Source organism: Humulus lupulus, chromosome 4, assembly GCF_963169125.1.
Source record: "Humulus lupulus chromosome 4, drHumLupu1.1, whole genome shotgun sequence".
NCBI classification, from domain to species: domain Eukaryota; kingdom Viridiplantae; phylum Streptophyta; class Magnoliopsida; order Rosales; family Cannabaceae; genus Humulus; species Humulus lupulus.
Window position 1 is genome coordinate 231,466,460 of NC_084796.1, and position 72,089 is coordinate 231,538,548.

The following is a 72,089-nucleotide window of genomic DNA, read 5'->3' on the forward strand; positions in this document are numbered from 1 at the left end:
TCCTATGCCTTCATCTTGATCTCAAATTATGATGAATCTGGCTCTGGCTTGCTGCAACTGCAAGTTTAGAGCATGTATTTATATATATATAAATATATAAATGTGTGTGTGTGTGTGGTTTTGTCAATGAAATAATGATAAAACTTGGTCATACACCTTGAGGTATACTACTGGTTACATACATACACAGTTCTACACTTAACAAAGTTCAAAGTAACTAGGTAACTAGGAAAACATACATATAAACAAAGTTCAAAGTACATACTACTGGTATTATTTTCTTTTGTGGTCCCTTGTTTCTTTTTATGGTTTAAGTGTATGATTATGTTTATTATGTTTAGTTTTTTGTAATGTGTTCTCATGTGGTCCCTAGTTTCTTTTCAATTGATTTACTTTTATCATTTGTTGTTATTTTAATGTTAAGTTACCATGTTCTGTATGTTATTCACTTTTCTTTTTCTTTTTTTATAATTTTTTTTAGCTTTTTAGGTTCTGAGTTAGTTGTTGATGTTTCGTGTTTTTTTTTATTTTTAAAGTTCATAGTTTATATGTGTTTGGCATTGCTTTTCTTTTTGTGGTACCTGTTTACTTTTTATGGTTTAAACGTATTATTATGTTTACTAAGTTTTAGTGTTTTGTAATGTGTTATCATGTGGTCCCTAGTTACTTTTGTGTTGATTTTCTTTTATAATTTTTTGTTATTTTAATGTTAACTTTTCTTTGTATAGTATGTTTTCTACTTTTCTTTTTATTTTTTTTTTATAATTTTTTGTTGGATTTATAGGTACTGAGTTAGTTGTTTATGTTTATTGTTTTATAATAGGTACCTAGTTACCTTGTTTTATTTTTTTCCCCTTTATATTATTCACAGTTTCTTTATTATGTTTAGTGTTATGTTATCAGTGTGTAATTGATTCCCATGTTTGTTTTTAGGATGCGCATTTCAGAATTAAACCTGATAGGCGTTTTGGAAGTAAAATCCAACAGTGGAATAAGCCTTCTGTTATTAGTGAGATTAAGGCAGTTTTAAGTTCGAAACAAAAAGCGATGTTTCGAAGAACCCCATTCAGTCACTTTTTGGATATGCCTGATATTATATTTCAGGCATAGTTATTTCATAGTGTTTTTCTTAGGGAGGTTTATCAAAAAACGAAGAATCCGAGTTTTGGTTTAAATTGGGTGGCAAATTAGTTAGGTTCTCAATCAGTGAGTTTGCCCTCATTACTGGTTTGAAATGTGTGGGCAGTGTTGACTTTGGCATGTTCAAAGAGGCTGATTTAGGGCTTAGGAAATCTCTTTTTCCGTTGTACGAAGGTAAACCTAGGAAGGAAGAAAAACTTAGGAAAGAGGAGATTGCATGTGCGTTTAATGATAAAACTTTGAAGAAGAAAGGTGATGAGGTTGTCGTTAAGTTGGCTATTGTTCATTTGTTAGCCAATTTTTTGTTCGGGATACAAACTGAGACTCGTGTTGACAACTCCTTCTTTGCCATGGTTGATACTAATTTCGTTGAGATGAAGAAGTTTGCTTTTGGGAAAGTGTTGTGGCAAAGAACTAGGTGTGTGATGCGAGTAGTATTGAAAGATAGGAACGCCATGTATGATTATGTTCCTAGGAAAGCTGATGGGTCACTAGATAACTATAGTTATAAGTGTTATGGTTTCCCTATTGCTTTCCTTATATGGATATATGAGACAATTCCTTCCTGTTCTCAAGCGTTGTGTAGAAGGGTTAATTGTTTGTTTCCAAGGATTCTGAACTAGACAAGCAGGGGAAGTGTGTCATATCAGTATTTGGTTGATAACGTTCTCTTGGAGGAAGAGGTAATGATTTTTTTTTTTTGTCATTCACTTCTATTTTTTATTATGTTTGTTTTATAGTTGGATAACTAGTTACTTATTACAGTTATTTTTTGTCATTTGTTTAAAAAAAAAATTGATTCTTGCAATATGATGTTAATGTCATAATCCCTACCAATGAAGAAATGAGACTGCCTATTCTGAGAGGGTTGTCTTTTGAGAGCAAGTGTTTGCCAACAGATCCACCTGATGATGATGCTACTAGTCCCTCAGATATGCATCAGGATCTTATTGCCATTCAATCAAAATTGGCTGAAGTGCAAGATTCCCAGAAGTGTATATTGCTTGCAATTTCTGAATTGAAGGCATCTTTTACATCTGATTTTGCTTCTGTTATATCTTTGTTGGGTGGTATTAAGGCATCTATGCCAGCTGGTAATCATAATGTTGGTGGAGAGTTTGAAGATCCTATGCATGCTGAGGCTTCTTCTGAGGTAACTGGTTGCTATTGTTTATGTGTTTCCCTTTTATGATGTCTAATTTGGTTCTAATTTGTTTAAAAATTACTGGTTTTTGTATTTGTAGGATTTTTTTGATGGCCATTCCTCTGGGGATTACCAAAATGTTGATATTGGTGAGGAGTTGGGGGCTGATTTGGAGCATTCCGTTCAGATTGCTTCACAATTTTTTACTACTGATAAAGTAAGATTTTATTTTCCTTTTATTTGTTTAAGCAATTGATTTATTTCCCCCTTGTTTTCTTGTTTGTAATGAAGTATTGGTTGTATATTTATATTTCTTTTTTAGGAGCCAATTAAAGTTGACTCAAGTGTATGCTCAAGTCCTCGAACTCCCACATTTAATGTCTCTAATGTAATATGGAGAGTTATTAATGATTCGGTTGAGAGGCCACTTAAAGAGAGTAGTTCTTTGGAGGATAAAAGTAAGTGGTCAATTGTGTTGTATGATGATGCACAAGCAGTTGATACTGGACTGATTTTGGGAAGGAAAAGGCAAGCGAATTCGAGCGCTGTTGTAAAGTCTCATTTCTTAACAAATTTTGGATCTTCTGAAGTTGGAGTGAAACAAAAAAGAAAGAGGACGATATTGGATAATATTTGTCCCTTTTCCAATGAACTTGGTGTTAATCACACTAAAGAACAACTGTCTGAGTTTGACTCCTGGATTAATCGTGATTTGAAGAAAAGGAACAAGTATGTACAACCATTATTTGTTTTTAAGTTTGTTATATGTGTAATATGTCTGATTAATTTGTTAACTTTTTTATTTTGTTTTTTAATGTATTGTTCAGGTTCAAAATATATGATGATAATTCCGTGGACCCACCAATTAACTTCACTTTTGTCCATATTTCTGAGAAGACTTGGTTTCATAGCCTTTATTTCTTTGGGCAATTAGTTGATTCATGAGATTCTTCCTTTTAATTTATCTGTTTTTTCATGTTGGAGTTTTTTTCCTTTTTTTTTTACAAGGTAATAAGTCTAGTGATCTATTTATGCTATATATTACGATGTTATTGGGTAACTAGTTCCCTTACTGTTTGCTTTGTTGTAGTTCATTGGGTAACTGGTTACCCAAACCTTGTAACTGTTTTTGTGTTGATGATGGTCACCAATTACCCTTGTGTAACAAAGTTTTCTTGACTGTCATAGTAGATTTGTTTCTACACATATCATTTTATAATCATGTATTTTTTTATTATGCAGCATATTGATGTGATGATGTATTACTTGAGGAGAACGGTTAAATTGTCTAAAGATTTGAAGAGGAGAGTATCTACGACTGCACTTGTTTTGGGCAAAACATAGTGTTTATGTATGAATATTTTAAGAAAAAAGGTAGTGGTGCATTTAAAATAGACGAGAGATGCGTTGCTTTGAAGATAATGAAGGGGGAATCCATGTTTTGTGCAACTCATTGGAATTTTCTTGATGATGTTGTCATGCCTGTTAATGTGAAGGCTCTTATGCACTGGATTTTGTTGCACTTTAATGTACAGCAGAGATCTCTTACGGTGTATGATTCAATGTCTGGTGCAAACCATGAAAATCAGACTTTACCTGTCGTTGAGGCATTTGCTGTTTTGATTCCTAATCTATTGGAGAAGATTGATTTCTATGATCGTCGAGTTATTAATCTTGATGTTAGCCCGTATGATGTGGCAGAGAATGAAGCTTTGAAGTTGAGCATTGCTAAAGGCATTCCTCAACAAATTGATTGGTTAGTTTGTTTATTTGATTTTAGTTTTTTTTTTTTTTTTGTGTTCTTTTTTGTTTATATGTTCTTAGTTGTTTTTTTTTTACTTTTTTCTATTATGCAGCGATTGTGGGGTATTTTCTACTTATTTTGCTAAGCAAATAATTCTTGGGAAGGATAATGAAATGCCTAAACATATTTATGTTCGTCTCCTTCGCAAAGACATTGATGTCAGCTTGTACTATCATGGAAAGAACAAGGAACTTGAGGGATACTTAACTAGCGATGAGTTCACTGAAAAGCTTCTGGAGAGGAGACATAAGAAAATGAAAATTGTTGCATAGGCTTTTAGTGATATTATATTTCTTTTGCTTTTTTATTTTTGCTACAACAGTAATTAAATGATGAATCAATTTCTAGTTTAACAGTTAGCTTTTTTAAATTTCTGCTTATGTAAAACATTAGGATTCTTAAGGTCATTTTATATATACATATTAGTATATCATTTTGTTAATTCTTTTGTTGTAAGCGTTTGGAAGAATGATTTAGAGGGTAACCAGGTACCCAGGTTGTTTCTTTGCTAACATACCGAGGGTAACTGGTTACTTAATTGCTTTTTTTCCCCCATTGATTTGTTGTTGTAAATTGCAATTATTAATATATATTTTAGATAACACTCAGGTAGGTAGTTTTCTGTTTGTTTTTGTATTTTTTTACACTGTTTTATGGAACAATTTGAGGGTGTTGACGCGGTTCTTCGGCAACAGATAATTAAGAGAAGAAGAGAAAGAGATTAGTACTTAAAAGTAGAACCGTCACAGATATGAAATCTTTATGGAAAGAACTAGGTGACTCTAGACACGTTTTTAAGTGGTTCGAAGGTTAAAATCCTTCTACTCCACTAGTCAATATTATTGATATTCTCTGGGTAATTGGTTTACAAAGTATATAGTTCTTACAAGACTATTTTTCCAACCCCTATCAACTCCCAGGGTCTCCATATTTATAGGAGAAGGCACCTGGAAGTTGGTAGGGAGGTCATCCCGTGACCTTACCATTTGTCATATCAAGTCTGTGATATTCATGATTAATTCCTACACCTGACACACAAGTGTGGTCTAATCAGTATGGAAGGAGATAATGGGCCGCATGGCCCAACTCGTCCGTGGGTGTCTGAATACGCACGTTCCTGCTGCGTGTCCGAGAAGTCAGGGGGATATCGGACACGTGATGGCAGGAATATGCACGTTTATCTTGCGTGTTGACTTCCCATAGGGTCAGAGCTTCCTGAGAAGCTCGCTACTCGATCAATTCATAACCCAAGCTTATCCGTCCGTGGACGCCGGATATTATTCCCAGCTCCTGGTGCAACAAGTGCAAGCTGGAAACAGGACCCCCTCGAGCTAGAAAGGGCCCATCCTGGAAATAGAGCCTCTGGCCTGTGGGAACCTCGGACTAAATCATGTTTAGTCCGAGGCTCGTCCTGCTAAACAGCCCGTGGGAAAACCAGGGCGTACATCTGCCCCCCAAGCTCCTGCTCGTGGTCCATGACGTCAGATATGGGAGACCACAGTAGGGGCTTTTAGACTTCTCCCACAACCCTTCGCATTCCATGCTTTTCGCAGGCGTCTGATACGTGGAACGCCGTGGGTGGCGACGGTACACTCTACGAGAACCGCATTAAATGGCCTAGCCTACTGTCCAGCCGTCGTTTCACATTTCGAGTGGAGGGTCTCCCAAGGGCCTTTTACACGTGATCCTTCCCGTGTATAAAAAGGGGTGGTCATCCCACGCACGGGCCACCTTACCATTCAAAACCTCTCAAATTTCCTTCTTTTCTCTGACCTTCCGAAGAACAAAACCCTCATTTCCATTGCTCTCATCTTCTTCGTTCACGAACCTTAAGCGTCCGAGTTCCTTCAAAACTTTGGAGACCACTGTGCCAACGAAGCTCCTACCAGCGCAGCAACCTCGCTCACCATCTAACCATATACTGTAAGTCTTCTGTCCCTGTTTATTTTTTAGAGCATGCCACTGTAGCTTAGGTAAAAAATTTTACTGTAGCCACATGCAGAGGTTTTCTGGGTCGCGCGGATGTGGAGGGTGACAGCCCTTCTTAGATTAGGGCACACTTGCCATGGGACATCGTCTTAGAATATGGTTTCCATGGTTCTTTCTTAGGAACAATTTCTGGGTAGGATCCTTGGGAATTTTGGGGTGCAAAAACCGGGTAGCTTAGGGAATACGCCTTAAAAGCGGTTTTGCCACGCCTTGCCTGTTGAAACTTTCCCCCCAAGGCAATTTTTTACTCTGAGTCCTCTGACACACGAATTCCGAGTAATCTGGGATCTGTTGAGGGCATAGGCGCGTGTTCCTTGGAACGCGTGGCACCACTCTCCACGGGCTGGGCTTACCCCAGCTCGTGTACATAATACTTGCTTCACTCTCCTGCTTGGGTCGCCTTTTCTAAAGTGTTTTCTTTTGTTCGATAGGCGACCAGATGGCTCCAAAGAGAAATCTGCCACAGAAGAATGTGGGAAGTTCGTCCTCCCAGCAGGATAAAGGAAAGGCGGTGGTGACCAGCTCGCCAATTCCTCACTTTGGGTCGGCGGTGGAGAAGCAAGCCGAGGTGGCCCCTGACGCATTTTTCGAGGCGGAGAGAATCGTCTCGAAGATAACCAGCCAGGCAAAGATCACCAAGATCTTCCTCAACCACAACATTCCTCTGGGGATGACCTCCGTGATCGCCCGACCTGCTGCGGATGGGGAGCGGAGCTGCACGCCGCTCGACGAGTCGTTCGCGGCCTGGAGCGGTGAACACTTCAAGGCAGGGGCCTTCCTCCCCCTGGATCAGTATTTTGCTGATTTTCTGAACTATGTGGGGTTGGCCCCATTTCAGCTCCCCCCCAACTCATACCGTCTGCTGGCGGGATTGAGGTATTTGTTTCAAAAGCATGAGTGGGAGGTCCCCACTCCTGCTGATATTCTATATTTCTTCTGCCTCAAAGCCAGCCCGGACCAGCGGGGGCGAGGCGACGGGTTCTATTACTTAACCCGCTTCCCTAACACAGCAGCAGTGATCGAGCTGCCGAGCCATCCAAACGACTTCAAAGACCAGTTTTTTATGTCAACTGGGTTCCGAAACTGCGATCATCACTATTTCAACCGTCCTCGTAAGTGATCCTTGATTTAGTTCGCCTTTTAACGGTTATCTTATTTTAGCTCGTCCCTTATTCCACTTCTGATTTCGACCAACCTTGCAGCCATCTACTCGAGGACCGAAAAGTCTGTGACCCTCGGGGGTCAATACGATACACTGGCGAACTTGCCCCCCAGTGAGAAAGACTACCACGCGCTCGTAACGGACGAGACGATGGTATTCTGCAAGCTAATTTTCCCAAATCAGACTTTGAATTTGAAAAGGCCCCGGGGGCCTCCCCCAGCCCGCGACAACAGACCGATCGTCGTGGAGGAGGTCGCAGACGACGAAGGCGAGGAAGAAGGTGAGGAAGTTCCTCTGGTGATGAACAGGAAGAGGACCTTGGAGGTCGCCCAGGAGATGAGCGGGGAGAGGGCCCAATCCGGAGCAGCCGCGGGTCCTTCCGGTCAAGGTAACTCTTACTTATTTAAGAACGTAGATAGGGCCACTGCAGACCCCCGGCTGGTTAGGTTCAACCCTAGGCAACTCGTCCATCGTCACTCAAGGAATCCGGACCTGGACACGCTCTTGCTCCATTGCGTTGACCAGCTCGTGCTGGACAACCAAGAGAGTCGGCCTAAGGGTACCGTAGTAGTAGATAATACCCTAGCCTTTAGGTCGGTCATTTTTTAGGAGTACGGGACCAACTTACGCACGTGGCCTGTGCTCCAGAGGGGCATCTATGCTCCGGGGATTAGGCAGTACGTAGAAGAGTCCAGCCCCGAGCCAGAACCGGACCTAGAACCTTCGCCAGTTCGTGAGATAATCGTCCTAGGCTCTTCCAGCTCGGGGGGTAGGGCTCCCTTAGTATTTGCTTTCTTATTGCCTTTGGACCTTTTGTCTTTATTTCTGCATGATTGCTATCTTGTAATAACCATGTTTTTTTTTTGTTCTTGGCATAAGAGATGTCTCAGCCCGGGAATAGTCTGCGTGGCGTTGTGTTCGGTGGGAATCCCCCAGCAGGACCGAGGTTAAAGAGGCTTCGCGAGTCCAAGAGCTCGGCTGGGGCCTCCACCAAATCCCCGGCTAAGGAGAAGGAGAAAGCCCCGTCATCCCAGGTCGCGGGGGCGAACCTCCCTGTCGCCAGGACAGGGCTCATGCACCCGCCACCCCAACGATCTCCACTAGCCGCCCAGGATGGGGTAATAGAGGTCGGGAATCTGGCCGCGGCAGCCCCGGACGTGCGTATCCCGGTCAACCCCCGGGCTCTGGAGAAGATGCCCGAAGCATTCCGGGGTACGGTGTATGAGTCGGCTAGCTACGCCGTCAGCCACTTCTACAATATCAGGGAGAAGGAGCTCCGGGCCATTGAAACAACGAGCCCGGTCCGAGTTATAGAGTCTGCGATGGACATGACCTTAACGGTAAAGTGCCCCCTTCTTTTAAGGCTTTAACATTCACACGCCGCCTTTTTCCTTCCAGTTTGTTAATTTATCATTCTTTTCTTGCAGGGCATTGCTGCCGCCTATAGAGGCATTGTTAGGACCAAGGCCCAGCTCGAGGGTTTGGAAGCTGATCGCCAGACCGCCCTCCAGGAGTCTCAGGAGGCGAGAGACGCTCTGGCGGCCTCTAAAGCCGAGCTAGAGAAGATCCGCTCCGAGAACCAAGAGCTTAAACACTCCCTGGCCGCATCCGAGCTAGAGAAGATCCGCTCCGAGAACCAGGAGCTTAAAAACTCCCTGGCCGCATCGCGGACAGATCTTGAGGCGGCGAAGGCCAAAGCCCAGGCCTCCCAGGCCACCCTGAAAGACGAGCGGGTCGTATCGGAGCAGTCCTTACAAGACCTGTTCTATCACTGCTGGTCCCACAATCCGGACGCGGACTTTTCTTTCATGCCGCCGGACCTCTGGGCATTCTTGTTGCCGCAGCTCCAAGCCCGCCTAAATAAGGAGGTTCCTCCATCGGAGACTGGAGAGGCCTCTGTCGCGGCGGAGCAGGATGAGACCGCGACCTCCAAAGGGCCAACCGATGGAGCTTAGGACACTTCTTGTTTAAGTATTTTGAACTCTTTCTATTGTAATTTTCTTTTTATGTGAGGCATTTCCGCCTCGAGACAATTTGCTCAGCCAGTTTTACATATATATTTTTATGCATTTGGTCACAATTCATCTCTTTATTTTTATGAACTTAGTTCGAGTTAACTTTATCCGTATCCCGGGCTCTTTAAAGAAGATCCGTGGTCAACAAATTTGAGTTAACTTCTAAGTTTTATGACCTGGTTAAGACCAGGAACTTATTTTGAAAAAACTTAGTTCGCGTCAACTTTTATCCGTATCCCGGGCTCTTTAAAGAAGAACCACGGTCAACAAATTTTTGTTAACTTCTAAGTTTTATGACCTAGTTAAGACCAGGAACTTATTTTGAAAAAACTTAGTTCGCGTCAACTTTTATCCGTATCCCGGGCTTTTTAAAGAAGAACCACGGTCAACAAATTTTTGTTAACTTCTAAGTTTTATGACCTGGTTAAGACCAGGAACTTATTTTGAAAAAACTTAGTTCGCGTCAACTTTTATCCGTATCCCGGGCTCTTTAAAGAAGAACCACGGTCAACAAATTTTTGTTAACTTCTAAGTTTTATGACCTGGTTAAGACCAGGAACTTATTTTGAAAAAACTTAGTTCGCGTCAACTTTTATCCGTATCCCGGGCTTTTTAAAGAAGAACCACGGTCAACAAATTTTTGTTAACTTCTAAGTTTTATGACCTGGTTAAGACCAAGAACTTATTTTGAAAAAACTTAGTTCGCGTCAACTTTTATCCGTATCCCGGGCTTTTTAAAGAAGAACCACGGTCAACAAATTTTTGTTAACTTCTAAGTTTTATGACCTGGTTAAGACCAGGAACTTATTTTGAAAAAAACTTAGTTCGCGTCAACTTTTATCCGTATCCCGGGCTTTTTAAAGAAGAACCACGGTCAACAAATTTTTGTTAACTTCTAAGTTTTATGACCTGGTTAAGACCAGGAACTTATTTTGAAAAAACTTAGTTCGCGTCAACTTTTATCCATATCCCGGGCTCTTTAAAGAAGAACCACAGTCAACAAATTTTAGTTAACTTCTAAGTTTTATGACCTGGTTAAGACCAGGAACTTATTTTGAAAAAACTTAGTTCGCGTCAACTTTTATCCGTATCCCGGGCTTTTTAAAGAAGAACCACGGTCAACAAATTTTTGTTAACTTCTAAGTTTTATGACCTGGTTAAGACCAGGAACTTATTTTGAAAAAACTTAGTTCGCGTCAACTTTTATCCGTATCCCGGGCTCTTTAAAGAAGAACCACGGTCAACAAATTTTAGTTAACTTCTAAGTTTTATGACCTGGTTAAGACCAGGATAGGACTTAGTTTGTGATAACTCTTATCCGTAGATAAAAATTAACACCTAAGTCGTTAAGGAGACCTGGATATATCCAGGTACCATATGCCCCCCAAGTAACTGGGAAAGGGTCTTTCGTTGTTACTTTAAAATTACACTTGCAAATAACAAGAAACATTTGATTTTTATTTATACATGGAAGGTGACCTTCTAGGCCTTACAAATGGCTCATTGATAATATTTCTTTAGGTGGATAGCATTCCAAGTCCGCGGGACCGCCCCTCCACCAAGTCGAGCTAACTTATAAGTTCCCTCTTTGATGACTTCGATGACCTGGTATGGTCCTTCCCAGCTTGGTCCCAAAACCCCATCTTTGGGATCTTTCCCGGCCAGGAAAACTCTCCTCAAGACCAAATCACCGACGCTAAAGGCACGTCTTTTGACCTTAGTGTTGAAGTAGCGAGTGATTTTCTGTTGATAACAGGCGAGCTGGAGTTGTGAGTCCTCTCGCCTTTCATCCACTAAGTCTAAGGAGTGGCGTAGGAGCTCGTGGTTCCCGTCTTGGTCGTAGGACCGGACCCTGTGCGACAGGACCTTTACCTCCACGGGGAGGACTGCTTCACTTCCAAAGGTTAGGGAGAAAGGAGTGTGACCCGTGGGAGTCCGATGTGAGGTCCTATAGGCCCACAGAACTTGGGGGAGCTGTTCTGGCCAGATCCCCTTTGCCTCATCTAGCCTCTTCTCGAGGCTTGCCTTCAGAGTTTTATTGACAGCCTCGACCTGGCCGTTCGCCTGGGGATAGGCCACGGACGAGAAGCTTTTCACAATTCCGTGCCTTTCGCAAAATTCGGTGAACAGGTCGCTGTCAAATTGAGTGCCATTGTCGAAGACGATCTTTTTGGGTAGGCCAAATCGACATATGATGCTTTTAACCACGAAGTCTAGCACCTTTTTCGATGTTATTGTCGCCAACGGCTCTGCTTCGGCCCACTTGGTGAAGTAGTCGATGGCTACCACGGCGTAACGGACCCCGCCTTTTCCGGTGGGCAGGGGGCCTATTAGATCTATCCCCCAAATGGCGAAGGGCCAGGGAGACGAAATCATTTTCAGCTCGGTCGGAGGAGCTCGTGCAACCGCGGCGAACCGCTGACACTTGTTGCACTTTTTTACATATGAGATCGAGTCTTTGGACAGAGTCGGCCAGTAATAACCCTGCCGAAGGATCTTCAAGGCCAGGCTTTGCCCCCCAGTGTGATCTCCGCAGAATCCGTCATGAACTTCTTGCAGGATGGCCTTCGCTTCACTTGGAAGAACGCACCGGAGGAGAGGTAAGGAATGCCCACGTCGGTACAATACCCCCCCGACTAGCGTATACCTCGGAGCTTGATAAAGGACTCGTCGTGCGTTGTTGTGCCCTTCGGGTAACTTGCCCTCGACGAGGTACTCAACAATGGGAGTCATCCAGGTCGGCTTGATGTCAATCATTTCAATATCTGCTTGATCTCCGTCTATGCTGGGTTTCTCCAAGAACTCAACTGGCACCAACCCCAGGGTTTCTGTCTCTCCCGAGGTGGCGAGAGCATCTGCGTTGGCGTTCTGCTCCCGAGGTATCTGTTCGATCGACCCTTGCCCAAACGTAGACAGTTCGGATTTTACCTTAGCCAAATAGGAGGCCATCTTGGGACCCCGCGCCTGATACTCGCCTAGAACCTGATTCACCACGAGCTGGGAGTCGCTGAAGCATTGGACAGAGCTTGCCTTTAGCTCACTAGCTATCCTAAGTCCAGCTAACAAGGCCTCGTACTCTGCCTCGTTGTTAGACGCCTTGAATCCGAACCTCAGCGCCGAGTGGAATCTATGCCCCTCTGGGGATATCAGAATGATTCCGGCCCTGGAGCCGTTCTCGTTAGATGAGCCATCAACGAAGATCTTCCACGATGAACTTGAGGAGGCGACCTGAGGTGAGTCTTCTGAAGGGATCTCATGGAATCCCGCGCATTCTGCCACGAAGTCGGCCAAGGCTTGACTTTTTATGGTAGTTCGGGGAGTATAGAAAATCTCGAACTGACTGAGTTCGACCGCCCACTTTAGCAAGCATCCCGAGGCTTCAGGCTTTTGCAAAACCTGCCTTAGAGGCTGATCAGTCATGACGTGTACAGAGTGGGACTAGAAGTATGGCCTGAGTTTTCGCGAGGCCGTGATTAGGCAGAACGCCAGTTTTTCCATCAATGGGTACCTTGACTCAGCTCCGAGGAGTCTCTTGCTGATGTAATAAACCGGTTTCTTAGCCTGGTCCTCTTCTCGCACCAGAACAGCACTAGCTGCGTCTTCAGTGACGGCCATGTAGAGGAAAAGAGGTTCTCCTACCTTGGGCTTTGACAGCACAGGTGGCTCAGCCAGGTGCGTTTTTAGGTCGAGGAATGCGCTTTCACACTCTACTGTCCATTCGAACTTCTTGTTTCCCCGGAGCAGGTTGTAGAAGGGTAAACACTTGTCGGTCGATTTGGAAATGAACCGGTTCAGTGCTGCCACTCTTCCTATGAGGCCTTGGACATCTTTCCGCGATCTGGGGGAAGGAAGTTCGAGCAGTGACCTGATCTTGTCGGGGTTTGCCTCGATTCCTCGGGTATTGACTATGAAACCCAAGAATTTCCCCGATGCGACACCGAAAGTGCACTTCTGAGGATTGAGCCTCATGCCATATTCTCGCAGTATGTTAAAGCATTCTTCCAGATCGGTGACGTGGTTGCTGGCAATCTTTGACTTGACAAGCATATCATCGACGTACACTTCCATGTTTTTCCCGATCTGGTCCGCGAACATTCTATTTAACAGCCTTTGGTAGGTAGCCCCGGCATTCTTAAGGCCGAACGGCATGACCTTATAGCAATAGACATTAGTCGGGGTCATGAAGCTGGTATGATCCTGGTCTGCTGGATTCATCGCGATCTGATTGTAGCCCGAGTACGCGTCCATGAAGGACATGAGCTCGTGCCCCGCCGTGGCATCCACCAGTTGATCGATCCTCGGCAATGGAAAGCAATCCTTGGGGCAGGCTTTATTCAGGCCGGAAAATTCGATACAGGTCCGCCACTTCCCATTGGGCTTTGGAACTAACACGGGATTGACAACCCAAATGGGAAATCTGGCTTCGCGGATAAAGCCACATTTTTTTAGCCGGGCCACTTCTTCTTCAAGGGCTTCGGCTCGGGTTGTCCCTAAACGCCTCTGCTTTTGAGACTTGGCAGGGACGCTTTTGTCTAGGTGGAGCGTGTGCATGATTACGCTCGGACTGATCCCTATCATGTCCTCGTGCGACCATGCGAATACGTCCAGGTTCTTTTTCAGAAACGCAGTCAGTTCCGTCTTTCTTCTATCGCAGAGGCTCTTTCCGAGCTTAACTGTCCGTGACGGGTTTTGTTCATCGATGCCTACCTCCTCGAGATCTTCAATAGCTTGGAGCTCGGACCTGTCCTCGCCTACTCGGGGGTCAATGTCCTCGCTTAGGGCGAGCTTTTTGTCTTCGGAAACCCGAGGTTTTTCAATCTCAGAAGCCTCCTTGGGTCCCTGTGATTCCTCTTCATCCTGAATGGCCATCGTCACCTGCCCGGGTTTAGATTTTCCCTTCATAGAAATGCTGTAGCATTCCCTGCCAGCGAGCTGATCGCCCTTGATAGTACAGACCCCTGTTGAAGTAGGCAACTTCATGGCGAGGTGCCGGACGGACGTGATAGCCTTGAAAGCAACGAGCGTAGGTCGGCCCAAAATTGCATTGTAGGCAGCGGAGCAGTCAATGACTACGAATTCGAGTAGTTTGGAGACAGTTCGGGACTCATCTCCTAGGGTGACCACCAGCTCAATCGTTCCTATCGCTGCTGACCCTTCTCCTGAAAAACCATATAGCATCATCGAGGTTGCCTTCAGCTCGGAGACGGTCAGACCCATTTTTTCTAAGGTGGAACGGAATAGGAGGTTCACCGAGCTCCCATTGTCCACTAACACTCTCCTTACTCTCCGGTTGGCGAGCTGGACTGCTACGACCAAGGGATCGTTATGAGGGAATTGGACATGGCTCGCGTCTTCCTCCATGAAGGTGATCGGTTGTTTCTCTAATCTTTGTTGTTTTGATTGACGCTGTTCCGGGACGAACTCCCCTCCATTGTGGGCTTTCAACTCATTCACATACCTCTTCTGGGCGCCTTTGCTCGTGCCAGCCATGTGTGGTCCTCCAGAGATGGTGGAAATCTCTCCCTCGACCACGGGGGGAAGGACGTCCTGATCTACCCGAGGTCCAGGGTGACTGGCTGGGATCTCCGGAGCGGGTCGACTTGTCGGGACCCTGTTCCGCGAGTATTGCGCCAACGGACCTGCTCGGATGAGAGTCTCGATTTCATCTTTGAGGTGCCTGCAGTCGTCGGTATTGTGCCCGGCGTCGTTATGAAAACGGCAGAATTTGGAAGCGTCTCTCTTTCCCTTAGGGTGCTTTATTGGCTTCGGTCTTTTCCAGGGGACTCGTGTAGCGTTGGCCAGGAAAATGTTCTCTCTGGTTTGGGTGAGCTCAGTATACGTTGTGAACACGGGCTTGAATTTATCCACGGACTTATTTTTCTTTTGACCGTGCTGGCTGTTTTCACCATTTCCTTTTCTTTTGCCGCCACCGGGCTGGTTATTCTGCGTGACGTCGGGAGTCGATACTACGATCTCTGTTCCCGTCCCAGCGGGCTTCTCGAGGACCTGGCTGGTCCCCGCGGCTGAAGCTTCAGCTTCTTCCAAGTTTATCCACTCTTGGGCTATGTTAAGGAATTCACTAACTGAGCTGACCCCCCTCCTTTGAATATCCTTCCACAGATCTCCGCCTACTAGGATCCCGGTCCTCATAGCCATGAGTTTGGAGCTGTCGTTGGCGTCTCTGGCTCGAGCAGCGACATTTGCAAATCTGCTCAAGTAGGCTTTTAGCGTCTCTCCAGGTTGCTGTCTCACGTTAGCTAGGGAGTCGACCTGGACCCTGGCGGCCTGAGAGGCGCGGAATGCCCTCTTGAAGTCAGCCGAAAAGGTCTTCCAGGAGCTGATTGACTGCCTTTTACTTTGTTTGAACCACTGCCTGGCAGGTCCAGTTAGGGTGGAAGGAAAGATCAAGCAACGAAGCTCTGGCCCGATGTTATGAGCCATCATTAGGGTGTTGAACATCCCTAAGTGGTCGGATGGGTCTCCATCCCCATTTAACTTTGACAAGTGAGGCATACGAAAGCCAGAAGGGTATGCCGTTGCTGCTATGTTGGGGGCGAAGAGTTCCATCTCATCCCCTGAATCGTATTCGTCTTTTTCTTTCTCCGACAGGAGCTTCTTCATCAGCTCCTCCATTTGAGTTAAGCGCTCTAGGGTTTTGTCCTGAGATCCTAGGTTATTCCGGGGCTGTTCAACAGCTCCGGACCCGTTGTACATATTAGGCGGGTTGTTGCCCCTCCTATCTTGAGATAGGTCATTTGGGGCATTCCCGCCATTACGTACTTCGGATCGGACCCCAACTGAGCGGGCCTGGCTACCATCCCTAACTCGATCCTCTCTGTGAGAGTTGAGGCGATCTCGAAGGTCGCCTCCCTGGGTAGTATGGTGACTTTGTGCTGAACTTAGTCGCTGTCGCAGGTCTCCTCCCGAAAGATCACTCCGTGCACTACCGGTCCAGTGACTCCTGCTGGACAGGCTCGAGGTGCGTCTTTGGCGGCTCCGACCTGATCCTTCCCCCGGCACCCTGCTGCGCCGGGAAGGCCCGGCCGATGGCGGGTCTCTCCTACTATTTCCGTAGGTCGGGATGTCTCGGACGGGCTGAGGAGACGGGTATGTGATGGGAGAAGGAGGATGCCTGACCGGAGAGGCGATCCTAGTGCCGTCCGGACGGACTAAATTTGGTGGGGGCCTCTCGGCCCTGCCAGCTTGCTGGTTTCGCGCTGGGCGAGCTGGACGAGGAACTGGACGTTCTTCGGGGATGGGCTGACGTCTCCGGATCCCCTCGGCCCTCCTTTGGGAACTTCCTCGATCTCTTCTGGGCGTCCTCGAGGAAGGCTGAGAGCTAGGGGTTGATGTCCTAACCGAACGACTGTACTGCTGCTGTTCGGTCTGAGGCATTTCCCTGAAGTTCGCCTCTTGATGGTGCGTTGAAGGGGTGGAGTTGGCTGCAGGGAGTCTACCCGAACGGCTATGCCTGGATCGATTACTCCGGTGAGACTTAGGAGCCTCGCCTTGCCTCTCTCCAACGTTACAGTTGGTTGTGAGAGGGGGTAGTCGACTCAGAATATCCTGGATTTGTTGACCAGCTGCTGCCAGCTGGCTCCTCAGCTGAGCATTCTCCATCTCCACCGCAGTGTAATAACATGGATTCGGATTAGGCGGTCGGGGCGCCGAACTACCAGTGTCGTCTTGGCCGGCCGGCTGCTTTCCTGGCCTCTGCTGGACTTCAGGAACTTGCTCATCAGGGAGGGCAACATGGCGGGCCTCCTGCCCATCATGCTGTTCTGTCTCGTTGCCATGTTTGGATCGAGTGGTCACCATAGTTGTATGTTTGTGGTAGTACTAATCGGACTTGCTCTCAATGAAAGCACCAAACTGTTGACGCGGTTCTTCGGCAACAGATAATTAAGAGAAGAAGAGAAAGAGATTAGTACTTAAAAGTAGAACCGTCACAGATATGAAATCTTTATGGAAAGAACTAGGTGACTCTAGACACGTTTTTAAGTGGTTCGAAGGTTAAAATCCTTCTACTCCACTAGTCAATATTATTGATATTCTCTGGGTAATTGGTTTACAAAGTATATAGTTCTTACAAGACTATTTTTCCAACCCCTATCAACTCCCAGGGTCTCCATATTTATAGGAGAAGGCACCTGGAAGTTGGTAGGGAGGTCATCCCGTGACCTTACCATTTGTCATATCAAGTCTGTGATATTCATGATTAATTCCTAAACCTGACACACAAGTGTGGTCTAATCAGTATGGAAGGAGATAATGGGCCGCACGGCCCAACTCGTCCGTGGGTGTCTGAATACGCACGTTCCTGCTGCGTGTCCGAGAAGTCAGGGGGATATCGGACACGTGATGGCAGGAATATGCACGTTTATCTTGCGTGTTGACTTCCCATAGGGTCAGAGCTTCCTGAGAAGCTCGCTACTCGAGCAATTCATAACCCGAGCTTATCCGTCCGTGGACGCCGGATATTATTCCCAGCTCCTGGTGCAACAAGTGCGAGCTGGAAACAGGACCCCCTCGAGCTAGAAAGGGCCCGTCCTGGAAATAGAGCCTCTGGCCTGTGGGAACCTCGGACTAAATCATGTTTAGTCCGAGGCTCATCCTGCTAAACAGCCCGTGGGAAAACCAGGGCGTACAGAGGGAAACTAGTTCCCAGTTGGGTTGTTTAACTTTTTTTGGTGATATTCGAGCAAGAATGATTTTGAGGGTAACCAGGTACTCATGCTGTTTGTTTCCTAATATACCGAGGGTAACTGGTTACTTAAGTGTTTTTTTTTTTTTAGATTTTTCCCTAAGCTTGTCTTTTTTATAGTTATGCAACCAGTTTATTAAGTTAATATTAAAGTAACTTTAATATTATATATAGAGGAGTTTGTGATAGAAGAAAGTAAAGGTTTTAATTCTTTTTTTTTTTTGGCTTTTAGATTGTTATAGTGGGGTAATTTATCTTGCATTGTAACTTTAGGGTAACCAGTTACCTATATCGTTGTTTTGTTGTTAATTTTTGGTAACTGGGTACGATCATTTTTTTTTCGTTATGGTTTATTTCTAGTGATGGTAGCATTGAAAAATAAGAAGCAAACAAATCCAAGAAATTATTTTGAAAGGATTTTATAAGTTTGCATAATCAATCAATGTGTCTCATTTTGAAACAATCTTATTAAAATACTGAATGATACTTGATGAATATGAAAGTCTCTCTTTCAATGAGTAAAGCTATGAAAGGTTTGTTTTGCTGTAAAATATGAATCTATATCTTTGGCTTTTTCTGTTTGTTTGGCTTCTCAAATGGAGGATTCCTGCAAGTCTTCCTGTTATGTCCTGGTTGCGCACATTTCCCACAGGTGATTATTACTTTATGTTCCCCTCTTGATCTTATTCTTTTATTTCTTGGTCTTCCTACAGAGATTGTTGCATTTGGAGGCAGCACTATTATGTCCAAGTGTTGTGGGAGATTCCATTCATCTTTATGGGGCAAAGGATGAACATTTTCTTGATACAATGCTTTCAACGTTTCTGTTCTGTAGAATTTTGCACAATAATCATACACACTCAAGTTTCTCTTTGCAATGACAACTACTGCATGTCCACAACGTATTTCATCTTCTTGGAACCTATTGCAAGTACATGTTCTATTATGTATATTTACTGTGAAATTTATCCCCTTTTGATCACAAACTTGGTATTCTATTGTGTTGAAAGGCAAGACCTAAAAATAGTTTTGTCATGAAATAGAATCAGATAATAAACATTTTAACTAGACTTAAGATTTAAAGTAACTAGTTATGCTTCTGTGTAAACTTTTTTTTTCCTGTTCTTATGGAAGGTAATTGGTTACCATCTATTGACAGAATTAAGATTAGTAAGAATAAGTTTAGTTGCATACCTCATACTTCATTTTTGAAACAATGTCATGTCTCAATTCATTCTCTGTTGTTGTAGAGACTTTTGTGAATGTTCCATTTGCATTATTTGAGTTATTCCAAACCCACTTTTGAACCAAACTTCTAAGGCATTCAACCAAGATATCAATGGGGAGATTTCTTGCAGCTTTAAGTGATTCTGCGATGTTGGATGTCATCATGGTGTATCTTTTTGTTGGCGAGTATGATCTTGCCCAAGTTTCATACTTGGCTTTTTCTAAATAGGGCCTAATGCGTCTATCAATTCTATCAAGGCCTCTCATGTAGTGTTCACATTCTGTCTTTGTGTATGCTTTTGCTGCTGCAATGAATTTCATTTGTAGCTCTTTTCCATGGCTCCCATATTTGTCTTTCAAATTATTGAGTAAGTGAAACATGCAAGCTCCATGGAAAGCATTTGGGTACACCATATGTACTGCATTGTCTATGCTCTTATGTCTGTCAGAAACTATAGCCAATCCTGTGGAGTACAAATATTTTAAAATAAAATACAAAAATTAAGTATTTTTCAATTTTTTTTTTAATTTTGGTGAAGGCAACCAGTTACTTTATTCAGATTCTAAAAGAAATAGCATGTATTTGTGTATTTTGTTTTGGTAAAATGTTCCTATATGTTTGTAAACAAGAATATATCGTTGAAGCTATCATACCTTCGGGTTCTCCATAGGTGTCTCTCAGTTTGGAGAAGAACCAAAGCCATGAGTTATCATTTTCAGAGTCTGCTATTCCAACAGCCAACACGAAAATATTGTTGTTTGAATCTAACGTTGATGTTGGGGTACCACCATGTGCATTTTTCAAGAAAGTTCTATCAACAACAATTATAGGCCATAAGTATCTCCAACCCTTGATTGAGTTAGAGAAAGCTATGTATAGGTATTTGAATCTATCTTCCTTGTCTGTGAGTAGGTGTGTTATTGTTCCTGGATTTGTTTGCTTCAACGTGTAAAGATATATTGGCAACTTTTGATATGAATCATCGGGGTTCCGTCTTACTAGATGCAAAGCTTTCTCTCTTGATCTCCATGCTTTTTTGTATCCCATAGTTACTCCGAAGTCATCATTCATATCATTCATGATGTCATTTGGAGTGTAATTTCTTTTGATTGACTTGTACTTATTCTTTATTGATTCCCTAACTACGATGCTTTTTTTTTGCCTATGGTCTTCCAAAACAATTTCAACAGAGCACGTGTGATTTGGATTACATTTTCGTACCTTGAATAAATCTTGATTTCTGTACTTAGATGCTCTCACCAACCAGTTGCATGTTTCATCTGCGCAAGTAACTAGGTACTCTCTAGGTTTTGATCTTTTTGTTTTGAACTGGAAGTTATGTAGCATTGCATAGTAGCTAAGAGCTGATTTGATTGTGTTCTTATTCTTGTAAATTTGCCCTTGCTCTATTGTGTTGACTCTGTAATAAGATATTACTAGTTGGATTTCATCCAACTTCTTTTTTCTTTTTGTATTGTCCTCAATTATGAAATCAGCTACTTCTTCAGCAAAATGAGGTATGTATGACACATTTATGCTGTCATTTGTTGTGCTTGACATTCCTTCTTCAAGTAACATTTGTTCATTGATGGAAGCTTGATTTGCTTGCATTAATAATGTCCCCACCTCCATTTCTCCTGCTATAACTTTTTGATTTGCTAGTAGAAGGTCATTTTCATTGCTTGATTCTTGAACTATAGTGGCACACAATGGTAAATCTGTTATTTTTGCAGTAACTGTTTTCTTTATTTCCAGAAAGAACAACACTGAATTGTCTGTTACAACCTTCATTGGTGGTGTTCCTTTTTCTACTTGATAAGAAACTTCAATAGTTGCTGTTTTTTCCTTTATCTCATTTTTTATCAAATTCACCAAGTTGTCAAGAGAACAATTTGGTGGTATTAATATCCCAGTCATTGTGTACCCTTGGTACTCGTTGTTTTCATTCCACTTGCCTCCATATTGAACCAAAGAAGTAATATTGTCCATATCTGTAAAATTTGGCAATTTTTTAAGCAGTTAGTTGGTTCTAAATGGGCTAGGTAACTGGTTAACTTAATCTTTAATCACATCTTCTTCTGAAACATTTAGCTTTTGTAGGGTAACTGGTCACACTTAGTTTTATATATTTACTGTTTTTCCAATTAGTTATATATATTGACTGTTTTTGCAGGGTAACTTGTTACACTTAGTTTTACACATTGACTTTTTTTTTTTGCAGGTAATTGGTTACCTTAATATTGAATCATATATTGCCTATTTTTACACTTAGTTTTATATAGTTGTAATTTCCACTTAGTTTTATATATTTGCTATTTTTCAGGGTAACTGGTTACCCTATTGTTACTGATTGTTTTTGCAGTAAAACTTCACACCTACATCAAATAATTTTTTTTATCATTGTAAAGACAAATTAGAATGTAAAATTTTTAGAGTTCTTGTTTCTTGTCTATTTTTTTTGGTTAATCAATGTACACAAACCAATGGGAAGGTAACTGGTTCCCTTAATCTGTAGTCCCATACTCTACTGAAACATTTAGTTGAATTTATTGATTGTTTTTCCAAGTAACTGGTTGTCCTAATGTTTCTGAATGTTTTGGCACTTAAAATTCACACTAATATTAAATTATTCTTTTTATTGTAAAGAAAAATTAGGATGTAAAAATTTCAGAGTTCTTGTTTCTTGTATATTTTTTGGTTAATCAATGTACACAAACCAGTGAGCTTGGATAATTTTTTTTCAATTTTTTAGTTTATAAATTGTTTGTGTTTTTCAGCAAGCACATTATGATCATGATCATTATCATTATAATCAAGATAATAGTTCATCTATAATTTTTGATTTTGTATGCAAATAATATAGTTTTATGTAGAAGATTTAAGATAGTTTGTAAATAAAAGAAAATGACAATAGAACAGAGTTGACGGTTTCTTACAAACCTTGTTTCTTGATCGTGTAGTGGATATGCAGGTCACCAGAATCTTCCAAGATTGCAGCTCGTATGATTAGAAGAATGTTGGAATTTATTTGATTTCTGCAGAAAGGGATGAGTGCTTTAGTGATCAGATTTTTGTTAAATTTTTTTGGCAGAAGCTGAGGTCAAACCTTTGCTAGAGTTGGTCGATTGTTGTGGAGATCGCCGGAGATAGGAGTTGTTGCCGGAGAAGAAAGCTATCGCCGGAGAATGGAGTGCCGGAGATGGAAGGAATTTGCAGAGAGTTAAGTGGTTTTTGGAGAAAGCTTTGATCGAGTTTCAGGCATGAGCAGAGGAGGATTGAATTGTTAATTACATTTGTACCCCTGATTGTGCTAATGTGTTTTTGTTTAAATTTCAATTGTCCTATGTACTTATTTTTCCCATAATCTAAGTTTTTCTTATTTAAAATCTTCTATACATATTATGAAAAGATTAATTCCCATATATTTTGCACAAGTATAGCTAAAAAGCCATATTTATGAAAAATTCCCAACTAAAAATCCTATGTGTTTTAGTAGGTGGGTTTATTAGGTGGGCTAGCCCATGTTGATGGTAGCCACTCAATTCATTCCATGCTCTTCCTATCATTTAACTCTTTTACCATTTTCTTGCTGCATATGTTCTATTTTTCTTGAGAGATAAAAAAAATGGAGTCTATGTAGTGGTGTTCGGAGTTCGGGCTATGTGTTTTTTTTCAAAATTTTTGGACTGCATCGCATATGTAATTTGAGCAATTTTCTAAACTGCAACCTGCACTATATAGACCTTAAATTGCATTGCAAAAATGTGGTGTAGTATGAGCGGTTTATACCTATCGCCAATTAATTTAACACTTAAACATTATAATTAATAAAGATTCATAATAAATTGCATGCCTAAAGAGTGTTTAACAAAACAATTAAATGTACAACAAACTAATAAATTTTTAGCAAAACAATAAAAATACAACAAATTAATACCAATGAAGAAAATGTAATATAGAATATCTTTATGCTGAAGTATAATATATGTTAGCATCCTATGAAACATTATATATTTTTTTCTAGATATTGTGTATATTATATTATATAAATATATATGCATTAACTTTAAATACAGTAGAATTGAAAAAAAAAATATATAAAAAGTAAATATATATAATGATGCGATTGCGATGTGGTGTGGTTTGAACTGCATTTATAAAATATAAAACCACATCGCACCACACGGTTTGGAAAAAATGTAAACCGCAACCGCACCATGAAGAGTTCCAAACCGCAAATTGCGGCGCAGTGTAGTGCAGTGTGTGGACGGTTTATGCGATGTGCGAGGTTTTATGAACACCCTTCCATGTATGATTATTAGAAAGTGATAAAGCAAATTGCTAAGTCGTGTTCACAAATTAGGTTGATAACTCTGCTATACATGGATTAGCATATAAATCAACTGATAAAAATGGGGCTTTTAAATCATTTATCATTTCTAGCCTTAAAGAGAGTTTTTCTTTTTAAAAAAAAAAAACTACAGTATTGAATTTTAAAAAATACAGCTTTTATATATTTTTTAAAATGTAATTTTCGAATCTGATATCAAATATTTCAACTATGCACTAAATATAATCCGATCATATACCAAAAATATATATATAAAAAAAAGGAATGAAAGATATATATATATATATAAATATATATATATCAGATATTACTATTATAATGACAATACAATCACTAGTATATTTCTACGAATTTTAAAAAAATATAACTTTTATATTATTAATGGGCAAAAATATGAGAATTATACTTTTTTGAATGAGAAAATTTATTAAAAAAAACATTAAAGTATGAGTAACATAATTAGTAGATATCTAAAATATAAAAATGCCACACTTTTTATCATAGTTATGTTTTTTTTTATTTTAAAAGTAATTTTATTTTATTTTTTCCTTCATTTTTAATTATATTTTCAATTATTTTTTCTTTTTTTTCCTTCATCTTTTTTTTTCCTTTCCATTTTTCCATTCTTCATCATCTTCTTCTTCATTTATCTACTTTTTTCTTTTATTTGTATTTTTTTTTTTATATTTTTTTAGTTTTCTTTACTTCTATTTTTTCTTCATTGTCGTATTTATTATTTTCTCCTTCTATTTTTTTTTCTTTTTTTTAATTTTTTCACAAATATAAGTTTTTTTTTCTTCCATTTTATTATACCAATTTTTTCATTCATATTTTTTTTTCTTTCCATTATTTTTGTTCTTCTTATTTTAATTTTTTTTCATATTTTTTTAGTTTTTTTCCTTCATTTTTTGTACTTATTCGTTTCTCATTCAATATCCTTTTTTCCCCTTTTTTCACACATATTTTAACATTACATAATTATTTTACTATTTATTATCTTTTATTATTGTAATTTTTTTTTATAGTTTTTTCCACTATATGTAAAAAAATTCAAATAATTTTTTCAGCATTTTCTTTTTACTGTAACCCTTATAGGAACACCAATATTTGGAAAGAAAGCTAATAAAAATATGAAAAATGTGAATGGGTAACCCGTTACCCTGATGGGAGTATTCAAATCTAGAAAAAAAAATTATATGAAGAAGATGGGAAAAAAAGGAAAAGGGGGTGGATCTAATTTTTTTTATCTTCAGATCTGTGGTAACTGGTTACCTTCCTATTCTTTATGTGTATATTTATAGAGGTAACATGTTACCTTCATGTTCTGTTGTGTGTGTATATCTTTTTGTTATTTATGGTAATTGGTTACCTATGTTACTAAAATCATAGTTATTTCTTATTCCTTTTTTAATGAAGTGTTCTTCCTCTTTTTTCTCTAAATTTGATGTTTCTTTTCATATTTAATATGAGTAACCTTTCACCCCTCTTATGGTAAATGGTTACCTTTCTTATGACAGAAAGTTACTCCTCTCAGGATAATTGGCTACCCCTCCTCCTGGTACATGTTATTTAACCTAGCTCTAAGATTTTTTGTACATAACTGTCAAAAATCAATCAAGTAACTGGCTACTTTACCTAGTATTTGAAAAAAGAAACGTAAAATCTAAAAAAATTGGAAATTTTTTTTTATAATAAATAATTTTTTCTTAAACACAATTCATATTGCAAAAAAAACAAAAAAAGGCAAAACAACCAAAGAAAAATTTAATATAAAATTAGTAATATAAAAAAAAACAAATATGAAAAAAAATAATAATCAAATTACAAATATATCATTCCAAAATAATAAAACTTGATTAAGAGTAAAACTATGACATAAACCAACTTTCATACAAAAATATGAGAAAATAAACTCATAAAAGTGAATTTTTTTAACAAAAGCCATAGAATAATATGTTTTTGAAAAAAAAACATATTTTTTCACACTCTATTAAGAATCTCATATAAAATGTAATTTCCTCTATATTTCATCTCTTTTTCGTATGAAATGTTAAGCCCAAAATCATATTGGGCTTTTCTAGCCCAATTAAGCATGCCTCTTTTGGGTGAAAATTAGACTCGGTACCCATTTTAAATGATTCACTTTAATTTTTACCTACTATTTTTAACTCTTATTTTAGTACCCAAATTTTCAATTAATGTACTCATTATACCCCTTCAATTACATGCTTTTTTTTCTCCTTAAACATGCTACAATTAGAATGCATTAACTTTTCCCCTCTCCTGGAGTAGAAACATAGAACTAGAAGGTGATATGTTTAAGTGTTGGGTCTTTCTTTAGATCTTTTTTTTTTTTTTACAGCAGACTTTCTTTAGATCTTTGGATGCAAGGAACTCATGAATAAAACCTACCCATGAAAGCTTACCACCTAATTGTTTCTTAGTCCATGTACAGGTTTTGGTTCATAATAAATACAGAATTATAATTGAATCAAATAGTGAAATTGTTCACTGTCACTTTTTTTTTACTTGTGGCCTAGGTGTGTTGACATGTTTTCACTTTTTAAGAGACATTTTTTTCTTCCTCACTTTGCTTCCTCTTGAATATCTTGACTGGTTTTTTTTTAAAAGAGGGAATATCTTGACTTGTCCAGTTGTCCCACCAACCCATATCATGATTTGAAGGCCCATATCATGTCAAGGAGGAGGAATTTGATCATCTTTGCATCGTTTTGTTTTTCTCTTTTTGTAATCTTACAACTGCAAAGACAGAACAAAAACATAAACCAAAAATTGAAAAGAAAAAAAAATTGTTGAAAAGGTGTTTCCTTGGTACTTTTATGCATAATTTGATCAACCCACTTCCAAAGTCCCCAAGTGTACAACAAAAATACGATATGCCCTTATTACTTGGTCTCAAACATTCCAACCAAGACACACAATGGTCTCAAACATGCCCACAAAACTAGAGAAGTTTGGGTTGGTCAAAGGTCAACCTAGCTAGCATCTTGTGTGACTAGCCATTTCTAGCTTCTCAAAACTTCCACCCCCTAATTAAATTGTTTCTTAAAAAAAAAGGTAGCCGTGGAAATGGCAATTAAGTGTGGTCAAGCTCAAAATTCAAACTTATATACATATAGTCATAATTAACATAAAAGATCAATTACAATAACCAATAAGAGAAAGCCATGTGACTCCCTTTCCTCACTCTTTTATTTTTCCACTCAAACCTTAATCAACAAGCTAATTGAATCTAGAAAAGTTGGGAAGGAATTCTGATGACATGTTATATTTACTTTCATATAGTCTATATTTGTTTCAAAAACATTAATATTCCAAGGAATTTTTACTCCTTGGTTTAGTCCCACAAATTCTAAAACAAGGAGTAAAAAAATGACAACTTTGAGTAATGCATATGTTTTTATTCACCTTTTATTTGTTGGCATGAAATTCAATCCTTCTAAAGATTCGTAGAAACTGAAAATTTGAGGCTGAGCATGCATGCTTCTAATCATTACCATTTATAAAAACATGAAAATGTTAGGTGAAGTTATAAGCTATCTATTAATGCTTCCCACTAACATTATAATATATATAAGATTACATATTCATATTGTAAACACTTTCTTTCTTTTTTTTGACACATTATTTTGTCGTGTCCATAATTTTACTTTTATTTTTCTTCTCTCAAACCTTGGTCTAATTCATGCCCATTTCAAAAGTCAAACGAAATTTTCCACAGAACTCAAAAAAGGGTTAAAAAATACTAATGTTGAATGGTGAAATGTAAGTTTGTCAATGTCGTTTTGGATTTAAATTCTTGGTCACGAACACGTTGTATTGGTGAGCCATCACTATTGGACAGAGACGGCAAAATTGGCCTGCTCTTCGTTGCCTTGCCAGGTGAGTGAGTTGATTGACCAAATATAGCCATATCATATAGGCTTTGCTTTGCATTTAAGGATTGGATAGGATCATTCTATCAATCAAATCAATGTGTGTTTTTCTGGTACGGCTTTTTAATAATTCTACTTTAATTAAGTATATTAATTAACTTCTCCATATAAAAAAAGTGCTTGCTCTAAAACAAAACTAAAACTACAAAAAAGTCAGTTGGTTGGTTGATTATTCTTACCCTTCCACAAGGGTAGATTTCAATAGCTTGCACAAATTAGCGACTATTATGTTCCGATGATGGCGAAAAAAATATACAAAATAAATTTTTATTTAAAAACAATAATTTGTATATAAAAGAATAAAATTGAAGACGACAAGACTTGAAAGAATTATAGAAATTAAAAAATATATTAGAGATAATAACGAGAATAAATCAATGATCGAAATTATAATATCTAAATTTGGAATGACAACGAGATGAAATTGATTAGAAATGACAACAATGGTGGGTCGAGATCAAGATTGGAATTGGAGAAGATCTTGTCCTCAGATTGGTGAAGAGATGACGTTTTCAAGTCATGTCAACCGGATGAACTCAAAGAGTCTCTATTTGCCCTTGTCTGGCTTTGATCGGATAAGCTTCGATTGAGTGGTAGCTTAAATTTGTAATTTCTAGACTTGTATTTTTGGGTTAAAATATATTTAGTATCTATAAACCAAATATTCATACTGGATAAATATAAAATATATATTCACACATTTATTTTCAGAGGAAAAAAAAATCTGAACCTAAAATTTCCCTTAAACTAGCTTCCTGCGGCAGAATCGAAGGTGTCTTATAACGGCTATCTTCTTATAGCCGTTGGTATTTATTATTTATAGCCGTTACTCCAACAAAGAATAAGACAAGATCTATTGTACTTAATTATTTATATATATAATTATTCATATTATCTACACTCCTAAAATGTAAGTATCTATAAATTATATACATAAGAAGCCTGTAAAACACATCTCAGAACCACAGAACATTGTTACCATTTTGAATAAAAGAAGGAAATAAAAAAAGAAATAAATAGAATTGATATTAAACAAAGACACTGGACATTGTTGTAACATAAAAAAAATGCTAAGAAGAAAATTACAATAAGAGTTTTCACAGAAACGTTTTAGTTACAAACCTGTTTAAGAGGGGGGTATTTCCCTGCCTAAAATCAGCTAAGGTTCTTTTATCCAAATGCTAATGAAACAAACAAACTGACTTGACTTTTTAGAATACACCAAATCCAAACACCCTTATATATATAATATATATAAAATAAAATATAAATATAGAAGAAAAAAAAAAGTCATCATCTCAATTCTTAAATACATCACACAAACCTAATCAGGGGAGTTATATCATCAAGGGGCTGTTATGATAATCATTATCATTATCATGATCATGATCATGATCCATCATCAATCAGTGCATGTGCATGGAATCTATGTTCTTACTCAGCTCCTCCAGCTTCTTCAGCCTCATCTTTTCACTGTCACTGACCAACTGTTCGAAATGAAATTAGAGAAAAAAACACTGTCAAACTCCAATATACAGAGATAAATATGAAAACCCATTCAGATTTTTACTGCAAAATAAGATTGATATAATAGCATTTGAGACCAACCTCCATTAGTTTGGTTATCAGCTGTACTTTCTCCTTGTTCTTATCGTTAAAGGCCTCAAGGGCATCTTTGTATTCTTTTTCCTGTGACAAATATAATAATAATAATAATAAATTCATGTTTAATGCTTTTGGACAAAATTTGTCATTTCATGAATTCAAATTAAAATAACAAAAATAAAAATGATAATGTTATTTAAGAGTGAGAATTAGTATTAAGATATAGTCAAAAAGCTGTTACCTTCTTCTGGCAAGTGTGTCCTAATGGCTTTAATTCTTTGTTAATTGCATCGATCTTCTTTCGAACCATAGCAACTTCCTTTCTCATTGGATCTGCTAGTCCTTCAAGCTCCTACAGTTCCATATATATATATTTTTTAATAAAATCCATAAATGAAAATTACCCTCGTTTTTTTTTGGTGATTTTGAACCCAATTATTCTCAGGCCAAACACAAAATTAAGTCACAATTCTTTGATGTTGTTACCAACAGGAAGAACTAAAAACCGTATTTACAGTTGTTGGAAGAAGAATATATAGCTTTTTAATTTTCATGTGATACTTATGAAAAGTTTCCTTGAAACTTTTCTTAAATTTTAAAATGGATGTGCAGATCGTGATCTTTGGTCACATGTGAACCAAATTATTCCTCTTTAATCAAAAGGTTGAAACAAATTACTCACATACACACAAATTGAGAACTTTCCTTGTACAAAATTTTCTTGGAATTATATAAAAATATCTGCATGCAATTGAGTTAATCTAACTAAAACAAAAACCCTAAAAAAAATTAGAGAAAAGCTGACAAATTTCTAGTAAAAAAAAAAGGACCAAATCCATAAACCAAATTAAAATAAAAAAAAATTATATTCATCTTTCCAAACCAGTAAAGCGTTTTTTAGGGTTTCATGTCTTGTTACAAAAACTTTTTACTCAGTTCAGATTCATGCAAGAGAAAATAAACTAAATTTTTTGATAAACAATGTTAGCATACCTCACGAATGGTAGCCAAACGCTTAGTCTCTTCTTCAACTCGACCCAACTGAGCTTGGACTTTCTCTCTGACCTCCATCCTCTTCCTCTCGATCTCTTCTTCCTTGGCTTTGAAAGTCGAGAGAGCCGACCTCGACATCTCTTCATCCTCTCTCGAAAGATTGCTATTGAAGCTCAGGCTTCCCGAGTTCTGATTCTGAATCATTAATTGTTGAGATTGCTCACTCGTCTGCATCTCTTCTTCCAAACCCTTCTCCCAAAACCCTCTCTTTCTCTAACTCACTCTCTCTCTCTCTCTCTCTCTCTCTCTCTCTCTCTCCTTTTCTGTTCTTTCTTTCTTTATTTCCTTTTGCTTTTGCTTTGAAATGATGGGTTAGTGCTCTGTTTTTTCTTTCTTTCTTGCTCTGTTTTCAAGTGCTTATAAACAACGCCTTGGCTTAAAGTATCCCGGCTTACCATTTTCTTTATTTATTTATTTTTTATTATTATTATAACCCAGATTTTTCTTTTAAATGAATAATAATAATAATAAGATAAGATAAAGATATTTTAAGAAAATCTATTTTATATAATTACCAAAAAATATATATATAAAAATAAAGCTTTAGTTGAAATGACACAACTGCCAACCACTGATAAAGATGTATAGGGTGGAAATTAACTACTACTTTACATAATTTAGTGTCACACAAAATTCAAATTTTGTCTCCATAACTTTTATTTTCTTGAGGAAAAAAATAAAACAGAATAATTTTTTTTTGACTAAAAAAAAAGACTTTAAGATTTAACTTAATATTGATTCTTTTATATAATTATTCTTGAGTCATGAGTTTGTCATTTTTGGCACTAATTTTGAACCATTTTACATGAAAAGTTGTGGAATTGTTGCATTGACTTGAGTTAATTTGTTGAAGGTGTTTGTATATTTGTTTAGTAGGTCGATGGGCAACTTCATCTAACTGTTTCAGTTAATTCACTCACATGGGGTGACTGTAGAAACAATTTATTTTGCATGAGCATTTAAGTGTTAATTTTCATGAATTTTGGTGCCTTTGAAATCATACTTAAACATGCTCATAAATTTAGCTTCAAACACAATTCACCTCTAATGTTATATTTCAAATGCAAGTTTATGTCATTAGAAACTAAATAAAATAAATACTACACAATAAGCTAAAAAATAATGCACAAAAAAATCGGCCACCTATTTAATTTTTGTGCAGTTAAAAATAATTATAAATTTTGAGCCATTTTGCTTAATTAAAAGATTACCTACACAATGTATTTAGCAAATAAAATATGTTTTTATAGACAAACCATAGTTTAAATATTACACGTTTAATTAATATTTTAATATTTTCAATTAATTTTAGATATAAATTTATTTGAATTAATTATTACATATATAATGTTTTACAAACTAGTATCTTTTAACTGTAATTTATTACATGGGTTATGCTTGTGTTAAAAAAATTACAAAGTATTATTCTTAATAATACTTGACACTTACTTCACACCTTCTAGACATTTACCCGAAGGATATCGAGTATGTGCATATAGCTATTTTACATAATACTACTAATAGTAATAAGCTGTCATTTTATCAAAGTGTAATTTTGATAAGTACATTTCCAACAATTATTCTATTGAAATAATTATGTTACACATTTACTAATCATAACGTATTCAATTTTTAAAATTTTTGACATTTGACATAAATTAAAACATTATTTTTTATATCATAATCAAATTAGTTTTAAGATAGATCTTATGATTCTTTGTTTAAAATATTGTTGAGCTTTAAAGTACTTATTGCAGCAGCAATTACAAAAATAAGAAATTTATGTTTCACTGGAGCACTTGAACTTTACTTTCCAACATGTGGAGAGTAGAGACTTTTATATTCTGTTCAACTCGGCTTCTTTAACTTAAAAACTTTGAGAGTTTGTAGGGTTATTCTAACAAGCATTATTTGATCCAAATCAGTCGAAATAATAAGTTTAATTTAAAAATAATAAATATATAAAAATTAAATTACTTGAGATACAAATAATACAAAATTGGTGAGTAAAAATAATCACCTTCTTGAGATAATAGTCGAGTTTTAATGACTCACGTAGAAAATATGTGAGAATATTAAACCAATAAGAACATAAATTATTACAACCAATTAATTTTAAGGTAGAATGCAATATAAATTTATATGCAAAAGATGAAGTGGCAACTTACTAAACTAGAATCAAATCTCTCATTTTCTTCTCACTATCTTCTCCTATCAACTCAAAGACTTTAGAGTGCAAATTTAATACAATTGCCATATTCATGATTGAATATCAAAAAGAATGTTGGTAAGTATTTCCCATTTCATTGGGTTGTATAAATTTTGTATATAAAAGGACAAGTATAGTATTAAAGGATTTAGTAGTGGTGGTACTAAAGAGGATCTTCAATAATATCTTATAATGAAGTTGATAAGGTACCCCCAAGTCCTACCAAAGTCTTTTTTGTGGTAAATATTTGCTGCTGACAACACATGTAGGGGAGATTGAGAGAGATGTGCTTAAGAAAAAGTTTGGTGTGGAGTGGACGAAAAGGGTCACAACACACACACACACACACTATATGCCAATGCCAGAGAGGCGTGAGAGCCAAGGCGAAGTAGGAGAAAAGCCAGTTGCGGCAGCTTAGCTAACCCTTTTGACAATTATATTAATTCCTTTCCAGTTTGGACCTTCAAAGCAACAAAGGAAAAGAATCCCATTATCTCTTTCTTTAATCTTCTTTATTAATTTTAATTGATTACCCAATTTTCAAAATTAATATATATATATATGAATATGCTTTAGTAATTTAATGTTTTTCTAGTGGTCAGATTGTCATTTCTTCATGCTAAATTTAGATTAGGTTGTATGATTGAGTCAAGGGTGTTACCCTTTTTTCATATATGTGCATATATAACATAATAATCTGCCCTGTTCTTTTAACTTTATTTTATTTCCAAACCAATCCCTATACCTTTCATGCTGCGGTGTGGTGTGGGGGACCATTCAAAATTTGACACTTTCAAAAAAAACTTGTGTAGTGGGGCTAAAAGGATTTTTTTTATCGGAATAAATATATTTAACCATAGAAAATCAATGGTCATGATCGTTTGATTCAGTTCATAATAGAGAACCTTGGGGAATCTCTAGTCTCTACCCCCATGGGGTACCCCTTGGTGGTGGGTGGGTGATCAGTATACCCATTAGGCCTTCATACATAGCATGCAATTGGGTTATTTTTTTTTTTATAATAACTCAGAACAAGAGCTGTTTTTTAAGGAGAGAGAGAGAGAGAGAGGGGGAGAGAGTCCCTTTATGAACTCAATTGCCACCAAAAAAAGAAAAATAAATAAAGAACAAACAAACAAAAAAATTGGGTGTATGACAGTTGTGTCATGGCCATCTCAGAGCTTTCTAGGGAGTTATTTGTTGATACAAATATTTTGGTCTGGGAAAATCTTTGCAACATCACTGTCTAAGTGTGTGTCAATCCATTTTTATTATTATTAATTATTATTATTAATAATCTTTGTGTTGTGTTGGGTGGCAGTTAAACTATTTCCAACTGTTTTCTTTGTTTATTTCTCAGCTTCCAAGCCCCCTTATGATTGGTACAAATAATTACTAAAATTGGTACTTATTAATTAGACAATTAGAAATACAAATTGTAATTCTAATCACATTTTGATACTCTTATAGATTGCATATTGCTCTTTCTGTCAATATGCCCCATGGGGCCAAACCCCTTTTCATTTTTTTATATATATTTATATAAAATAAGGAATATATATATAATGAATATTGTGATGTAATAAATATAAAACGAATGTCATTATGCCAATAGTGAAACAATGATGTGTATTCCTCTTGTCCAACTTATATTTGCTTGCATGCTGGTAATTTATCATGGTAATGATGACAATCAATTAGGAATTATTATTTGGAACTTTTTTGTGGAAAATTTCATATACCATTATTAGAAAAACTCTCTTTCAAGTTGCTATACTTGTACATGTCTAGTAGAGATTTTCACATTTCACAGTAGTAAAAAGTGGAAGTTTTTACCTTTTTCTTTTTTGTCCATAGTGAAATAAATACTAATCTGTAATACACACAGTAGGTGTTGAAATCAAGTGAAAGACTTGGTCTATTATAGCATAGCAGCGCTAGAAGTAGCACAAATTGTGAGTTGGGGTAGGGAGTTGTTGCCTATGTTGACCAAGTATACTAATAACAGTGTAATTATGTAATAATTATATGAGAATATACACAGAAAGCAATGCATTAATTAAAAACACTACAAAAATAAAAATAAAACAAAACTTTAAAAAGTAGTAAAAAAAAGGAATGAGATTCCCAGCAGAGTATGAGATTGAAAGTGGCTTTAGTTGTAACAAAGCAAAGAGATGAGTGTTTCAAATATCATCTTCTGCCGACAATATTGCTCACTCTGAGCTGCCATTGTTTTTTTTTCTTTTCTTTAATACCAGTTTAACCTAAATATATTACTAAATTTTCCTTAAAAAAAAAACTGAAAAACTTCCATTGTTACAACTTTCTTGTGACACCAAATTTTGCATTAGGGGATTATATTTGTACGAGGCCTATCATAATATTTAAGCAAAAAATTTAACAAAGCTGTCAATTGTACTTTGCAGATTTAGGGTCTTAATCGTACAACATGACGATTTTGGGACATAATATAGTAATATACTATATAGTGTATAGTGTATGTGTTAGTTGACCCAGCAAAAAAAATATATTATGTGTTAGTTGAGATATAAATAAAACCTACCCAACTATAATCTTTTCTTTCTAAATTTATTTGGCGATAATTTCTTGAAACCCTGTTTTTGTATAATATTATTAAATATTTAGGTAATATATAAGTTAAATGAGAAAATAAATAAAAACCTAAATATGTATGCACTATTAAATATTATCTTAAGTTTATGCACTATTAGTGTTGCCGTAATTAATTGAGTGTGTCAAAAAACGAGCCAATAATTATTTTAAATTAATTTATATTTTTTAATGTACCAGCGAATCACAACATGTCTTTAAATAAAAGTTTAACAGTTTGTACTAGCAATATACCAAAATTATAACGGAATGTTTTTTTTAAAAATATTCAAGTATAACCATTTGTAAAAGTTTAATATTTATGTTATAGAGATTTCATTTATTTATTTATATATATATATATATACACTAGATACAATCATTTTCACGTTTTCATTTTCACGTTTCCTTAGTTTTATTAATAAAATTTATCAATTCTTTTTATTAAATTTATATTAATGTTATATAAATTTCAAATAAATAATCTATTTTAATAAAATAATTTATTTATTTTTGTTTAAATTTATATTTGTTATAGTTTTTGAATTTGGGAGTGACAACAATAAATTATATATTATATGTTTAATGTAATATTAAATATTATAATTGGATTTTAAATTTAAATTTTTTGTTAGTTTTTAAAAAAAAAATTGTTGCTAATTCACAGTAGATTATATTATATGTTTAATATGATATTATTTTAATAGGTGATTTTAAGTTTAATTAAATTTTATTTAAGTTATAAAACATATGATTTTATTATTTTTAAATAATTATTATTGTAAAATATCTCAAAAATATCTTATTTTAATTTGTTTGATTATTTAGTATTTTTAAATAATTATCATTATAAAATATCTCAAAAATATCTTATTTTAATTTGTTTGATTATTTATTATTTTTAAATAATTATCATTGTAAAATATCTCAAAAATATCATATTTTAATTTTTTTTAATTATTTATTTTATTTTATTTAAGTTTAAGTGTTTACAAACTACTGTTAAATATAAGAATATTCCATTAAAGTTAACATTAAAAAAAATAAAAAACCGTTAAAACTAATAATTTCCGTTATCTACACGCTTATTATATAGAAGATATATTAGATACAAGCAACATGCAATATACGCTTGTTCATGTAACATTCTCTTAATCCATACCCGTTACATCGTGTAATTAAATAGTGCTTAACTCGTTAAACGAATCATTTGGACTTAAACCGTGTAATTGTAACTAACTACATGTTTAGGTACTAAAATTTTTGGTCAAAAGTCAATCATTTCATTAAAAACGCTTAATCTCAATACATGGGATCCCAATAGAGTTTAAAACGGTTACAAATCCAAAATGTATACAACAGCCGACCTAAACGGCAAACTCAGGGTCTAACCCTAGTTCCAACTGATAACCCCGGTCGTGGTGGATGAGGAGGCTACATATATACACTCTGCCCCTGAAGCTCTCCAACTCATGGCTGGTACAACTTTTCTTTTCCTTTACCTACACCATTTAGCACCCGTGAGCCAAGGCTCAGCAAGAAAACATAACCATGCTTATTATTATCCATATTTTCCACCTATGATACGTGGCAGGGCCGAACGGGTCTGTGGGCCCTCAGAAGAGGTCCAAGCCCAACCTGGACCCAATGAATAATGAATATGGAAACCCTGACGACTCATACCATACTAAGCCTGATGACGGGCAAGTAGCGCAAGCATAGTGAGGGGGCCATAACTAAGGTGCAGGCCTGCATCATCTCCCTGACCACTCTCAATCTACATCATCCGGGATGTAAATTGTGATGGCAGACAGTTCACTCCAGGAGACGACTCCCATCAAGCGGGATCCAGGAGAAGACGTCGTCAACAAGATATCTGCCTTAGTAGATGAACCTAGGTCTTAGTAAACGAACCAGGACTTAGGTAAGCGATCCTGGATATGGGTAAATGAACTCGGACCATACGTTTGGATAGTGCAAGCCTAGTCTTCCTTGATGTTGACGTGTCCCCGAGAAATCCGGAGGTTGGTCTCCCTAACAAACCTACAGAATGGGATACGCACGGAACATACACTGTTCCTAAGAAACAGTACTACCACTACTTTGACAGATCCTGTCCCCAGGATCCCCTTAGTAGCCCACGCGGATCAGTCCGTGCTAACGAACAAAGGGCAGTTGTAAGGTTTGATCACGCCTAAGTCGGCTCAATGGGCCAGATTAACAATATCTAATTATTTTACATTCTTTGTATTATGGTTCCGTTAGCGAGAAAATTGTAATTACATCCTTATTGGGCCCGGATTAGTCCGACTCAAGCTACTTGACTACCTATAAATAGGATCAGTTGTGCACTGTAGCAAGGATCCCAAAATTTCTCTTGTAAGCAAAACGTTGTTGAACTTGCAGAAAGCCTCCATTGTCAAAATTCTCTAAAGCCTAATACCAGTGACTCATGGACTAAGGCTCATTAACGCCCCAACCACGTAAAAATTGTAATTGTTCATCTCTTATCCTTTCTTTCCAGCTCTTATTTTATAATATATCTATAGTTTCCGAAAAACTCGGTAAAACTTATAAGTAGTAAATCATCAAATCACAGAACCATAACTAACATGCTTAGCAGTAATAACACTACTCATGCATGCTGTCTATCCAGATAAGTGATTATAAAGTAACGCTAGGGCCTATTGCCCAATTCCTCATATAACCAGCCTTAGAGCTGGCCAAGCAGGTCTGGCGCTTAATATTTCAGACGACCTTTGTTGGGGTTTTATGCCCTAAATTAAAACCCAAATTCTTTGTAATCTCATTTTATTATCAATAAAAGAATAGAAATCATTTTTTGACTTGGTCAATCACTTTGCTCACATGTTTTATTTTCATGATTATTTGTTTAATATAAACTTCTATTAAATCCCGAGCATATAACTAATCTTATTTATAGTGATGTAATTACAGTGGAATATAAATATGATTATATGTTCAAAATAAGTTAGTCCTAAGATTAGTCAGTGCACCGGATTTACACTGACTTGCCAATCTACGATATGATCTACTTACACATTACAGTGTTATGTTCTTTCCAGAACATTGGCAAAGTAGATAAAATCGGATGTATATGTTACATCGGACAGGACCGATATTGACAGTTGATAAGATAAGTAAACATGCCGTTATTATCTATTCTAGTCATATCATATAGTTGACCATAGGTCAATTCAATCTCAATTCTGAGTGGTTAGTATTCTAACTGATTGTATTATTTGAGTTCTTTGACTTGTTCGTTACCAGCTTACCCTACGGACTAGCCCATACTTACATCTTGGGAACTCGGTAGTATAATTGAGTGGGAGTGTTAATCATAGATATGAACATCTATAGCTTCTGATGAAGAAGTGAAACGATGGTTTCCTTTTAGTTTGGTTCAAGGTGTTAAATGATAGAGATCTCATTTCAGTAATTAAATTAGTTTACTGAAATATCATTTACAAGGAACTAAGTGTTTTAAGGATAAAATACAATGAGGGGTAAAACGACATTTTAGTCCTATCTCATTGTAGACCGTCTATAGAGGATTGAGTGACAATTATGGTTGTAACAATGGATAATTAATAGTGTATCTATATTTGTTATAGAGCGTTCTATGAATTCAAGAGTGCAATTCCAAGTCTATAGTGGAGTCACGAGGAATTAATAAGTTAGTAAATTTATTTGTTAGATTTATGATAACTTATTGGAGCTTGATTTCATAGGCCCATGGTACCCATTGTACCTTGGATAAAATCATCTAGATAGTCTCAATTAATTGATTTAATTATCAATTAGAATTATCAAAGTTGACCAGGTCAATTTTGGATAGTTTCACAGAGTTGTGTAAGTTTGAGAAGAAAAGAGAAATTATGGCAGATTTATTAATTAAGATAAATTGGTATCTAAATTAAAAAATAAATTTAAATCAAGATTCAAATTATAAATAATTAATTTGATAAAGGATTTAAATAATTATTTAATTAATTAAATCAATAGAAAATAATACAGGCCTTGATTTTAAGTCCAATGGGCTTATAATCAAATGGGAAATTTCACGAGCCTATAGCCCATGATAATTTCGACCTAGGGCTTCAAAATGGCTGTTATTTTATTGATTTTTTAATTAATTAAATGGCCTAATTGAGTCTATAAAAGGAGTGCTTAGAGAGAAGATTTTAGAGATGACAGATAAGTCACAAGTCAGATTTTCTGATAGTTTTAGATTCTCTCTAAACACAAGTCCTTTTATAAACCTCTTTGTTATTTTCTCTTCTTCTCTCTATATCTGTCTCATGTGTTGAGAATTTCCCACACTAGTCTAGGTGGTTCTAATGATGCATTGGAAGATCGTGAAGAAAATAGAAGATCGGTTCAGTTTCTTGATAATACTCTGCGACAGAGAGAATACAAGAGTTAGAGAAACTGAAGGAATGACTCTTTAATTCTGCTGCGTATACTGTAAGTATTCTATTTTTGTTTCTCTTTGAATTCAATTTTAGAAACATGTTTTAGGCTATCTCGTATTAATTTGTTTAATATTAGATATACATGAAAATAAATAAAGATCCTGTATAAGCTTTTTCCAACAGCCTTAGGGTCGTTCAAGCGTATATCTCGCTTCCTGGTTAATTTAACCACATCGGCCAGTGTTCAGCACGCTATCGCCGCCCTCGACTCCTAAGTCGAGCCTTTAAACCCTCGACTTATAAGCCGAGCCTTATAAATATTCGACTTGTAAGCTGAGTCTTTTACCCTTCGACTGATAAGTCGAGTCTTTTAACCTTAGACTAATAAGCCGAGTCTTTTAACCTTCGACTGATAAGTCGAGTCTTTCAACTTTCGACTGATAAGTCGAGTCTTTTAAAATAGATATGTCATTGACTATTAAGCCAAGATTTTCATCAAATGACACAAATGATTCCTCGACTTATAAGCTGAGTCTTTTAACCTGACACAATAGATAGAGCCTCGGCTAATAAGTCGATCTTTCCAATCATGTATTATAGGTAACCCTCGACTTATAAGCTGAACTTCACAATCAAACATACAGATAAGCAGTTATTACTTACATAGGTAAACACAACACAATTAACATGTTTAATAAAACATTCTCAGCATAGTAATAACCATGTACTATAACTGGGCCAAGCCCTAAACATAGACCGGGTGTAGTTTTCTTACCTCAGGTTCTGAGTAAATAGTGTCTGACAACCCCCAAGCCTAACAGTTCACCCTAGTCACAACCATAACAATAAATAACTATCAAGAACGAGCTAATAAAGGCTTCCGGACCAAGTCCTAGCCTCCAAGACCTTGCATTCTACTAACCCGAGTAGTAGAACCATTCCCGAGCTTTTAGGTTTGGATTCCCAGCTCCCAAAACCTACTTTTTCTCATTCCCCCTATTTGAGTCACGATGCCCCCCACTAAGGATCGCAGCGCAACAAGTTAGAGAGCCTCGAGCCCAAAACCACAGGGCACGCGCCGTGGCGCAACCCGCATAGCACCAAAGCGCCAAGGCGAGTCGAGGCACGTGCTTGTTCCTTTGAGTTCATAAGGGCCGCTGTGCCTCAAGAATAGGGCTGCGATGCGGCCCTGCGAACTCAGAAAACTAGTGATTTTCAGAATCGCCAATCCTCCAAAAACCATCCTAAACACATGTTTTTCACCTATTTCGACCATAATAATGGTCCCAGCAGCTCAGACATATCAAAACCAAACTGAAAACTCAATTGAACATCGAAATTCACTAAAACTCCAAAAACTAAAAAAACTAAACTCAAGGACATGAGTTTACCTCTGCTGAAAATGTTTCCCTTGATGATTACCAAGCTCACAATCTTCCCAACTCTGCTTAGAGCCACTTCAAATCCCTAGCTAGCTTGCCTCCAAGCTTTAGGATAAAAAACTCTAAATTTTCTTCAAAGTGAAAACTAGAGAGAGAGAGTAAACGTGAGATAGAGAGGTTCTGTTTTGTGATACTCTGTTTTCCTCTGCTTCCCAAGTTAATAAACTTAGCTACAAAATATCCTAAGGGTCCAAAGACCAAAATGCTCCTAAGGCCAAACTTCTCTCAAAGCCCACTAAGGGCAAAACCGTCATTTTGCACTCCCATCTCCCATTACACTTAAAACTCTCAGTTAATTCCGCTAAACCCAGAATATCACTAATTTTTCCAAAATATGACTCATACTCTAGTGAGTCTCGGTAACTCACTGAATTACCGAAATACCCCTTGGCTCATCCTGAGCCGGGTATAAATTCCTCCTTGTGACTAAACCGCTATCTTGCTCGAAAGGACCAACTCCTGCCGAATATCTCAAATATATCCACATAATAATGTGGTCTCAATCACATAATATCATATAATTACAACTAGACCCTCAATGAGTCAAAATTACAAATATGCCCATTTAAATAAAAGCAGAACTGTTTCACACGTTTAATACACTTAAACATGCATAATTAACTATATAATAATACAACCCATGCAATTCACATAATTACATAAATATCCAATTAATTTACATAATATTCTAATATTGCCCTCTTGGGCCCTTAATCAAGGCACTAAGCCTTATTAGGAATTTTGAGACGTTACAACTTAGTTTTATTTGTAGAATTTATTAAATTTGTATTATTGTCATATAAATTTCAAATAAATAAACAATATTATATATAAAATAATGACATAAACATATTAAATCAAAACACTATTTATTTATTTTTAAATATATATATAATATGATAACCTTTTTAAAATGTATTATATATTATTATAATGATATTTTATAATATTTAAATTTATATTGATACAAGTATTAAATATCTAGTCTTGTATTAAATATTATTATAATAATGATATTTTATAATATTTGAATTCATATTAATATAATTAGTAAAAATTTAGGATTATATATTATTATCACAATAATATTTTATAACATTTAAATTTATATTAATATAATTATTAAATATCTAGTATTGTATTATATATTATTATAATAATGGCATTTTATAACCTTTAAATTCGAATTTGAATTTATATTAATATAATTATTATATATGTAGTCTTATATTAAATATTATTATAATAATGATATTTTATAATATTTGAATTTATATTAATATAATTGATAAATATCTATATTTTATAACATTTTAATTTATATTAATATAATTATTAAATAACTAGTATTGTATTATATATCATTATAATAATGATGTTTTATAACTTTTGAGTTTGAATTTATATTAATATAATTATTATATATGTAGTATTATATTAAATATTATTATAATAATGATATTTTATAATATTTGAATTTATATTAATATAATTGATAAATATCTATTTTTAAGTTAGTTTTTAAGGTATATTTCGTTAAATATATAGAATTTTTGATTAAAGTTAACAAAACAAATCGTTAAAACCAATAATTTCCATTATCTACACACTTTTTATAAAGAAGAGATACATAGGGAATGACTATAATTGGTGCTTATTTTTTATTTTTTTTTATAATTTGGACCATGGATAAGTTATTGTAACCCAGATTTTTTTATATGATGGTGTACATTATAGTCATAGGGTGCCTCCCACAAATTTTTAAGATTTTTTTGGATAATTTAGGGTGCCGAAATACGGATTTAAACTTCTTGTTGCAGGCGTGTCTGTTACGGTTTTTATATATGTGTGTGTGTAATTAGTTGTTTAAATCTTGATTTTGATACCCTAAATCATCTAGAATTTCTTGAAAATTTGTAGGATATCTTATATAAATACAATGTACACTAGTATATATATAATGGATTACAACTTATCCATTTACCAAAAACATAAAAAGACCTAGCTCTTTTCAAAAGACCTACTATAGTCTTTCTCTACATATATATTTAGGAAAATTCTATGATACAGCCCCCAAAAAGGGATGCATCAGTGTATGTTGCACACGTGAATGTTTTGTTCATACGCGTGTGAAACAAACTGTTTGAACTATGATTTAGACATTATAAATTATTTAGAATTTAAAAAAAAAATGTGGGATGTCGTAGATAACTACAATGTATGTCGTCATATAAAAAAAATAGGATTATTATAAATATTCACATGCAAGAAACACAAAAGGGTGTAACCAGGGCACCCATTTTAGGGGGTTGTACCGTAGAATTTCCCTATATATTTAAAGGGAGAGTCTAGGGTAAGATATGCCTTTTTATCTTACTGGTAGGGTATGACCCTGCTTTAGGCACGGAAATCAAATATGACCCCAAATTTTTATAGTAGTGTTTGTTGTAGTCATAGAAGGCCTCTAGCAAATTTTTAGAAGATTTTGGATAATTTACGGTATTGACATCAGGATTCAAATAACCTATTTTACACGTGTGCAATATAATTCTGAACCTTGATTTCAACACTATAAATTATCCAAAATTTCTAAAAAAATTGCAAGAGACCTGCTATTAGGGCTGTGCTTTTTTTATTTTTAAACCCGAATAATCTGCCCATACCAACTCGAAAAAACTTGACGAAAATGTAACCCGATGAAAATTTAATGTGCGTAATAATGTGCGTAATATAAAAAGAAATATATGGGAGAGATAAATTGGGTAACTTGACCCGCCCAATTAGAAACTTATTCAAGTATATAAATAAATAAATAAAATAGGTTTTGTTTCATTTTTTTACAATGAATTTAAAATTTTGTGTTCAAGCTTGAAAGATAAATTTTATACTTGTATTGAAAAGAAAAGACTACAATTTTTTTTAGAATAAAAAAACTTGAAGGTAATTCGGTTGGGGTAGGTTAACCCGACCAACCCACCCAAACCATTGAACGGGTTAATTTTTTTTCTTATTTGGGTGGGTTGGTTGTCCCCAACCCGATTAAGACATCGGACGAGTAAAAATGGCGCGCAACCCGACCAACCCTACCTGCTATGACTACAATAACCACCACCATAAAAAATAAATAAATATGAGATCACAACTGATTTACATGCCTAAAACAGGGTCATGCCCTACCACTAAGGTAAAAAAGCGTACTTAATTGTAAATTTTTTCCATAATAAAAAAGCGTACTTTATTATGTATACTTTTTTTTATTATTACAATTTGACATTGGAAGTTCATGATAATGAGTAATTAGGGATGCACATGGCCCCTGTCCTCGTCCCATCTACACTTTTAATCTTTGTCCTTTCCCCATCCTAACTTATTTCTTGTCGGGGCAGGATTCTCCAGAAACCTATTTATTTTAAAAAAATTAAAATAAAATTTGTGAATTACATTAAAAGTAAAATATTATACAATATTTATAATTTAAAATACTAAATACTATTTTAAAGAAAATTTAAAAAGTTATTAATATACTACATTAACACATAAAAATATATTTAAAAAGTAGTTAAATATTAAAACAAACTAAGTCAGGGTGAGAAGTAGTATCTCGTCTCTGCTCTATTTAACATTCAGTAAGATAAAATTAACCTCATCTTACCCCGTTTCCCATTTGGACCAGGAATCTCCATCCCATTAGGAGCATAGCCATGTGTGTCGTATGACCCATGCTGGCATGCTATCTCAAGCAAACACAGCCGAAAGGATATTTATCAACTGGAGAACTTTGATTCTCTCAATTATAATTTTTTTATTAGTTTATGAAAGTAAAATTATATTACTCTTAAACATTAAGAAAATATGTCTTCAAATCCTTCATGGATAGTAATAATAATAATAATAATAATAATAATAATAAAACTAAATTGATTTCTTGGCTGTCACTCACCACGGTAACTTAAGCAAGGGGCAAACACAGTGTCACATTAAAACAAAAATATGAAGTTGAAGAAAAACTTTCTTAAAGACATGAAAGGGACATCTCTGAATAAGCAAGAAGTTAAAAGGAAAGTTAATGAGAAATATATGGAATCTGATGGGAAAAGATGATTCAACGATGACAAACCAAATGATTTAAAGTTAAAAAAAGAATTGAGATAATTAGATTTATAAATTAACAAAATAAAAAAAAAGGACAGAAATTGGAAATTAGAAAGCAGAAATCAAGGAAAAAATGTGAAAAGAATATAAAGAGAAGCCTCCAGTTAAATTGTTAAAGAACTTTAATATTTAATTTATATTTATATATATATATATAACTTGTACATTATGTATAGTTTTTTTTAATACATCATTTAAATATTATATTATTTTTTATCTTTTCCATTCATTTTAAATATAAGTTTGTGTAGGAGAAAAAGGGAGAGGAGAAGTGAGAAAATAATTTTAAAAAAATAAAATAAAAGATGAATAGTATTATATAGAAAGATATAGAAATAGAATGAGCATTGCATCAAAATATAAAAAAATAGAGCATTTGATGAGGTGCTTTTTTAGGATCAAAATATGTATTTTACAATAGTTGCCCTAACACCTCGTCGTATACCACATTCGGAGGACCATTATTATTATTATTATTATTTGCAGTTAGTTGCTTGATAAAACATATAATAGAATCTAGGGTATTTTTATGGTGCACCCCATTTTGTTTGTATCCGGGGAATAGTTTTTTGCGTGAATTTTTTTTATGATTGTATTTATTGTGGTTATTTAGACTATTCTGTAAATTTTTAAAATATTTTTGAATAATTTATAGTACCGAAAACAATATTCAAATATATTATTGCACGTGTGACTATTTTTCTATGGTTGTGGAAAACAATATATTTAAACATTATTTTTGCTATTTTAAATTATTCGAAATTTTCTAAAAATTTATAAAATACTCTATATAACTATAATATACACAATCATAAAAAAAATTACACCAAAAACTATTTACGGAGTGCAAATAATATATCTCTTCTGGCGAGTTGCACCAAAAAAAATTCTTATAGAGTCTATAAGAGTAGGTTAGTAGTTTAGAATCTTTGGCTGAATCTGAGAATTACACCCCAATAATTTAGAGCACTTTACAGATACAAATAATGGGAAAAAAATATATTTATTCAAAAATTAAAATAATTAACATAATATTTAATAATAATAATAATAATAATAATAATAATATTATTATTATTAAAAATGTGAGCGTAGTGATGACAGAAGGATGATCCATTCCATTCTCTAAGTTGTAAGATCAAAAACAAAATAATTTTGTCGTGAAACCACACCAATTTCCTATGTGACCACGTGAGTCAGACCATATAATAATAAGATAACTTACACAACTGGCTCATTTTAATTTTTAACACCTCATCTCATATACTTCCTCTACGCTATATATTTTAACTTTTTTTATTAAAGTTGCCCATCACATTTCACTTTCTAAATACTCGAGGAGTCAAAATAAATTCTAAAAATAGCACCGTTAAAATGTGTTATTCAGTCCTAAAATTTAGATAAAAGTTAATTCAATAAAATAAAAAAATGGAAGTATTATATAAATAGAAATAAAATTTATTTTTAAAAATCCTCTCACTTAAATTTTTGATTAAGGGGCAAATATATTTGTAAAGTGAAACCTCCAAAAACAGTTTTGTTGATGAATTTTCTGATGAGAGGTTATATTAAGACCTCTAAATATTATACATATTATGCTCAATTTTGAATTTTCATTTAAATTTACCCAATTTTTTAGTATAATAATTTTATACCCACATTTTTTTAGTAAAATTTTATACCCACTTTTAATAACACGGTCTATTAAATAAGTACTTGTAACGAATAATTATGTTTCACATTTTGTACACGAGGGTCATATTTTTGTAATTTTGGTTGATATTTTATGTATACGATTCACATTTATGCCATTGACCTCTAATTCATACATGGTGATTTTTAATTTATGATTTTAGTTTATATGCCATTTTAATAAATATGTTTCATTTAATATAGTTTTTATTCACATTTTAATATTTTTCTAGCAGAGAAAAACACAGAGAGAAGCAAAATAGAAAACTAGTATATTACTGAATGTGTAATCGTGTGTTTATGATACAAGGGCTTGGGCCTTATATAAAAAAGGAGTCCTGGAAACTAAATGGTAACAATCAGGCCCAAAGAGTAATATAATACAGTTACAGTTAATAATTTACATTACAAGCTAAATTGAATTAGTTTTAAGACTAACTAACCATTGAGACTATACTAATACACCTCCTCAAGACGGAGTGTATGTTAATCAGTGCTTTGCTAACCATATCTTGGAAATGATTAGGAAACAGTGCCTTGGTGAAAATATTAGCTAAGTTACTCTTTGAAGCAACATGTACCATCTTGAGTGTTCCGGAGGTGACCTTCTCTCTAACGAAATGATAATCAATATCAATATGTTTTGTTTTCTCATGAAAGACTAGGAGGGTGTTTGACTCCTTAACTAAAAAACTGTTTTTTGTTTTTTAAAGCTAAAAATTGTTTTTTGAAAACAAGTTGGGATTTTTGGCGTTGTTTTCATAAAATAATTTTTAAAAACAAAGTTACAAAAAACAGAAAATTTTAAGAACAACAAAAAGTTCTTTTCAGTTGTTCTCAAATTTTTTTTGTCTATATTTTTTTTTCTCACATAACTTTTTTAATTATTATTATCTAACATAATTTATTGTCATATCATTTTCTCTCTCATTAGTTTCTCTCTCTTCACTTTCTCTCACATCACTTTCTCTCTCATCACTTTCTCTCTCCTTACATTTTCTCTCTTGCTATTTTCTTTTTCATCATTTTCTATCTCCTTATTTCCTCTTGCATCATTTACTATATCCTCACTTTCTCTCTCATCACTTAATATTTTCTTACTTTCTCTCTCATCATTTTTTCTCTCTTGCCATTTCCTCTCTCTCTACTCATTTCTCTCTCTTCACTTTCTTTCTCATTACATTCTCTCTCATTTTTTCTTACATCGATCAATTTCTCTCTTCTCAATTTCTATTTCTTCAAATTTTCTCTCCTTACTTCTCACTCCTTATTTTTCATCATTTTTCTTTCAAATTATTTTATCTCATTATTTATTACAAACTTTTAAAAGATTTTTATCTTTGTAAATATATTTGTTAATTTTTTATTTAAGAATTAAAAAAAACTAAAAAATTGTTTTTAGAAAACATTAACCAAACACCTCTTGTTTTTTAAAAACTACAAAAACTGTTTTCTGTTCTCAACTTTGAGAACACAACTTTGAAAACAGAAAACAGAAAACAAAGCCAAACAGGCCCTAGATTTTCAGAGATGTGGATTGCAGCTTGATTATCACAGTAAAGTATGGCTGGTTGTTTGTGAATTATACCAAAGTCTTGAAGAAGAGCAAGGAGCCAAGTGACTTAAAAAGTTGCATTTTCCATGACTTGATATTCTGCTTCAGCTGAAGACCTTGAGACTGTAGGGTGAATTTCTGACTTCCATGAGACGAGAGAGTGGTAGAGAAACACACAATAGCCTGAAATAGAGCGCCTTGTATCTTTACAACTACCCCAATCAACATTAGCAAGTATTTGAACTTGTAGAGCATCATTTTTAAGACTGGTTTCTACATAAGCTCACAATTGATGGGAAGAGTTAGATGGAAAAAACAATCCTTGACCTGGGGCACCTTTTAAGTATTGCAGTATGTGATGAGCTGCTTGGAGATGTGGTAGCCGAGGAGATTGAAGGTATTGGCTGAGTCTATTGATAGCAAAGGAAATGTCAGGTCTTGTTATTGTAAGATAGATTAGTTTTCCAATGATGCTTTCGTAAGTAGTAGGATCTGAAAGTAATTCACCATCATCCTTGCTTAAGTGTAAATTTGGTTCCATTGGAGTATTGGCTGATTTTGCTTCGAGGTGGATAGTGTCATTAAGTAGTTGTAGAGTGAAAGGGTGTTGAGAAACTGATATGCCTTTAGAAGTGCGCCCAATTTCTAAGCCAAGAAAGAATCTCAAAGGACCTAAATCTTTCAGTTTAAAGCGGCTATCAAGAGTTGTTTTGAACATAGAAATAGCCTGGTCATTGTTGCTAGCGATTACAATATCATCAACATAAAAAAGTTTGAGAATCTCTGTGAATGAATAAAGAATGATCTGAAGCATATTATTGAAAACCATCTTGAATCAAAGTTGAGCTCAGTTTGGCATACCATTGCCTAGATGCTTATTATAAGCCATATAAGCTCTTTTGAAGTTTATAACCTGGATTTGCGGGTAATTTTATATTTGGTTTATAGTCTTGGGGTAATTTCATATAGATATCTTCATGCAAATCTCCATGGAGAAATGTGTTGTTAATAACCATTTGATGGAGACTCCAATTTTGGATGGCAGCAAGAGCTAAGAGTAACTTAAGTGTGTTAAACTTAGCAACTAGGGCATAAGTGTTTGTGTAATCAACTCCTTGTTGTTGAGTGCATCCTTTAGCAACAAGACATGATTTTAGCCTATTAATATCTCCATTTAACTTATATTTTATTTTATATATCCACTTACTGCCAATAATATGTTGGTTTTGTGGAAGAGAAGTAATAGTCCAAGTATTGTTATTTTCTAAAGCATTAATCTCATTTTGCATGACTTGTTGACATTCAATGTGTTTGGAAGCTTCCTTGAAAGAATAAGGCTCTGAGATAATGTTCGTATTAAGAATAGTTGTCCGAAAATGAGATGATAGCTTTGAATAGTTAATATAATTGGAAATTGGATGAGAAGTAGGGTGATGCCCCAAATTTCCTAATAAGGTTGAGGACCTTGATTAGGAGGCCGGGAGGGCCATAATTGATTTATTATGCTATTTAATGATAATATGCATGTTTATGTGTATTAAATATGCATGTGAACCCATTTGTGATTAATTGGGTGATTTTCATATTTTGGCTGTTTCGGGCATTTTTGGCATATATGTGAAATTGGCGTGGTGCTTTGTTATTATTTGGTTATGCCAGGGTTACCCAGCACAAGACGATCCTAGGAGGTAAGCTAGTGAGAAAGTCACATCGGGATTTAAGCTTGACTTGGAGTAAGTCAAGGGGTATTTAGAGCATTACCGGGTTATTGGGTAATGGGAATTAATATTTGGTGATAAATTGGGAGTTAGTAAGATCAGGGGGAAATTCTGGAAGTTTTGACTATAATGTCCCCGGGGGTGTTTTCGGGACCCCGAGCATTAGGTTTTATTGGAAGCTACTTAAGCTTGAAGTAACCTTTTAAGAAAATAAAAAGAACGTTCTGTACGTTCTCTTTCCCTAAAAGTTTCATTTTCGTCTCCCGATCGCGTTTTCGAAGATAACTTGAGTTCTAGGACTCGGAATCAAGTAAGGATCGAGGCATAGCAATCCTAAGGAGAATTAGAAGCTTATTAGCCGGAGGATTTGGTTGGAAACAACTCAATTGGAGGTAACTCAAGTTTAAGTTTTAAGTTTTTAAGCTTGAATTGGATTTTGTGAATCGTTGAGTTTTTAGTTCGTTTGAGCATCAGGTTTTGGTGGTTTTGGACCATTGAGGAGTTTGGGAACTTTTATTTGATGATTTGAGAATGTTTAGACATGTTTTTGGGAGGTTTTAAAAGGTTAAAAACAAAGAAAAATAGCAGCCCCGAAGTTGGGCCGCGGCCCTGTTCTTGGGCGCCGCGGTCCTTGCTCGATGAAGCAGGTGCCATGTTTTTCTCTTGCTGGGCGCCGCGGCCCTTGGTGTTGGGTGCCGCGGAGCTTTCCTCTGGTTGTGCTGGGGGCCGCGGCTCAGGCAGGCTTTTGAGCCCGTTTGGGTGTTTTGACCCCGGGAGCATGGTTTTAAGCCTCGGGATCATTCCTACTACCCGGATTAGTGAGGATTGATGTCTTGGAGGCTAAGTTTTATTCAAGGATTGGTTTTAGAACTTGAACTCATTGGGTCACCATTTGTGGTTGTGACTAGGTTATCACTAGAGGCTTGGGATCAGGATCGTGCTTGTGGCTCATTTGTTGGTAACTTGTGCTTGAACCCAAGGTAAGAAAACTGCACCCCATGTGTGACATGCATGGCTATTATTGATGCATGTTTGATGTTTAAATGTAAACATTGATAGCATAATGAATGCTTAGCAATCTTGCTCATTTGCATATGATTATTACTGAGGCATGCTGGATGATTAAGTGTGATGCATGTGATGCACGAGAAACATGTGATTAGGGCATGCCATGAATGATGGATATGGGATTGGTCAGAGCTTGAGTCTCTGTGTTTGTGCATGATCATTATTATGCTCACAATTGTTAAGTAAGCATGTTGAGTGCCTCATCTTTGGATGTGTGACATATGATATATGTTTGGTAGCAATGCTTACTTATGCATGGTACTGACTCATTAGTCAGAATTGGCAAAGGTGTTAGTATCAACTGTGAAGCTGTGACTCATTAGTCAGGTTCGGCAGTGGTACAAGGCACTGGTCACATTGCGCTGACTCATTAGTCAGGACGGCCTTAGTGTGTTTCACGCAAGCCAACAAAGATTAGATCTAATCGAATTTCTGCGTTGAATGACTCAAATGAGCATTAATGCTGGACCGACCTCAAGGTCGATGAATACTAAAAAGCGCTTGTCTAGCCAAGGGCTAGCCATTTATAGCCAGGGCCAGTGAGCCCCGTGACTGTTATGTCACATGGATATGGGCACCGGCCCCACAGTGACGTGCTTGTCAGTCACTCATCTGATAAGAGCCATTGCAGGAAAGCCCAGGTAACGGTGTCGTTACACGGCTATGGGCACTGAGGCCCTAGTGACTTGTTTGTCAGTCACTCAGTATGGTTTACCAGAACCTCAAGTGATATTCACTCATCTAATTAGAGCTATAAGCTCTGTATGATCATTTTGGTCATCATATGCATGGCTATGGGCACCGGCCCCACGGTGACGTGCTTGTCAGTCACTCAGCATGGTTTACCAGAACCTCAAGTGTTGAGACACTCATCTGAATTGGATTGACTTGGTAGTCCTCCAATCAGAAGGGAAGGATTTCTTATCTTGGATACCCCAGCATTGTTTGAACTCATTTGCATGCTGAATAGAGCTATGTTTGCTAGGCATGCCAGATATGATTTGATATCATGATATGACTGTTTATGAGCATATGAGTTTTCTTGTTGGGCTTCGGCTCACGGGTGCTTTGTGGTGTAGGTGAAGGAAAAAGGAAGCTGGACCATCCTTAAGTTGGAGAGCTTAGGTGATGACGTGTATATATGCAGCTGCTCGACCAATACTTGGGCAAGGTTTAAAAGGGGAACTAGGGATAAACCCTGTTTTGCCGCTTAGAACGGCCTGTTGTAAATATTCTCTTGTAATAGACTCTGAAATTATATTTTTGGGATCCCAATGAATACAGTAAACGTTCTAGTGAAACGTTATATCTTAACCAAAATTTTTAATCCCTAAACCGCTAATCATACTTAGTTACACATTTATGGCCAAATGACTCGATTAGCGAGTTTAGCACTGTTTGCAATGTGCACTGTAGCGGTCCCTAGAGTTGGGGCGTTACAAGTAGAAGCAGGTACCATGGTATAATCACACAAGAGCTGTTCTAGGTGTTTTGGTTTTTTGACAACTCAGCCAAACTTGGTTCTTGTCTTATTAATTTGCTGAATATCAGTTGGTGAAATGGATTGTAAATGTTGTTATGAAATGGAAGCAGGAGGAGCTACATTAGTTTTTAATGTTTGAATATCAGCAGGAATAACTGATTCAAATGGTACTGCTGGAATGATAGTAGAAGAATCTGTAGAGATATGTTGTGTTGGTTTTAAAGAATGATTATGTGGGAGCACAGTTTGGGGAAAAAGAGAATTAATTATCTTTTTTTTTTTTTTAGATTTTTTTGAAATGGATATATGTGCTCATGAAATGAAGTGTCTCTTGAATTGAGAATTTGTTTTGGTTGGATGTCAAGTAATCGGCAGGCTTTCATGCCATCCGGATATTCGATGAAAACACACACTCTAGATCCAGGTGTGAATTTGTGACGATGACTGTCTAAAGTGGATGCATATGCAAGGCATCCAAAACTTCTAAGGTGTTCATAAATTAGTTCTTTATTGTAAAGGGTTTCATAAGAAGTTTTGCCTTTGAAAAGCATTGATGGAGTTCAATTGATTAAGTATGTGGCTGTGTGAATAACATAACTCCAATAAACAAGAGGTAAATGAGATTGAAAAAAACAAGGCTCTTGCAACATTTAAAATGTGTTGGTATTTTCTTTCTACAACTGAATTTTGTTGAGGTCTATCAACACATGAGTGATAGTGAATAAGGACTTTACTAGCATAGAAAGATGTGAGAGTGAATGCTCTAGCATTGTCAGATTTTACAGCTTTGATATTAATCTGAAATTGAGTATTAGTAAGAGAGAATTTTTTTGGAATAATGTCTTGGACATCAGACTTTGCTTTGAGCATATATGTCCAAGTGAATCTGGACTTATCATCCACAATGGTCAAGAAATACTTATAACCTTCAACACTAATTATATGGAATGGACCCCATATATCAATGTGAATTTATTCAAACAAAGTAGTAGCAATGTTGCTATGGCATATAAAGGGAAGTTTCTTTTGCTTAGCAAAATGGCAAGTGGAGCAATGAGTACAATTAGAATTGTTGAAACAGAAATGAATCTTTTTATTGATCTTATTGGTAATGAACAAAGAAGGAAGCCCTAGGCGTTTATTCCATAGGTTTGCATCAGAAAAAGATGTACATGATACAGTCAATTGATTACATGGAATTGAAAAAAAATATTGGGGAATGACATATAGCCGACCATGTCTCTTAGCAGTCCTAATCTTTAGTTTCAGTGACTGTTCCTGTGTGATACAAGATTCAGAGAAAGACATGGTAAATGATGAGTTATTAAGAAAAACATTTACTGACAAAAGATTAAATTTGAAGTGTGGCACATAAAGAATGTTAGTCAGTGTAATATGCTTATTAATAACAATAGTACCAACTTTTTCTATTCTAACATGTTCTCCAGTAGGTAACACAACAGATTTGGCAAACAAAGAGCTGTTAAACGATGTAAAATAAGAAAGATCATGACAAATGTGATGGGTTGCCCCACTATCAATAATCCAGTGTTTAGATAAGGTAGATATAGTGTTACTAGAAAAGTTAGAAACAATTGAAGTTTGCTGCTCAGTCGATGGTGTAGGTTGTTGTAGTTCTTGACTCAAAAGGGAGATGAGTTGTTGAAATTGAGCAGACAGATTTTGAGAATTGGTGTGCTCCATGGTAGAAGAATCATGACTTGCGAAAGCCTGATTAACCGAGGGTTGTGGTTTCTTCTTCTTATCCCCATAACAAGGAGGGATAACCATGGAGAAAAAAGCATTTGTCAACAAGATGGCCCGGTTTCATACAATGGGAGCAAGAAGGTCGTTGCTGTTTGTTTTGAGAGGCTGGAGGAATTGGTGGGTGGACAGCAGAGGCGACTGGAAAGGTGTCACCAAGGGTACATTGATGCTCTTCTTGAATGACCACTGAGAAAACCTTGGAAATGGAAGGCAGCAGATCATTGAGCAAGATTTGAGCTCGCACAAAGTGGTAGGACTCGTTAAGACCGGTGAGGAACTGGAGGACTTGTTCTTGATTATAGAACTCAACCAATTTCTTCATGGCTCCACAAGTGCAAGTGGCTGAAGGTTGAAATTCTTTAAGCTCATCCCAAAGGGATTTGAGCTTGGTGAAATAGCTACTCACATATTGGTCTCCTTGTTTGAGACTGAGAAGATGAGTTTTCAATTGAAAAATTCTTGGGCCATTTCCCTGATTGAAGCGCTCAACAAGATCATTCCACATATCAATGGCCCTATCAAGAAACATAATACTTTCGGCTATGTTAGTAAAAACAGAGTGAATGAGCCAAAACATTACCATATTTGTAACACCCTACTACACATGGACCGTTACACTGTGCATTTTAAATAGTGCTAAACTCGCTAAACGAGTCATTTGGCCATAATCGTGTAACTAAATGTGATCAACGGTTTAGGATTAAAATTTTTGGTCAAAGATACAACATTTTACTAAAACGTTTACTGTATACATTAGGATCCCAAAATACATTTTAAAGGTTAATTACAATAAAAGAGTTACAACCAGCCGACCTAAGCGACAAAATAGGGTTTAACCCTAGTTCATCTTTAAACCCTCGGCCATGGTGGTCGAGCAGCCGCATATGTACACATCGTCACCTAAGCTCTCCAACTCAAGGATGGTTCAACTTTCTTTTACCTTTTCTTGCACCACATAGCACCCGTGAGCCGAGGCTCAGCAAGAAAACTCAAACATGCTCATAAGCAGTTAATAACATGTCCTCAAATCATAATAAGGATGCCTAGCAGTAATAACCCTATTCATACATGCAGGCAAGTACAAATAAATGTTTATGGAGTCCTGAATAGATGACTAATAAGTCTCTCTGGGGAACTGCGCCTTGCATAGATGAGTAATAAGTCTCTTTGGGGAATTGCGCCCTGAATAGATGACTAATAAGTATCTCTTGGAAACTGCACTCTAAATAAATGACTAATAAGACTCTCTGTGGAACTACGCCCTGAATAGATGACTAATAAGTCTCTCTGGGGTCTTGCACCCTAAGCCATGTGACATATTAGTCACCTGAGCCTTTAGCCCTGGCTCTGAGTAACCAGCCTTAGGCTAGCCAAGCGCTTTAGTTTTTCTTCATCCAATAGGTTGGTCAAGCATTTCATGCATATGTTGATTAGATCTAATCATTTTGGCCTGCGGTCAGAACGCTAATGCCGTTCTTGACTCATAAGTCAATTCCATACGACCAGTGCTCAGTACTATTGCCGATCATGACTGATAAGTCAGAGCTTCACGACTAGTACTAAACACCATTGTCGTTTCTGACTAATAAGTCAGTACTTTCTCAATGAGGTCATGTAAACACACATATATCATATGTCAATTATCCATATATAAGGCATTCAACATGCTTAATCAATAATCACAAGCATAGTCATAATCATGCACAATTACAAAGACTCAAGCTCTGATCAATTCCATGTTCAACATTCATGCCATGTCATAACCATATGTATCACATGCATTACATACTGGGTGTAGTTTTCTTACCTTTGGTCCAAGCACAGGTTACCAATAAACGACCCTTAAGCATGAACCTGTTTCCAAGCCCCTAGCGATCACCTAGTCACAACAATAATATAAAATCCCATAAAAATGAGTAAATAAATACTTTTGGACCGAGTCATAGCCTTCGGGACGTCGAATCCTACTCAACTAGGGAGTAGGATCGATCCCGAGCCTTTAGAGTTAAGTTCCCATGACTAAAAACCAAATTTGGCCAAAAATGCACAGGCAGGTCGCAACTTGGCCCTGAGGGTCGCGACTTGCCTCCATGACAAAGAGCCTCTGCTTAGGCATCAGGGTGCGGGCCACGACTTGGCCATCTAGGGTTGCGGCGCGGCCCCCAGGTAGACTTCTCCTGGCTTTGGCTTCACACAAGTCGTGACTTACTAGAACAAGGTCGCGACTTGACCACAAACCCAACCATTTTCTCCATTTTTCTCATTTATCCAAACATATCCAAATCCCAAAATCAAAGTGCCCAAACATCGTAATTTCCCAAAACCATCAAAACCCATGTCTCAATCAAATAAAAAACTCATCAAAACGTAAAATCCAATTCAAGCTTAAAAACTTGAAAACTTAAAACTCGGATTACCTCTGATTGAGTCGTTTCCCAACTAAATCCTCCAGCAAATAAGCTTCTAATATTCCCTAGAATCTCTATGCCTCGATCCTTGCTTGAATCCGAGTCCTAAAACTCGAGTTTCCTTTGAAAATGCGAACAGGTGTCGAAAAGGGAACGGGAGAGAGAGAGAGAGAGAGAACGTTCTTTTATAATTCTGATAGGTTACTTCGAGCTAAAGTTATCTCAAGCAAATCCTAATGCTAGGGGTCCCAAAAACGCCCCCCAGGGGTAAAATAGTAAAAATTCCTAGAATTCCCTCCTGATCTCATTAACTCCCAATCTATTATCAAATAATAATTCTCATTACCCAGGATCCCGGTAATGTGCTAAATACCCAAAATACCCCTTGACTCACTCCGAGTCAAGTATGGGTCCTGTTGTGGCTTTCCCACTAGTTTGCTTCCTAGGATCATCTCGTGCCGACTAACCTAAACATACTCACATAATAATGTGGTCTCACACACATATATATCACATATATGCCAAATATTCCCAAAACGGGCCAAATTATGAGAATTGCCCAATTAAAGAGAAATTGGCCCGCATGCATATTTAATACACCTAAACATGCATATAAAGTTATATTATATTATAACTCATATAATCACATAATGATGCACATAAATATCACATAATTCCATAATTTACCATCCTGGCCCCCTAATCAAGGCCCTAAGCCTTATTAGGAAATTCGGGACGTTACAATATTGTTGCAGGGTGTCCAAGAATTGAAGAGTGGATCTGTTGGAGAAGGAAGAGAAAGGGATTCGTCGATGAAATTCATTTTGTTGCTGGCTTCTAACGCCATTGAAATGGCTCTTTTCCAGGACTGGTAGTTAGGGCCAGTGAGAGGTGAGGAGGCCAAGACGAGGCCGGGATGATCGCCAGTACTCAGGAAGAAGGGATTGTAAATGTCCTCATGAGCAAGGCGATCTTGTTTTTCAACAATTGGAGCTGGAGGAGCGATGGAGGAGTTATGGCCGTTGACGGCAGGTTCATGAATGCTCTGATCGTCAGCTTCAGCGGATGAGGAGCTTCTGGTTTGAATGCGAGCCATTAATGGAGTCCATAATCAAGCTTTGAGATTTCTTGATTGAGTAGCGTCTGATATAATAATAGCAGAGAAAAACGCAGAGAGAAGCAAAATAGAAAACTAGTGTATTACTGAATGTGTAATCATGTGTTTTTATAGAAAAAGAGCCCTGGAAACTAAATGGTAACAATCAGGCCCAAAGAGTAACAGAATACAATTACAGCAACTAATTCATTACAAGCTAAATTGAGTTAGTTTAAGACTAACTAACCACTGTGACTATACTAATATTTTGTATTTGGTAAGTGTTAGTAAATTATCTGTTTTATCACGAAAGTTGCCCAACTTATATAGTATTGTATCGTACTGTATAGTTATTTTTTTTACAACATGGGTTGGAAGTTAATTTTTAGGATTCATAATATTTCATTTTATATTAATTCAAGAGTTAGGATTGTGTTATTATAAATTTGAATTCAGTTGTACTTTCTAGTGTATTATCTTTTATCTTTAATCAACAAGTGATTTTTTTATATAGTTTTATGTAACAAATCATTATTATTATTTAAAAAACAAAACTTACATTAACCACATCACACCACATACAACTTAGATATGTTTTGTGGTTATAAATTTTAATCACGTGATTTAAAAATCATTTAAGTGTATTTTGTAGATTAACTAATTTTTTCTCTAAATTAACTAGGATACTCCACCACGCTCACCCTAATTTTATATTCACATTTAAATTTTTTATGATAATTTTAGGGTATGTTTGGAAACAACTTTGTAATTACTTGAGTAGTAATTACATATATGAGCAATTACACTACATTTTAAAATATAATGTGCATTTGGATGCCAAGTGGTAATTACTTATGAATTATATTGTCATATTTGGCGAAACAGTTAGTAATTACACAGAAAAATAATATTATGTAATAAATACTATTTAAAATTGATAGTAATTACTAATTGCATACAATTCTCATAAAGAGCTATGAGAATTAGAGAGTGTAATTGAGATCCCTCAATTACCTCAAATTATATAGTAGTTGTGTAAGGGAAATTTGACTTTTTATGCTTAATATGGGGTTGTAATTCAAAAATATGCTAGGCATTTTTATCATTACAAAATAATGCCAATTCATTTTTGGATACCCAAAATACCCCTAAAAACAACTATCTCCTCTCTTCCCTCCTCCTCTCTTCCTTCCTCCTCTCTTCCTTCTTCTTGTTTATTCCTCACTCTCACTCACCTCACCTCACCTCACCTCACACCACCACTAAGAGCACCACGGTAGAACCCCATCGAGCAAGGGACCGCCACTAAAAAAGCCATTTGTAGAGGGGATCAAGACCAAAGTAAGGGTTGAGAAATATTGGAAGAAAATTTAATGGGTAAGCAATTTTTTCTTAAATACTTGGATTAGTGATATTTCCTTTAAACTTTTTGAGCATTTCGAATAGATCTGAGCAATATTTGTACATTTTTTGGGTTTTTTCTGGTTTTTTGTCGATCTGCATTTTCTGGGAATTTTCTGGGTTTGTGTTGTGCTCGATGGGTGCTCGATGCCTGCTCAATGCAGGCTCGATGGCACATCAATTTTGGGGTTGCATGTTCTGCTCGATGGGTACTCGATACCTACTCGATGGGTACTTGATGGGAATGTGCATTCTCACTATTTCATGCATGCTCGATGGATGCTCGATGCTTGCTCGATGCAGGCTCGATGGCACATCAATTTTAGGGTTCCATGTTCTGCTCGATGGTTACTCGATACCTACTCGATGGTAATGTGCATTCTCACTATTTCATGCATGCTCGATGGATGCTCGATGCCTGCTCGATGCAAGCTTGATGGCACATCATTTTTTACGTTGCATGTTGTGCTCGATGGTTACTCGATACCTACTCGATGGGTACTCGATGGTAATGTGCATTCTCACTATTTCATTCATGCTCGATGGATGCTCGATGCAAGCTCGATGGCACATCATTTTTTACGTTGCATGTTGTGCTCGATACCTACTCGATGCAAGCTCGATGGTAATGTGCATTCTCACTATTTCGTGCATGCTCGATCGAGGCTTGATGCAGGCTCGATGGTCATGTTTTTCAGCATCGTTAAAATACCATTTCCTACCATCTGTTTTCAGCTAACTGTATTTGTGTTTTTTTATTTCAGGTTCTACTGTTTACGTATTTGTTTCTTACAATGGTGTTTGGGAAATGCATGGTAGGAAATGGTATTTTAAGGATGTTGAAGGTGAAGTGATACCAGTAGAGAATGATGTCACTTACTTGCAACTACTTGACATACTGCACGAGGCAGTTCAGGTGGATAGAGAGGTGTATGAATTGAAACTCGAGGTGCCATACGTATGCGGCGACCAACCATTTGCACCGGTTCAATTGAAGAATGATCGTCAAGTTCGTGTATTCTTAGGAATAAACTTGAAAGAAAGGGTAGTCTTATGTGTGACTCCAGTTAAGAAGAATGTCATATCAGATCCTTCTCCTAGTGTGAACAAAAAAGACACGACCAGTGTCGATCCATCTCCTGCAGGTAGCAGTTACAAGCATCTTAGCGAGGTGGACACTTTTGTTCCAGTTGCTGATCTGATGGCTACTATTCAGCTTGATATACCACAAGGAGGTCCCACAGGTGTGCTTGAGGCATATGAGTACGATCCCTATGTGAATGATGATCCAGTTGGTAATTGCTTTGAAGATAATGATGATGGTTCCGAGGATGACTCGTATTATAGTGTAGATGTTTCAAATGAGGAGTTAGACATTTCCCAAGCCCAACAAGTAGAAGAAGAGTCAGGACTGCCTTTTGCACAACACACCTCCCAACTCAAGGATGCCGAGCACCTGCTCGAAGATGTAATCAACCTGCTAGGACAGAAGATAACACTGGGTGGAGGGAGACAATTGTATCAAGAGAAGATCACACCAGATGGAGTGCCCCAATGTTTACAAAAGAAGATATTGAGGCATCTGCTAAAACCCATTCCTCATCACCTGGTGGACCAATGGGAGAAATATATGTTGGGAAGACTTTTGAGGACAAGAATGATTTAAAAACCAAAGATGCTCTATTTGCAATGAAGAATAACTTTGAGTATATGGTGAAAAAGTCTGATACTGACGTGTGGTATATCACATGCAAAGATCCTGACTGTTGTTGGAGACTGAGAGGGAAAAAACAACCAATGTCCCCCATGTTTGAGATCACGGTATACAAGAGCGTACACACATGCTCACTAGAAGTGCGACAAAAAAGTCATCGTCAAGCTGCACCGTGGGTCGTTGGACACCTCATAAAGAACAAATACGCAGTTGATGGGACCAGTTACATGGCAAACAACATAAAGGAGGATATGAAGAAAATTTTTGGTATTGATATGAGTTATGAAAAGGCATGGAGATGTAGAGAGAAGGCACTTACGTATGTTAGGGGGACATATTAGGATCCGTATTGCAAGTTGCCATCCTACTTGCACATGTTGCAGCAAAAGAATCCAGGTACAATTACTGATTTTGTCACTGAAGATGGTCATTTCCTATATTGCTTCTTCGCCCTTGGAGTTTGTAGGAGGGGATTCAGATTTTGTCGTCCTATGATATGTGTAGATGGCACGTTCTTGAAGAATAAATACGGTGGCCACATGCTATGTGCCGTTGCTTTGGATGCGAATAATCATTTATATCCAATTGCGTTCGGGTTGGTGGATAGTGAGAACCACGACTCGTGGAAATATTTCATGACAAAGTTGAAGGAAGCCATTGGGGACGTTGATGACTTGGCTTTCGTGTCAGATAGGCATTCGAGTATTATTCATGCTCTAGAGGCTGTCTTTCCTGATGCCTACCATGGCGCATGCTACCATCACATCAGTATGAGTGTGAAAGCCAAGGTCAAGACTGATCACTGTCACAGTGAGATGTGGGCAGCAGCCTATGCATGGAAGAAGACCGAATTTCTAAAGCATTTTGAAAATATTAAGCGAATGGATCCTCCTATAGCTACCTATTTGGAGGGAATTGGTTTCGATAAGTGGTCTCGTCCTTTTTTAGAATTCATTTGGTTCACACTACACTCTTGGTTCTCTGAACGACGTAGTGTGACAGAGAAGACTACCACCAAATTATCCACCCTGATGGAGGCAGATGTATCAAACAATGTTGACAAAGGAAGGTTCATGAATATCTATGCCCTTGGTCAATTCGAGTTTCATGTAACTGGTGCAGACAGCGATGCTGAGGTGAATTTGATGACGAAATCATGCTCATGTGGGGTATTCCAGCTCATAGGCACACCTTGTCCCCATGCAGCTGCAGCAGCTATAGAGCGTGGAGTGAACCTTTACTCTTTGTGTTCACCGTTTTACACCATTGAGTCATGGAGGAATTCGTACAAAGAAACCATTTACCCAACTGGGAACGAGGATGACTGGATACTTCCAGATGACATTAAGAATATGGTAGTTGGTGTACCCATAGAGAAACAACAAGTTGGTCGGCTAAAAAAGCCAAAGCTAGGAAGACCAAGGATAAACCGTTGGCCATCTGGCGGGGAAAAACCAGTTACAATGCGTAAGTGCAGTAGATGTGGTGGTCGTGGCCACAACAAGTCCTCATGCAAAGCTCGGCTTTGAGTTTATTTTTTGTTGTATTTTATTTAAACTTGAATTTGAAGGTTATTTTTCATTTTCTTTTTTTATTGTCATTAATGAATTTTGGTCGTTAATTGTCGTTAATAAAAAGATGCTCGACACAAATTTTTTTCTTAATAATCTAGATTTTAAGCAAATAAATATAACAACAAGAGAATGTTCAATGTCTAACATTTTGATACCATAAGTCAACTGTCCATTTTTTCTGAACAACTCCATGTTGTCATCGCAAATCGTGTCAAGTGGTAGCCTACCCAATAAGTGTTCGATGTGCTTGATGGCGTACACACCACAATCTCCACTGTAACCAAAACATAAATTGCATTAGTAACAAAATCAACATAGAATTTAATTTAAAAAACTTGAATAAAAACTAGACTTTTGATTACCTAACTTTGGTTTGGGGTACTGAATCAACTGGCATGCGGTGCACATTGAACTCTTTGCATCTTTTAGCTCCAGGTGGAATCGTCAACCGAGGGTCGTCCTTGAAAAGTTGTGACTGCAATAACAACGATGGGAACAAAGTAGACCACGATTTCATAAACGATTGCAATTGTTTATCACTTATCACGGTCACGTTCGAATCATAAACATTTAGAGTCCAAGTAGAAATGGAGGCTTCAACTGCAAACCAATGCGCTTGAAGGTAGTTTTGGCACCAATATACAATGTCTACTCCCTTCCACGATACCAGAAATTGATTGTCAATTCCCATAATCATTGATATCACATCTGAATCCCACAAAAACCTTTTCTTATCCGCTTCCTTGGCATTCTGATATGCATCATAATGGGCCGGTACCACTTGTGAGAACATAATATTCATCACAACAGCATCTTGTCGATACGCCCCGGGATAGAACTGTCGACGCCTACGTAGCATATGCTTGGCCGCATCAATATGCTGCAAAAATGATAGGAAAGCAATTAATCAGCCTATTGAAACCCCTATCGAACCCCATGAACCCAAAACATCTGCCTATATAACTCCCATCGAACCACTATCGAAACCCCTATCGAACCCCATGAACCCAAACCACCTGCCTATCGAACCCCTATCGAACCCCCATCGAACCCCCATCAAACCCCATCGAACCCAAACCACTTGCCTATCGAACCCCATGAACCCAAACTACCTGCTTATGAAACCCCTATCGAACCCCAATCGAACCCCATGAACCCAAACCACCTGCCTATCGAACCCCATGAACCCAAACCACCTGCCTATTGAATCCCTATCGAACCCCAATCGAACCCCATGAACCCAAACCACCTGCCTATCGAACCCCATGAACCCAAACCACCTGCCTATCGAACCCCTATCGAAACCCCATCAAACCCCTATCGAACCCCATGAACCCAAACCACCTGCCTATCGAACCCCATGAACCCAAACCATCTGCCTATCGAACCCCTATCGAACCCACTATTTATACCAGATAACATATATTAATAAAATTACTTACCCCATCATCGATCCAAAACTATGGTGTCTTCATCGTCCGAAACCAACTCGGACCATACACACCAGTTTGGACATCCCTCTTCGTCTTGTTCAGAATATCTCTAAGCAACCACTTGCCGACCGTCCTGTACTGTGTAGCAAGTGACTTCTTTAGAGGATCGAGGACTAATGGCACGTCATCAATCGCATCCAAACGAGCTTTCTTTCTGGTTGGGTCAGTGTAGTCTTCAATTTTCTTAGGTTTGCGTCTTTTCCTCTTGGCCAATTCAAACTCTACACCAGCAACATCCCCAGGTTCTATAATAACAACACCTGGGGTCTCAGGATTTGCTGTGAGTACTATCGGGGAGGAGTGCCTATGTCATGTGAGACAAAATCATTTGGGAGGTCAAGTGAGTCGGAATCAGAATCATTTGGAAGATCTTGTACGAATGTCAAGATCTTATTGACAGCATCCATGATGACCGCCTGGTTCTTTAGGATGGTATCCTGATGACTCTCGACTCGCTCCAACCTCTCCAACACCTCCCGTAAATTAGGTTGATCAGGACTGGGGTGTACCGATGGGGCTGGGGCCGAGGGTGTGGGGCCGATGGGGACTGGGGTATCCTCATCATCAGGGCCATCAACAAAAATATTGGCTGCCTTCGCAACCTCACCAGCTATCTCCGCCACCTTCTCAAAATCAGTGGGAGTTTCTACCTCTTCTTCTTGGCCCAACCCGGGATACAAGGGAGCATCACCCTCTGTCAGAGCGCTATAATAATCTATCTCCAAAGGCCGGGGCTTCAACATGGATAACACAATCAACTGCATCAAATACAAAGCATTAAGTTAGTTTGAAACCACCAAAGAATACTCTATTTTGACATAATATAGCAGAACTTACACTCGTCTTCTTGAACATCGGTGCAAGGTCGGCCTTCGAAATAGGACGCTCCTTATTGCTCGACCAACTGAGCGTCCTCGGAAACTGGTTTCCATGGTTAATACCATACTCACGTGCAAACTGATGGATGGCTTCGTATGCCCAATACTGCAATGCAGGGACATAACCATACAAACTGTATTTTGCTTCTTTCTGTTTCCCCTTAACTTCCTTCTTCTTCTCATAGTTCCTCTTCAGATGATGCATATCTTTCTTACATGAATCTGTAAGCTTGTTAAAAGACACCTTCCCCCATGGGTAAGTAAAGAAGTACTCAGAGTCCTCCACCATCTTCAGCGAATCTATCCAGACATTTAACTTGCTTTCTCGTGCAAGTAAAACCCCCTCAACAAAGAAACATAGGCCCAACTTGTAGGCATATTCAACTACAGTGCAGTTTTTTAAAGCAGCCTCCAAATGCATTATCTTCACTGTTTCTTCATCATTAAAGTACTCCTTGATTAAGCGGTCACTAGTCAAGTGTTTCTTCAAATTAGTCTCAGATGGCCCAGAACTGAAGTTCAACCCCGTAACCAAAGCAAACTCGCCTCTACCAAATCTACAGGGTCTAGATCCCAAATGTAAATGCAACTCATCCTCTTTGATGCACTAGATCTTGCGCAACATTAATTGATGTATGAGAGGTGCAGAGAAGTCTAACTTCTCAGCCATGAAAAATTGTTTGAAAGGGGATTCCTTCACCCTTTCTATCAACCTGAGCTCCTCAAACTTGTCCTTGATTGTTTTAAAGTAACCATTGCCCCTATATGTGACTCCTCCAGGAAAGTGATCTGTCAAGGGTAAAAGAAACTTCAGCATCTGCAAAAAATAAAGATAAAAATAATACAGTTAAACAAAGTCACGTGAAAAATCCATAAATAAACATACATGCAACCATCGAACCCATATTGAACACCCATCGAACCCCTATCGAGTACCCATAGAAACCCCTATCGAACCCCTAGAGCATGCATCGAACCACCATCGAACCCAACATAAGACCCAATCCATCAAGCATGCATCGAACCCCCATCGAGCATGCATCTAATTTCTTAGGTTTAAACCTGGAACCCATAATGGGCCTACCCCATCGAACCAACATCGGACCCCTAAGGCCTACCTTATCGAACCAACATCGACAACCATCGAACCCAACAAATACCTAACCCATCAAGCATGCATCGAACCCCCATCGAGCATGCATCGAACCTAAACTTGGAACCCTTAACGGCTTAACCTATCGAACCCCCATCGAGCATGCATCGAACCCCCCATCAAGCATGCATCGAACCCCCATCAAGCATCGAACCTAAACTTGGAACCCTTAACGGCTTAACCTATCGAACCCCTATCGAGCATGCATCGAACCACCGTCGAACCCCCATCGAACCACCATCGAGCAACCTTACCAGACCCACAAAAATCCCAGACTTCACTCTCAACATACCCACACTAATCCATACCCAAAACAAACCAAATTCAAACTGAAAACCAGACACAAACACACAAACAATCCTAAAATATAACACTACAAACACAAATTCAATGTAATAAGCTTACCTTTGTTTTGGGTATGGAGAAACTCGAACCGTGGGTTTTGGATGACAGACGGAAGGTGAGAGGCGAGAGGCGAGACAACGGGCAGCAGCGCGGAGTTTCGACGGGGGCTGTGACGGGGGGCAGCGCGGCTTCGACGGGGGCTGCGACGGGTATGGGTTCTGGTTAGTTGAACGGTTGGGGGAGAGTTTGAACCGAGAGTTTGGGAGAGAGAAGGAGAATCAGAAGGGGGATTGGGGGGAATTATGACAGGGGCATTTTGGGTACTAGCAAAACTTTTGGCATTATTTTGTAATGATAAAAATGCCTAGCATTATTTTGAATTACACCACACTATTAAGCATAAAAAGTCAAATTTCCCTTGTGTACGCCCTGGTTTTCCCATGGGTTGTTAGCAAGCTGAGATACGGCCTAATCCTGTCTACCACGTGGACATCCCCAAGACCGGAATTAATCATGAATGTCACAGAATTGACATGATAGGTAAGAAGGTCATGGGATGACCTTCTTACCAACTCCCAGGTGCCCTCTCCTATAAATATGGAGACCCTGGGAGTTACAAAGGGTTGGATTCTATTGTGTAAGAAATACCCTGTAAAAGAATACCAAGCATATAGCAATAATATTGACTGGTGGAGTAGAAGGATTTTAACCTTTGAACCACCTAAAAACGTAAGTGCGTCACCAGCCCATTTCTAAAAAGATCATTCATCTATTTCGATTCAACATAAGCACTAATCCCTTCCTCTTATTTTCTTAATTACCTGTTGCCGAAGAACCGCGTCAACACCTTGTGTAATTACATGGTCAGACAAACATGCTAAATTGAGTAATTATTCCAAATTCTACCTAATTCCAATTACACGATGGTTTTCCAAATGGACCCTTAGTTAAGATTTTAATATTTTTAGCTGTCATTAGAATTCAATGTTTATCACTTTACTGTTACTATTTTATGTCTATGGCTCATTAGAATACATTAGAGTTCTCATTTGTATCTATATGGTCTTTTTTTTTTCACTAATCAAAGTAATTTATTCTTATTTAATGGATTTGGTTGACAACCCTTATCTCTCTAACTTATTAACCTATTCTAAATAAATTAAAAATAAAAACTTATTAACTTATTCATCACACTTGCCATTTTAATTTTAAATTACAAGTTCTTTAGCACATCGGTTAATAAAAATTATAATAATAATAATAAATAAACTGAGGACCATCATTCATCTTCTTTTTTGAAAACCTTTGGATGTTATTCTTGTTTAATATTTGTTTTAGGAATTTTGGTTGAGAAACACTATAGTGGCTTTTTTTTTTAGCACAATATAGTGGGTTTTTAGTTTGTAAAGTTTTCATTATTTGTAAAAAAATATTTAAATAGTTAGTGTTTTAATCTATAGATTTTGATCAACCTTGTGGTTTCATTTTTGTTAGAGAATATATATTTTAATGGAAACAGTGGAAACAAAAATACAATTCTAGACAAAATAGTACAAGAGACAAGGTGATTGATAAAATAAAGTTACAATTCTAATACAAAAAATACAAGTAAAATAGATATGTGAAGTAGTAAAAGAGAAGGAAATTACAAACTCAACACAATAACAATACAAATAAAATGAGAACAAAGAAGAACAAGGGAATGAAATAAGAGCAATAGAAAATATGGGTGCACACGGGTAGAGTTTTTGAATTTCGGGTGCATCGAGTTCATGTTTTGGAGGTTTCGGGTGGGGAAATGGGGTACCGAACCCGCCCAATTTTTTTAGATTTTTGGGTAATTTTGGGTTTTAGGTTCGGGTGTGGTCGGGTCGGGTGGGATTGTGCCGAAAATGGGTTTTGGGCAGAAAATGGGCCTTGGTAGATTTTTTGACACTTTTTTTTTTTTTTACTTTTCACATGTTTTCTTGCCAAAAAGGATAGAAAAAAAGTTACAAATAAAAATCATATTATCCTAACTTTGTTGTTAGTTTGGTTCAATTGTTTTTTTTACAAGCTTTTTTATTTCATTCAAACAATTTGAAAAATGCATAATCTCTAAAGTCTAAACTATATAGGCTTGATTAGGTTTAAAAGAGAAATTATGAAACATAAGTTATAGAAAAGAAATGTGATTTTAATGCATTTCAAGAAACAAACTACGAAAGAAATATACTAAAACACTTAAACTTAAACATACATACTAATTAATCCCTTACCTAATGTCCAAACTCCAAAGTCCAAATTACAAACACAAAAATGTCAAAAGTCCCAAAATACAACCATAATTAAAAAATTAAAATTAAAATTCTCACTTGGTCTCTCAGGTTCCTCTTCCAAATATTTATCAACCTCATTTTTTTGTCATTCTTTCATCTTTCTCCAATCTCCGTGCCACAAACTCATCATGAAAATTATGTGACTTCTTGGTAGTAGGTCTACCACTACCATGCATGATGAATGTGGAGGAACCACTAACAATAAACCGAGAGTATGATTAAGTCATTGATGCCGATGGATGAAGACTAGATGTTGTCTCATTATATTGATCAAACATTGCTTGTATTGTCTACTCTACCCTTTTCACCATCTCTTTGCACGTCATCTCATCATAAGTACCACAAAAGCAATGACTGAGATACTCAAGCTTATATCTTGGGTCAAAAACCAAGGCAATGAGAAGTACCTCATTACAATCATCAAGCTTTCCCCAATACTTGTCATACTTTAGTTTCATGCTCGTTTCCATTGTCCTCAACAACTCGTTCTCATCATCATCAACTGCTAAGTCATACAACTCCTGTTGCATATTGCATATCTCAATGAAGTACTTATTAGCAGTAACATAAGTAGACCCACTAAACTTTGATGTTAATTCATAAAAAGTCTCCAAAATCTCATAAACACTAAAGCATTATCCCAATCAACATCATTCGGGGGGGGGGGGGGGTTTCCCTCCTTTGACTTTCCATCTTTGTCAACCTTTTCAAAATATTTCATATAATTTGCATCTAGTTCCATCCTCTCAAATGACTTCTGAAATTTCATTGCATAATTGAGCATTAGATATGTGGAGTTTCACCTTGTTGGGACATCTAAACACAAAAGCCATTTACATTCAATCCTTTCCTCCATCACACACTCCTTAAACTTTATAAGCCTAGAAGAAGAAGACCTAACAAACCTCACAAGACCCATGTTTTTCCTTCAACCCTTCAATGAAAATTAGGTTCACTATATGAGCGCAACACCTCATATATAAAAACTTTCCATCCAAAATAAGTCTTTCTCTTTATCTTTGAACTTCCTCTTCAAGTATCTAATGGCAACATCATTAGAGGAATCATTGTCTACCGTAATGGTAAAAAACTTAGAGATGCCCCATTCTAAAAGACATAGCTCGATCTCTTTGCCAATGGTTCCCCTTTATGATCTACCACTTGGCAAAAATTGATAATTCTTTTTTGATACTCCCAGGCATTATCAATCCAATGTGCAGTGATGACCATGTAATTCAAATTTTTAATGGATGCCCAAGTATCGGTAGTAATTAATATCCTCTCACGGCTCAAAATATTTTTCAATGTCACCTTCTCCTCCTTATATAACTTCAATACATCCTTAACAACAGTCATTCGAGAAGAGATCTCAAACCTAAGTTGGAGAGTTTTGACAAATCTTTTGAGCCCTTCATCTAACGCCCTTACACCATGTGTTAAGCATAGTGCTTAACTCGTTAAGCGAGTCATTTGGACTTAAAATTGTAATTAAGGTTAAACGACAGTTTGGTGTTAAAAGTTTTGGTCAAAAAGTTGAACTTTTTATTAAAAGGTTTGAATAGTTACAGGGGATCCCAAAAGTTTATAATTAAATACAAGTTTATCAAAATTACATACTTAGCCGACCTAAGCAGCATGTTTTTAACTAATGACTCCTACTTCTCAAAATATCTCGACCGTGGCGGCCGAGCAGGCTGAGTATGTACACGACGCCCCTACAACAATCTAACTCATGGATGATCCAACTTTCCCTTGCCCTTACCTGCACCGCGAAGCACCCGTGAGCCAAGGCCCAGTAAGAAAACCTCAAGCAGATCATACAGATATTTAGATAAACATTAACATGTATTGCATACTCTATAACCACAACTGGTTCACATAGATTTTCCAAACAACATACTTACCAAACAATATACTTTCAAAACGATATACGAATCTTGCCGAGTAGATGGATGTCACATCTTCACAATGGCCCCACCACTATGGCGGATATCGCATCCGCGTTATGACCCCGCCACTACGACATACATTACACATTTAATGGCGATAACAACCTCTCGATCGAGCGATCAGTACAAACAATTATAACAGCATAGATTGAAAGAAAGCAGACATTTAACTATAAACTAATTCATGACACGACCATTCCCGTGCCCTATAATTGGGGCGTACGCCCTACACTCGGTGCAAGTGTCGGTTTTCTTACCACAAGTCCTCCGCAATAAGGTGAAGCGACAACGAGCACGATCCTTTCTTTCCCGAGCCTTGCAGTACCCCTAGTCACAACATATTAATGGATAACCATCAAGAACTAAACCAATTAAGAGCTTGAAGATTGATTCTTAGCCTCCGGGACCTTGAATTCTACTAAACCGGGAAGTAGAATCCTTCCCGAGCCCTTAGGTTTAAGAACTCGCAACTCAAAACCTTTGTTAGCAAATTTTCCCACTTAGAGTCGCGGCCCGGCCCTGAAGGGCCGCGACAAAACTCTAGTCAGAGAGCCTCAAACTACAAGGGCACGGGACACGCGCTGCGGCACTGCCTACCAGGTGCCAAGGCGGTTCAGAGGAACCCCCTAACACCTCTGAGTTCATGCAGGCCATGGTGCTCCAAGAACAGCGTCGCGGTGCAACCCTGCGAACCCAGAAATTCTGCGATTCTAGAAATCGTAAACCGAACCAAAATTCAACAAAACCCACTCTCAACCCAATTTTGACCATCAGAACAACACCAACAACATAGAAACATAAAATACAACCATCAAAACCCTCTAAAACACAACCAAACTCAAACCCCAAGGATTTCATCAAAACATCAAAAATCAAAACTAAAAGCTTTGAAAATTGAGATTACCTCCTAGAATTCGAACTCCCCACTGGATTCCCAGAGCTTGGCAACTTCTAATCCTTAAGAATAAACTTCTAGTTCCCTCCAAATATCACTTCTAGTCTTTAGCCTTCAAGGAATTCCTTCATCCATTGAGAGAGACTTTTGAAGAGAGAGAGAGAGAATGTAATGGTTTGAGCTAATCAGCTCAACACTACCTATTTCCAGCCTAATGGTTCTGAAAGACCAAATTACCCCTTGCACAAATCTTAGCTCTTTAATGCCCACAAGGGCAAAATAGTCATTTGACACCACTTCCTCGCTAAACCTCAAATTTCACTTAAGGTTCCCAATTAATCCCACTAATCTTCCAAACACCAATGTTTTCCCTTAGCTATAACTCATACTCCAATACCCCCAGTAATTCACTGAATTACTAAAATACCCGTAGGCTCATCCCTAGCTGGGTATAAATCCCTGACGTGACCTTTTCACCAAATGGCTCACTAGGATTGCCTCATGCCACACATCTCAAATATATCCACATAATAATGTGGTCCTACTCACAAAGCACATATAATTACAAATATACTCTCA

The 72,089-nt window shown here is 37.0% G+C and overlaps 3 protein-coding genes across 4 annotated transcripts; all 3 read right to left on the bottom strand.

The window, feature by feature from the left end:
- Positions 1 to 18,516: 18,516 nt before the first annotated feature.
- On the bottom strand, positions 18,517 to 21,175 carry LOC133832984 (uncharacterized). The gene is made up of 3 exons (XM_062263252.1): positions 19,840 to 21,175; positions 19,153 to 19,649; positions 18,517 to 18,975 (listed from the first exon to the last, which is right to left on the bottom strand). The coding sequence occupies exons 1-3, from the start codon at positions 21,173 to 21,175 to the stop codon at positions 18,517 to 18,519; spliced, it is 2,292 nt and encodes a 763-aa protein (XP_062119236.1).
- A 7,319-nt stretch (positions 21,176 to 28,494) lies between these two features.
- Positions 28,495 to 30,506, bottom strand: LOC133831300 (protein MLP2-like). Of its 2 annotated transcripts, none has more exons than XM_062261547.1 (4): positions 30,092 to 30,506; positions 29,340 to 29,450; positions 29,102 to 29,182; positions 28,495 to 28,989 (listed from the first exon to the last, which is right to left on the bottom strand). In XM_062261547.1, the coding sequence occupies exons 1-4, from the start codon at positions 30,323 to 30,325 to the stop codon at positions 28,900 to 28,902; spliced, it is 516 nt and encodes a 171-aa protein (XP_062117531.1). In that variant the 5' UTR covers positions 30,326 to 30,506; the 3' UTR covers positions 28,495 to 28,899. The 2 variants fall into 2 exon arrangements, with proteins under 2 accessions (XP_062117531.1, XP_062117532.1); XM_062261548.1 differs by having other exon boundaries at positions 28,495 to 28,980; positions 30,092 to 30,502.
- Positions 30,507 to 54,281: 23,775 nt separating this feature from the next.
- Positions 54,282 to 54,869, bottom strand: LOC133832985 (uncharacterized). The gene has a single exon (XM_062263253.1). It carries the CDS (start codon positions 54,867 to 54,869, stop codon positions 54,282 to 54,284), a length of 588 nt encoding a protein of 195 aa, XP_062119237.1.
- Positions 54,870 to 72,089: the final 17,220 nt, after the last annotated feature.

What these genes read in the sequence shown, in the direction of transcription:
- LOC133832984 (XM_062263252.1), bottom strand. Translation starts at nt 21,175, where the DNA reads ATGGACAATATTACTTCTTTGGTTCAATATGGAGGCAAGTGGAATGAA. An exon ending in CACCTATGGAGAACCCGAAG is followed by an intron (nt 19,650 to 19,839) that starts GTATGATAGCTT and finishes TGTACTCCACAG; the next exon opens with GATTGGCTATAGTTTCTGAC. An exon ending in TTTCAAAAATGAAGTATGAG is followed by an intron (nt 18,976 to 19,152) that starts GTATGCAACTAA and finishes AACTATTTTTAG; the next exon opens with GTCTTGCCTTTCAACACAAT.
- LOC133831300 (XM_062261547.1), bottom strand. Translation starts at nt 30,325, where the DNA reads ATGCAGACGAGTGAGCAATCTCAACAATTAATGATTCAGAATCAGAAC. An exon ending in GACACACTTGCCAGAAGAAG is followed by an intron (nt 29,183 to 29,339) that starts GTAACAGCTTTT and finishes TATTTGTCACAG; the next exon opens with GAAAAAGAATACAAAGATGC. An exon ending in TGATAACCAAACTAATGGAG is followed by an intron (nt 28,990 to 29,101) that starts GTTGGTCTCAAA and finishes CTCTAATTTCAT; the next exon opens with TTCGAACAGTTGGTCAGTGA.
- LOC133832985 (XM_062263253.1), bottom strand. Translation starts at nt 54,869, where the DNA reads ATGGTAATGTTTTGGCTCATTCACTCTGTTTTTACTAACATAGCCGAA.